Source organism: Cynocephalus volans, chromosome 10, assembly GCF_027409185.1.
Source record: "Cynocephalus volans isolate mCynVol1 chromosome 10, mCynVol1.pri, whole genome shotgun sequence".
NCBI lineage: Eukaryota > Metazoa > Chordata > Mammalia > Dermoptera > Cynocephalidae > Cynocephalus > Cynocephalus volans.
This window is the reverse complement of record NC_084469.1, coordinates 103,065,699-103,135,539: the sequence shown is the minus strand read 5'-3', so window position 1 is coordinate 103,135,539 and position 69,841 is coordinate 103,065,699. Positions and strand designations below refer to the sequence as shown.

Genomic DNA, 69,841 nt, shown 5'->3' with positions numbered 1-69,841 from the left:
CTTTATTTGTCTACATTCAGCTTAATTCAGATGTACTGCCTGAATGATCCAGACATACAAAAAAACCCCACTCTTTCCCACTGGTTTTTAAAATAAAATCTTCACTTATAAAACTGAAACACTAAAGCATTAAAATACAGAAAGCTTGTTTAACTCACTTCACAAAAGCATGAACAGATGACGTATCCCTCCCGTCACTATTTATAGACAAACTGAGTTAACTCTGACACCAATCGTAAATGGACAGAGGGACACTGAACTGTAAGAACTCAAAAACTCTACCTTGACAAAGTGGTAATGGCAACTAACAAACCACTGAAGACACAGAGTCCCAAACACGGCTAAATATGGGTCACAGGACAGGCCACGGAGTGACTCCTGCACCTCACAACACGGCCACGTGGACGGGGTGGGGGCGGGGCCTGGCGGGCCGCTGACATGTTAACTGGTGCGTGAAACTGAATCTTCCAATGGGAGGAGTAAGTGCAGAAGGTTCGAGTCTTCACCCCTGGGGCTTTATCTGTACTGGTAGTTCATGCTGTGGTCTGCGTTTCGGCCATAGCCGCCCTGTGAGGACTGGTAAGAGCTGGGAGGGCCGCTGTAATTCTGGCCGGACCCGGGGGAGTTGTAGTTGGACTGTGATGAGTAGCCTCCTAGGAGAGAGAGGGGTGGTCAGAGGTGAGGGGCTTGGCACGTCAGCCCCTCAGCTGCACCCCCAGACGAGGGGCTAGAACTGAGAACGCAGGTGGGCAGCCTCACAGGCTCCTGCTCTGCCCTGTGCTAAGTGCCTCTCACACATCATCGGGACTGTCACCCATACCCTGTCCACTATGACACTGGCATCTGGGGGGTGGGTGGTGGTGACTTGCTCAGCCACAGAACTAAAGGCTGCCTGGACCTGCCATCCTAAACCACAGATCACAGCTTAGATCACCCCTCTGTGTGGCCCTCAGTGTCAACAGTATTTCTTCACGCAAGTACCAGTGTTTCAGAGGAAGGCAATTACTGGCACTCTGGCTTCTCCAGAAAAGCCTGGACAGCTGGTGGTGGCCCAAGCCTGTGTTCTCACAGGGCCCCCACACAGAAGCCTGGGGGCAGCTGCCATTACAGCCCCACTCACACTGCTGTGTCCCCCTCACATCACCTGCGAGGCCCACCTGTGCCACCTGCTGCAGGCCCACCTTGTTTGCCTTGGTATGACGAGCCGCCCCCAGAACCTCCGCCGTAGCCCCCATGTGACCCTGGGTTGTAGGACGAGCCACCTGAGCCGTAGCTGTTCCCGCCGCTGCGGCCTCCGCTATTATAGTCTGAGGAAAAGAAGACAGGATAGTTACAGGGCCTTGGGACACATGCTACTGGGGCAATCCAAAGTCCTTATGGTGTGCCCCTGAATACGGCAGGCCCAAAGCCCAGACCCAGGCCTTTGCAGATCTCCCTGTCTGCTTAAATTAGGCACATGCCAGCCCAACAACAACGTACCAGGGGACAGCTGGAGCTGTGCAAGGTCACTTTGCCCCAGGTCAGGCTGCTCACCATGTCTCCTGAAGCCCAGCTATCTCGCCTTTCTCCCCAGCTCCTCCCACCCAAGCTGTCCGGCAGAACTCAGGATCCACACGGCCAGGCCAGGCTACGGCTATGACCAACAGTGGCCTCCTCGCCTCTCACCCGGCATAGCTGAACCCAGGCACGCAGTACCCCTACCGACTACGCCTGCACAGCCCAGCCTCGGCCAGTTGGGCCTGTGCCTGAAGTGGAGAGAGAGCTGGAGTAGGGAATAATTCAGGCTCTTTCACGGGCCAGAGACAACACTGTCTGCAGAGCCAGTCCTAGGAGAGCAGTTCGTATCCTCCAGCCTCCTGCACAGCCAGGGCCTCAGCTGCACCTGCCTGTGGAGACCATGACAGGAAGGGAGCGGCAGAGACCCGGGCCACAGGGGGCTCTGCCTGCCGGATCTCCCTAATACCCACCCACAGCCAGCACCACCTGTCCTACCCACTAGGCCCTGGGCTGGAGATCCAGGCAGTGCTGTGCTGTGCCCAGGCCCAGGATGTGGCCCTGGAAGGCAACTCACTGAATTTGCTCTCATAGTTGTAGTCCGAGCCGCCCCCGCCGCCCGGGGAGCTGTAGGAGTTGGAGTAGGAGGAGTAGCTGCCTTGTCCATGGTTATAGCCTTTCTGCTTGCCCTGTGGGGGGCCGTAGTTGCTGTACTGGCTCTGGTTGTAGGACTGCTGTTGGCCTTGGTGGGACTGGTAGCCCGAGCCGTAGGAGGACTTCTGCTGGCCCCCGTGGGGTTGCTTCTTCCCAGCGTGTTTTGGGGGCACTGGTGAGTTGTAGTTGTCACCTTGGTAGTAGGAGCCATAGCTGGAGGAGCCACCACCGCCCCCGCCGCCGCCACCACCGGTATTCCCAGAATGCCCTCCGTTGCTGTAGAACTGACCTAAATAGGGAGGCAGTGGGTCAGGCAGTGGGTCAGGCGCTGGACAGGGAGGACAGGGGCGGGGAGGGGAAGGGCAGGGCGCAGCCGTGGGCCCTGAAGGCCGACCCGAGAGCCACTGCCCAGGCATTGTGGAAGAGGCAGGAGATACGAGCTGTGGCTCCGGTCGTTCATGACAGCAGCCTGGCGCGGGCTGGCCCAGCCTTCAGCTCCACTCACCCATCGGCTGATGACAACAATGGATCTTTGCCAAGCAGCGGCACAACAGGAGCTTTGCAGCAAATGTCAACATTACAATGAGATGGGCTCCACGTTAGGGATGACATGACTAGTTGATAGCTACCCAGATGTCCCCAACGGTGACGGGAAAAGCAAAGCCCCAGAGAAGCAGCAGCCCACCCCCACCTTCCCCTGTTGTACTGGGAACAGGCTCAGCAGGCATAGGCCTGGGGGACCCCAGCCCAGGAGATGCTCTTTAGCAAGGCTACAAAAACTGTCACCATTCTGGGAAGACCAACTGGTCTGTGAATTTACTTGTGCAAACACGTGACTTAAGGAGTGGAGCAAGCCCCCAGGCTCACGGCGAGGGGGACTGGCCAAGGCTGGGATCAGGATGTCCAGGTAGCCCCCAGGTCCTGTCCTCGTTCTTAGCACAGCTGCCAGGTGCAGGCAGAACTGAGCAGCGGGACTCAAGAGCGTGCAACACAGCCGCCACATTCTCAGGCCCAAAGCCGAGAATGTCATGGTGAGGCCTGTTTCTGCTCACTAGGTTTGTCAACACACTACCCCACCAGAGATGGGATCGGCTACAGGAGCACTGCTCAGCAGTGGCTGTGGGAAGGCTGGAGGCCTGCTGTGGGGGTGACTCTCAAGCCCAGCCCAGCAATCCCCAGTACTCAGGCAGGCGCAGCAGGGCTCCCAGGGTAGGTGGGCCTCAGCCCACAGCCAGCTTTGCCCACAGACAGCCAGGGTATCTGCCTTGCTAGGGCCAGGGTGGGTTGAGGGAGAGGAGATGCTGCCACACAGCCTGTCCTTCCTCCCCAGCTTGAGCAACAAGGGTCCCCCACCTTCTGGGTGGGTTTCTTTGGGAGTCCTGATGTGCCTTCCACCCACAGGAGATGTGGACCCCCCGGCTAGTGTGTCGTGGGCTGTTTGCACAATAATTTGGATAGAAATGATCTGCAAACTTCAGTTTCTTTTGTTTGGGCAGGCTAGGCTCCTCCCCACCCCCCAAATCCAAAGCACCACAGGGAAGGACATGTCCCACAATGCAAGAAAGCAAACATGCAGAGGCTCAGTGAGGAGACCGGGAGGATGGGACCTTCAGAACCACCCCCCATCCCCCTCCAGCCCCATCCCCAGCTGCCCCAGCATCCTGCACTGAGCGCAGCACCTCGCCCGCCTGAAGCCGGCAATGAATGAAGACGCAAACCGAGGGCTTGTTACTTTAACATGTATTGATTAAAAAAAAATAATAATAAAGGGAAGGGAAAGTTTTCAACGTCATTCAGGATTACTATTTCCTGGTATAAAAAGACATTATTCTCAAACAATAACTTTCTAAAAAAAGAAAAAAAAAAATACATCATGCAATCAAAGTTTTAAAAAGTTTCACTGAATGTTTCAAACCTCTGGGAACAAATCACGTAGCAACCGTTCTGAGTAGTTTCTGCCTGAACACACGCAAAATCTTGCAAGTCAACACGGGTGGGCTTGGCTGCAAAAAGAACTGCTGACCAGAGCCAAAACTATCATTTCCAAGGAGGGCTTCTGCCAGGAAATGGGGGTCTCAGTAAAAAACCAAAATGACTGTGTGCTTTTGTACACAGCGAGAAGCTTCCAGGCCTCTTGGAGCCTGCCACAGCTTCATGTCCAGCAGCACAGGCCTTGCTGAAGCCAAGACCAGCTCTTCACCAAAGAATCAGGGAACCTACTAGGTTCTTTCTACTTGATTATTTTTAAAGCCCCGTTTATAAGGGGGGGAAAAATCAGAATCCCATGCATTTGCAGCTGTGATTAGGACTTGCAGAATTTCACGGTCTGCCTTTTAAAGCCCGTTTCTTGCACTGTTTATAATGGAAGCACAGTTTGGACACCTTTGAGAGTTCACTCTCTAGCCGAAGCAGCCACAGAATATCGCGTCCCCCAACAAGAACCCACCAGAGCATTTACAAAAGGCGGGAGAAGTTAACTTAGCACAATATACAATTTCCCACATGTTCCCACCATTTTACATGCTCATAAAAAAAGAAAAGAAAAGAAAAAAAAAGCCAGTTGCTCTGGATTCAGATGTGGTGAAATAGTGTTCATTACTGTCAAAGGCATCGACCAGATTTGGGAATCTGTTAAAAGGTTAAAAATTCATACAAAACCTGCTGTAAATTAAGACAAAGGTAGATTAAAATGCGTCAGTATCTGTCTCTTTAAATAAAGTAATGCTTTCCATAAAAAGCAAAGGTGGGCTTTTGCCTTGATGCTGAACAACGCTGGCTCTAGAATTCTGTGCAACTCTGCACAAAAACACATTCTCTGAAAGAAATGGTTTTCCACTTATTGTGAACTTCAATCTGACCAAGTTCAAAGGCAAATCACGATAAAAACTGCCATTGTCTTAAATTCTGCAGGCTAAGAGTTTCAGACAAGCTGCGGTGAAAAGCCACGGTTGAGAAACCCAGTGAAGCACAGGGACACAGCACGGACACTTTGGGTTTTGGAGTTGGAGGAAATTGGAGTAAAAAGTTGATTTTGTGTGCAATACTTTTAGACGCTCTAGGAAGACCCAAAATCATGATAGCCGTAGCAGTCTGTGAAAAAGTCACCTACAAAAGGGGGAGACAGAGCAGAGAGAAGAAATTAGAATTCTTTTGAAAAATGGCACAGAGCGCCACATTTGAAATTCATGTTTTAGATTTCTCTGCTCCTGTAACCCCCCAATGAAGGCTCCTTCTCAAGACAAGAGCTGTGCACTGTCAGGAAAAGCGTATTCACAAGATTGGTGCTTCGCATGGCTTAAAGCAGAGAAATTTAAAATTCTGACTTTTAAGGAACTTTGAAGTCACACGAGTTTGTGCGGTAACACTTAAAGAATCAATTACACTCTTGTGGGTCGGGGAGGGGGACTTGAGGGACATCTGACCTAGTCACTCCAAAAAGGTACACGCCACTCCAAAGCCTCAAGGAGGCTGCACAGGGCCACCTGGCCCCCCCTTGCTCTACACCTCAGGCCCAGGAGCTAAGCTGCCGCCTCCTCCCAAGGGGAGACAGTGAGAAACACACACTTACTGTAGCCTGCTGTCGCCGAGTTGCCACCATACCCATAGCTTCCATACCCGGCACCTGGAAGAGAACAGACGAGGTTAGTGGAGGCCAGAGGTGCCTTGGCCCAACCTGAAGGCCCCGCACACTCGATGGGGTTAAGATGTCCCCAGAGCAGGCAAGCTAAGCACATGGGGACAGAGCAGTATGAGGAGCCTCACCAGCATTCATGTAGCCTCCATGGTTGGCGCCACCAAATCCTCTCCCTCGTCCTCGTCCACGGATGTTCCCTCCTCGCCCCCGCCCTCGAAGGTTGGGGGGCGGCGGCACCTCGTTGTGCATGGGGCCACCCATGCCAAAGCCAGGGTTGTGTGGCTGGATGGGAGACAACACAGAGCAGTCACAGTCACCCCTTGCTCCGACCATGGGTGAGCACAAGCCGAGGCCAGCAGTTTCAAGGGCAACCACTCACCTTAGCAGCAAATTTCGGTCCACCTCGGACAGGTACTGGGGCCCTCTTCTTTTTGTTGGCTTCAAGGGCGAGAGGGGCATCAGGGAAGAGCTTCTCCAGTGCAGCAAGGGCAGCGTATGCCTTTGCCACCTTCTTGTTCGATCCAGCACCTTGAAACTTCTGTCCATCCACCTCGACCTGCAAAGGACAGATGAGTGTCTAGGGTGACACGGTGCATCTTTCCAGGGGCCAGAGGCCTCCCTGAGAAGCTCGGGCAAGGCTGGGTCCTCGGCCACATACCTCCATGACGAAGCGCTTGTCGTGGCTGCCCCCCGTCTCGGAGATGAGCTCGTACTTGAGCCCACGCCTCTTCTCATTCAGCTCCATAACTGGGTTCTTGCCGTGCTTTGTCAGGATCGGCCCCTGCTGTTTTACGTTCTCAGGGAAAACAGAAAAGAACACCAACGAACTCAGCTACAGGCTTTCCAGCCAGGTGGGGGTCTGCTGCAGTACCCTGCTGCTACCCTGCGTGTGGGCCTCTCAGCACTGTGACCACCTCCGCCCGCACCCTATCTCTGGGGAGCAAGCTGCATGTTCTCAGCCAAGGACGACCCTGGTGACTAGGTCAGCAGCAGCCAGCCCTCTGTGAGTGGCTCCAACACTCCCACCCAGTGGCCTGTGCAGGCTCCCAGCCTGGAAGGGCTGCTCTTCTCGTGGAAGACAGAAAGGCCAGAAACTGCCCTGGCTTGTGGGACGCAGGACCCTATTGGTCACACCTAACGCCCATCACGTCGTGCTCACCTCGGCAGTGGCATCTGAGGGGAAGGCTGCGCTGGGGGTGGAGACAGCTTCCACCACAGGGGGAGGGGCCACCACGGCTGGCTTCGCCTCGGTCTCTTCGGCTGAGTCCTCCCCCTTGCTTGAGTCCCGGCCTTCAGCGCCCGTTGGCAAGCCCATGTCCTGTAACACCTGCAGAGGCAGCAAGACCCCCAGCCCCATGAAAGATGGCTCAGCACGTGGGTTGTCCACACAGCCGCCCACGGCAGACCCTGAATAAGCAGCTCCTAGGGTGGAGGATTTGTTTCTTCTTACTTCCCCAGAAGGCCCTGATGCCCAGCTTGGTTTGGGGACCCTTGGCCTATGAACCACAGTGAGGAAGATGTTCTTGCCATCCGTGACATGACCCATGTTCACAGATCCAACCATTTCCATGTTTCCCATTCTCACATGTCGTCCCCAAGCCCCATGCTGTCCACACGCAGGGATTCCCTGAGTGACGATGGCTCGGGAGGCACCCAAGATGAAGCAAGAGGTTTTACTGCTCAGAAGACAATGACACTGGCATGCTTACCTTGACGGCCACGTGCAGCTTGGCAGTCTTCTTGGATGGTCCAGAAGCCTCGAATGAATTGCCATCTACCTCCACGGACATGGTGAAGATGGGGGCATGGACCGGGCCCGTCTGGGAAACCAGCTTGTACTGCAACCCTGGCTTCAGCTGGTTCAGCCTCATCAGCGCATTCATAGCTTGGGGAGGCTCTGCCTTCTCCTCTAGAGAGAACACCGAGAAGGTTCTTAATGAGCACTTCAGTAGGTCTCCGCAAGAAAAAGCAGTCAGTTCTAAACCCTGGGTGACTGCCTCTGTGGTGGGAGGCCATGGGTTACATGGCCATGCACATCAAGGCCTGGCCTGTGCTCCTTCTGAGGCCACCAGCTGAGGCACATCTGTGTCACTTGTGTTGTGCACCCCCATTACACTTAATAATTTCTAAAAGGACTTGAATATCTTGTCCAAGAAAAACGAAGCCAAAGCAGATGGCTGACCACTACAGAGAGAAAGAATTACTGCCAACAAAGGCTCTACCTTTCTTTTGAATCTTCTTCTTCTTTTTGCTGGGAGACTTCTCCTCCCCATCCTCCTCCATGGGGCGTTTCATGGGTGTGATGGCGTAGGTGGTGCTGGGGGGGATTTGAACTGAGGAGAGAGGAGAGGGACATGGCTGAGAGATGCAGGCCCACTCTCCTGAGTGCCCTGGCCCCCGGCACCCAGTGCGTGCTCACTTACCGGTGTAGTCCACTGGATTTTCGTTCTTTGGTTTCTTCGGCATCTTGGAAGGCAGAGGATCCATACCCAGAACTTTATGGAGCTGGCCAAACGCGGCGAGTCGCAGTGCGTGCTAGAGAAGGGGAAGAGGAGCCTGACTCAGCTGCCCTGTGCCCTGGCCAGGTGTGTGCGCTCACTACTGCCTTCTGAGGGGGTGGGAGCTGAGGGGCTGCTAATGGGCTCCCTTACACCAGCAAGGGGTCCCCCAGCAGCCAGGGGAGGGCCTGACTGCTTGGGCCCAGCCTTGCTGTGGGGGAAGGCCAGCCTGTGACCACCCCCCTCGAGAGGTATACAGGAGACCCCAACCTGGGGACTGGTTGCCACACGGAGCCACGTGGTGGGCCTGTGGGGGAAGGAACCCCGGAGCAGTCCGCACAGCAAACGTGTCCCCACTGCACTCGGTGTCTGAAAACAGCACTCGAGCAGGCCGAGGGGGCAGACACCAACCACGCATGGCGCCAGGGGAAAGAAGAAGCCCAGATTGGGGCGCCCTGTATCAGACACGATGCCTTCGCCTTTGGTCCCCGACCTGAGCCTATGAGTCCAGGGGCTACCCTGAGAATACCCAGTAATGGAACTGGAAGCCAGTGATTACAGACTGGGTAAGGGCTCACGTTGGCAATGGCGATGACTATACCTGCGCACTCTGTGTGATATCTTCCCGTTGCTGTCTGTCTAGATGCCCAATAGCATCAGTGGCTTCTTTTTCACAAGGGTCATAAATGCCAGAACCATCTGAAGGCAGGAAACAAGGAAGATATGCAGAGGATTATCTTTTAGCATCTTAGAAGAGTTGTGCTGGCTGAGGGATCCAGGTGCGTTACCCCCCCGCGCCCCATCCACACCCAGCTCTGGAAAACTCGCCGAGCTCGGTGACCCACTCAGCGTCCAGCCCTTAACAGAAATAATCCACATGTGGCTCAGAGCAAGAAAGTCACGTGGGAGTGGGTCACCACTGCCCCCGGATCCGCCCTGTCAATCACGGCTGCGGACCGGCACAGGGCTGGATATGATGGTGCAAGAGGGTAGTCACATGCTTTGGCCTGGTGGGACAAGGAGCTGCTGCTGCTGCCCTAACCCGCTCAGTGGACCAGCAAGGAGAGACCTCAGGGAGCCATCCCTGGCCTTTCCCTGCAACCTGCAAAGCACAAGGCCCAACCTGGCATCACGATGCCTGACGCCAGGCACTCCAGCACTCTCCGCAAGGCCTCGCCGGCTCCCATGGGTCTATTGGCCGTGCCAATGGATTTCTCGCACAGCAGCTCGAGAGGCTGAAAGGCAAGAGAGACAATAAGCCATGGTGTGCAGGAGGGGCCGGCTGATGCTGAGGAGATGGCACCATGTGAGCAGGCATGGGGGTCACAGCATCTACTTGTGTCACAGCCAAACCCTAGAGACTAAGCCACCCAGGGCAGAAATCAGTGAACTTTGTCTTAAAGGGCTAGACATGAAATCTTTCTGGCTATGTGGGCCAAGAAGCAATGTTAAGGATATAATATAGGTGCTTATGTTTAATATTTAACTATTGGGCTGGCCAGTTAGTTCAGTCGGTTGGAGCATAACCTTGTAACACCAAGGTCAAGGGTTCAGATCCCCATACCTGCCAGCCACCAAAAAAAAAAAACGTATCTACTTAAAAACACAAAAACCTCTCTTAGCTGTGGGCTATAAAGAAAAAGGCAGCTAGGGCTGGCCTATTAGCTCAGTTGGTTAGAGTATGGTGTTGATAACACCAAGGTCAAGAGGGTTTGGATCCCCATACAGGCCAGCCACAGCCACCAAAAAAAAAAAAAAAGGCAGCTGGCCCAAATCGGCCCACAGGCCCTGGCTTGCTGACCCTGTCCAATAGGATCAACAAAGGCTTCTTTGCAGAGTGGGTCACAGCGTACCGCCTGGCCAGCCCCCTCCCTGGGCTGAGCTACGCAGCCTCTGTGAGAGTCCTTAGCTCACTCTTACCCCCTGCCCCAGGCTATGGAACTCAGCCACAGCCCAATACGCAGCTCTGAGGTGTGCACACTGACCACACCTTAAGGGGCCACTCCTGCCCGGTGACCATCAAGCATTCCTGGGACATGGGAGAGAGTCTCTGCACACACCACCCCCTGGTGGACATAGATACAAGGTGACTTACCCATCCTCGGAGGGGACCCCAGGTAGGCACGCGGGTGCACAGGTCCCTCAAGACCCGGATGACGATGACACATGACTTCAGCCCATTGGCTCTGGCCTAGAGGGAGAGAGCATAGGCTCTTTACATCATGGCGGCTCCCTGAACACAAGGCCAACATGAAAAACACAAGTCTTGCGGTGCTACTTTGCCAAGGGTAAGCGGAAAACAAGCACAACCACCAATGTGTGGCCAGCATTGATTTCACCACGTGGCTGAGAAAGTTACTCTTGATGCAAAGCAGCAGCAGCAGCCCACCTACTCGGTCACAAGCCTCCTCTGGGGGTGTCCAATTTGCTGAGGTGCGCTCCTTTAGCGGCTGCACGTGGGCAGGCGCTAAATTCGCCATGGCTATCGTCAATGTTAAAGAAACTTCATGGTCAAAGTTAGCCACGTTAAACACTTAGGAACTCTCTAGCGAAAGACAAATAGAAGAACAAAATGCAAACCTGGAACCACTTGGCGTGGCGGAGGGACGCCAAGGCAGCAAGGCATTTCTGCCTGTCCAGAACGTCCGGGGGGTCGTTGACTGATAGCGTTTCTATTCATGGATGGAATAAGAAGACAAGGCACAGTTTGACCAAGGGGTTTCTGTCAGGTGGAGAGGGGGCGTGGCAGCTTCCTAAAGGGCAGCCGAGTTTCCCAGAAGCTGGGTGAATCTCCACCCTTGACGAGGGAGGGAGAGACCAGAGAATGGGGAACTCTGCCCTGAGAGGAGATCGGAAAAATTGGAGGCCCCTTCCAAAAAAAACCAAAAAACAAAAACAAAAGTGGGAAGTTATTCTAAAAGGAACAATCTCATGGGGGAGGGGAAAGATAGGCGGATCCTATCTTCTAATAGACTGTTCCCTTGATTCCTCCCCATGTTCTCCCAGTAAATCAACTATGCTAGGATTTTCAACAAGGGGAGAAAAAGAGAGGGGGGAGTAGAAATGAACTCCCTCTCTGCTTCCCACAACAGCCATCCCCTGTGGCATCTGAAGCAAAGGGGACCACCTCCGCCCACCAGGTGGGACTGCCCTAGCCCCAGCCCTTGACAGAGAGAGTCCTGTTGGTCAAAGGTCCAGCGTCCCTAAATTGTACAACTAGAAGGGCTCTGGTCGTTGGAATCAGATATGAGAACCAAAGGTAATCAACAAAACAGCATCAAGGGTGCTAAGCCAGCTGGTGCTGCAGCAAAACCAAGTGTCTTTTCTGCCATCTGTAGGTCAGGGATTTGGATAAGGCCTGAGAAGAGGCCTGTGAGGGGGGCCCCGTGTGGACCATAAATTGTGAAGACACTACCAGCATCTTAGGTTCAAAGATTTGGCTTGAAAATCATACAACAGTTTAAAACTTTATCCAAAACTCTGCACCAGCTCTCTGCGTTTCAGTCACTCAGCAGATAAAAGCACCAATGAAAGAGGACAAAGGAAGAAGCCCTCAGTTTGGCTGCAACACAAGCTGTTTGCATGTCAATGTGGTGTTCATGCAGAAACCATCTGATTGTCTTCAATAATTTAAAAACCATAAGATTACCAGGGACACACTTTTCCAAGGCCAGAGAATGGCTCAACAGAAAAACAAGTTTAACGCTTATGTTTGAGAACACTCAAGGATTATGATAAACAAAAATGGTGCGATCCCCTATGAAAAGTGCTACTCACTTTTAGTGCGACCATTTCATCACACTCCCAAGTACTCAAAGCCAACAGGAGATGTGATCTCAAAGTAAAGGTGGTCAAATCTACACCAACAAGTCTTTTATCAAAGCAGTCTAAAACTGAATAGCACATTTGAATAGTGAGGGAACACCAAGTTTTGAAAGTCCTGGTGGCCTGTGTCGGCCTTCCTACCTCCAGCTAATACTTTCTCCATTTCTTCTCTGACAACGGGGGATGTCAGGTGGATGGTCAAGGACAATGGAGGCTCTTTTGTGTTTTTTATCACTATTGCAGCATCATCGACAGATTGAAGTATTTCATACTTGTCTTCTGTTACAGCCTAAAAAAGAAAATGCAACTTTCAAAACACTTTATCCTCAAAAGCAATCAACAATTCCATCTGGCTCAGCTGATTCCTGGCAGCAGAGGCCACCTTCTTGGGGTGTGATGGCCCGGAAGTACCTTCCCATAGGCTGTCAGGACCTCCCACTAGCTTAGCCAGATCTCTGGCCATTTCCGGAGTACTCCAGAGAGGGGGTGACTAACTCTGTAACAGCGAGAAGCAATTTCCCTGGGGAGCTTTAAAATGCAATGGGCAAGAGTTTAGGATCGGGAAGGAGGAGATCAAGGTGTGAACCTTCCTTTTATCATTTAGTAGCTAACTTTGTATAAATCAACTCCATTGAGATTGGTTTCTAATTTATAAAATGTACATGACCTATACCACAATGCTTCAGGAAGCTTCAACCAGACACTGCCTGGGAAGCACAGAGCCCACTGCCCAGTCGGCATCCAACCACCAGATGGAACCATGTGCAGTAAAACAGCCTGCACCCTGCGATGCATACAGAAGTGCGTCCTTGCTGCAGGTGTTCGTCTACACGGAGCAGCACACAATCTCACTTGTGCATTCTTCTTTATATTAGTTTATATGACATCATGAAATTCAAGCTTTTAAAATTATTGTCAAAGGAAATAACACATGGCAGGGAGGACACGTGCACCGAAAAATAAAAACGTAAACTGGGACTTCTCAACCTCAGCACAACTAACCTTACTGCCAGATAATTCTTGGTTGAAGGGCGTGCTTTGGACATTACAGGGTGTTCAGCAGCATCTCTGGCCTCCACCCCCACCCATGGTTGTCTCCAGGCACTGCCAAATGTCCCCTGGGGGTTCAAGTTACCCCTGTTAAGAACCACTAATCTAAAATGATAAAAATACCCATTATTTTTATCTTTAAGGAATGACTCTTTACAAAAGTTGTTTTCCCTGTAGAAACATTTGCACTAATTTGCTTCACTGAATATACTTTTTATACACAAGGATAAAATTAATTTTAAAATTACCACTGGGAAAAAAGTTTAGGGCTTCATTTTATTTATTTATTTTTTTGGCGACTAGCCGGTATGGAGATGCAAACCCCTTGACCTTGGTGTTATCGGCACCAGTCTCCCAAGTGAGCCACCAGCCAGCCCCTAGGGCTTCACTTAACTCCTCAGAAGTACCAAACGTACTACATTAGCTCCCTATTTCAATTCTGATCCCTGTCCTGAATCCCACACTGTCAGTCACATGCTATATAATCCATATTTACGTACATATGAAAATGAATCATGTTTTTCATTCTAAGGAATGAGATTAAAAAAAAATTTTTTTTTTAAATTTTTAAAAATGAGATTTAAAGGCCACTTTTACTTTCCCCTTTTGCTTATCCTGTAGCTAAGTCCAGGGTGACCGCGTCCTGACGAAGCAGCACAGGGCAGAGGTTCTCACGCTTCCCAACTCCCCAGCTGGGAACCCTGCTGGGCCAATTCCTCAGCTGCTATGCATCTCAGTCACAGCTTCCATAATACTTAGATGAGGATGAAATAATAAAGATAAAGAGCACGTCTGGCCTAGGGCCTGGCATGGTAAATGCTCAGTAAATGTCAGAGGCCATTATGTATGTAATACTTTTATAATAAAACAGACAAATGGATTTTTAAAAAATTGTTTACATCCAGGTTTGGATCAGAGAGAGTTAATGGTTGTATGATCTATCCATTCATCCATCCAATGGAGTCTGGGTATGAAGTTCACACCCAGGGACCTCGGTCTTTTGCAGCCTGGCATGAACTAGGCACTGGGTCCTTACTGGCTGGCATAGCATTTGGGCACCCCTGCAGTCAGGTGGCTGCTTTCCCATAGAACCTCAGTGGCTCTGGGGTGTCATGCCTTTCACCTACTGAGGAGGTGTAAGCACAGTAGGTTCAAAGGGGAGTTTGGAGCATGCTTCCTGCTGTCTGGCACAAGTTGGTCCTCTCTTCCTCTGCTCACCTCGACAAGCACACCCTGCCCGTGACCCACTGGTGGTGGTCACACTCACAGTGAGCTGGATGGCCAGGTTGTCAGCCACCTTGTCCAGGAGGGCGGTCGTGGGCTTCTCCTTACATAGCAGCACTAGCTCCAGATCCAAGTCCCCTTTGAGCAGAAGGCCCTTTGCCACGAGACCAACTCGCATCACACCCCGCAGGGTTCTGGTCATGTGCTCCGTCTTCTGTTCTCTAGGGGAGAGACCAAAGCAAGGTTCAGCAAGGGAGTCAGTCTGGACACAAGCTGGAGGCCCACAAAGAGACTGGAGTGTCTCAGAGATCATGATCCCTACACTGGCCAGTCTCCCCAGAAAAAAAGACAAAGCACCAGCCCTCAAACTCACCCGGCCCCTTCTTTGCCCTCATCCTCTGGGGGCATATCCATGTTATCGGACTCGGCATGCTCGCTGCTGCCTTTCTCCTGCTCGTCTATCCAGTCGGACACGGCTTTGAGCGCCCGCTCGGTATGTGACACCATGTTCTGCACTGCCTCCAGCTCCTCTTGTGTGGGATAAACCGAAGAATGCTTTGCCATCACGTGGCGGTCATCATTCACAAAAATTCGCATTGGACGCTAGAAATGTGAAAGGTAAGTTACATGGGATGCAAAGAGACCCAGCAACCCACTGCTGGTCTTTTAAGCAGCCCAACTGAGAATTATGCTCTATCATTCATGGAAAAACACGGCTGTATGGACACAACTGAAGGCCTGAGAAGCAGGACACGCAGCTGAGCAGCCGCTCTCCTGGGGCAGCAGGAGGAACAGGGCACTCGCTTGGTACATTTCTATACCCCCTGTGTGTTACAGTACATACTACTTTATAACACAGAAAGGCTAACGAACAATGATAAAAGAGTCAAGTATTTTGGGGAAATGCTACAAACATCTTTGTACATGAAGAAATAGTACCAGTGATTAAAAGACAAAACTTTCTTACCATTTTTACTTCTTTTTCTGTAGTTTCTGGAAATCAAACTTTTGCTTATCTTTTCAAATTGTGACAGATTTCCTTGGTGTTATCAATACTTCAACTATCTATAAGATCAGAAAATCCTTTTAGTTTCAAGTATTTCATAGGTGGATTAATTTTAGTAGCCAGACACTCAGCAGTCAGAACGACACAGGAGCTGCCTCACGGAGGTGCCTGTTAACACAGCAGGACACATCTTTATTTCCAAATAACCACCGCTAAGCCAAGGCACTGAACAACTAATTACAAATTTCCCTTGAAATGAAAACAGCTGGTTTCTAAAAGCCACGTCTGACTTCAGGCCCACACTCAGATGGTTTTCACTTTTTCTCTCTTCTCCCACCATTTCTTCATATAAAGTATGCCAATTTTTACAAATACAGAACTTTAATAAAAATATTAACAAGCCTCCAAAAAACACTACAGGTAGAAATGTCCATCAAGATGTCAGTGTTTGGAGAAGGGAAAGAGAGAAGGAGCTCTGGTCCTGGAAGGTAACAAAGAGACGCAAGGCAGGCATGAGAAAGGGCCAGGAAGGCTCTGTAACATGGAAAGGCCAGAACATTCTGAAAAGTGAACATCCAAAACGTCAGGTAGAGACAGCCAGTTAGCTCACTAGGTTAGAACATGGTGCTGATAGCACCAAGGTCAAAGGTTAGGATCACCATACCAGCCAGCTGCCAAAAAACAAAAAAACTTTTAATTAAAACTTTTAAAAAGTAATGAAACGTCAGATAGATATGACAACCACATCAAACAAGTGGCTGCTACTCTGGGTTCAACTTCAGAGAGGCTGACACAACCGAAGCACGCGACAGAAGTCTTCTGGACAGATGGAGCTGTAACTGCTCACTCGGTCTCCAAATAACATGCTGACTACAGCCTACTCAGTCCCTGCTCTGTGTAAACAGTCTGATCCATACTGAGATCTTCCGAATTAGTAATGACAAAAACCCCATCAGCATTACTCGTAACAGAGGAGCCCAGCCTTACAATATTGAGACCCTTCAGTTCAAACTAGTTCCAAGCCAGCACAGCAAGCTGAAACCTGAAAAAGCACAAGCCTCAAGGATAACCTTTGACTTGACTGGCCAACACAAGAATTTCCCACAATGCTTCAGCAATTCTAACTCTGATTTTAAAGACTCCAAAGCTAAACTTTAAACTCTAAGGGTCGAATAGCAGGTGACACCTCTACAGATTCAGGATCTGGTAGGGTCAAAGCCTTCATGGTTAGGGGAGCGAGGGCGTATGAGGGAGCACGGGATGGGAAGAGTGGAGACCAGTCCCTGTGCCTGGGCCTGAGACCCTGCCTGCCCAGCCACTAGCCATGCAGCCTTGAACAGTTTCCATGGGGCTTCCTTCTTGTATCAGCAACATGCAAGCAGTCCTCTACCCTTTGCAGGGACTGTGAAAATTAACAAGTTAACCTATGGAAAGCATGTAGCACAAACCTCACAGACCCTCCCAAATGGCACCAACTTCTACTCCCAACAAGATCAACAGCCCCCAGCTAGCAGAGGGATCTGCACACCAAAGTGCATCCCGGGTTAAGGAATTATCGCTCATTCAGTTAGGTGTGAATGACATTGTGCTTCTATTCGAAAAGAACATCTTTTTTTTTTTTTTTTTTTAAAAAGATGACTGGTAAGGGGATCTTAACCCTTGACTTGGTGTTTTCAGCACCACGCTCAGCCAGTGAGCGAACCAGCCATCCCTGTATGGGATCCGAACCCGGGGCCTTGGTGTTATCAGCACCACACTCTCCCGAGTGAGCCACAGGCCGGCCCCGAAAAGAACATCTTTATCAGTTCCATATATACTTAAGATAAACTTATAGCTGAAATCACATGCCTAGTATTTGCTCTAAAATACTCCAGTGAGAGGCAACTGGAAGATGAAAAAAGATTGCAAAACATCCATAGCTGTTGAAGCTGGGTGATGGATATACTGGGATTCATTCATTTGGGCATGTATGAAAAGTTCCACAAAATTTACTTTTTAAAAATGCATAGTAAACTTGAGCACTTTTACAAAAGTACAATCTAAAAATTAAGTCAACAGTGGCTCACCTGAGAGAGAGTGTGGTGCTGGTAACACCAAGGCCACAGGTTTGGATCCCTATATAGAGATGGCCGGTTACCTCACCTGGGAGAGAGTGGTGCTGACAAAACCAAGTCAAGGGTTAAGATCCCCTTACTGGTCATCTTAGAAAAAAAAAAGAGGGCCGAGCCCGTGGCGCACGTGGTGATGCTCCCGCCGCGGGTTCGGATCCTATATAGGAATGGCCGGTGCACTCACTGGCTGAGTGCTGGTCACAAAAAAAGACAAAAAAAGACAAAAAAAAAAAAAAAAAAAAAAAAAAAAAAAAAAAAAAAGGGCCGACTCGTGGCTCACTCGGGAGAGTGTGGTGCTGCTAACACCAAGGGCCACGGGTTCAGATCCCATATAGGGATGGCCGGTTAGTTCGCTGGGTGAGCGTGGTGCTGACAACACCATGTCAAGGGTTAAGATCCCCTTACCAGTCATCTTAAAATAAATAGATAAACAAACAAACAAACAAAAGCTCAGAAAAACAATCTCAGCCTGTGTTCTGACTGGCACAGAAAATACCTCTGGGCTAACTGATTAGGGTCAGCTGCAGCTTACCACCATCCCAAGACCTGTGCCACAAAACCACTGGTCCCAGCCATATCTATGCTGGAATCTCATCAATCTGATCAGGAAGGCTAATGCTTAAAACCACATTTATTTACTCAACAAGTATTTAGCATGTATCTCTTCTGTGTCAGGCACTGAGCTAAATGCTGGGACAGCAATGGACAAGGCAGAAAGTCCCCTGTTCTCACAGACCTGGCCATCTAGAGCACACTAAGGGAGAAAAGCTCTTCCTTCCCTCCAAGTCCAATACGGGGCCGTGAGCCAATGCTTCATCACACACTCTTACCACCTCTCCATGTCAAATTCTGCCTCCACTACACGTATATCGAATGTAGAGACTTTAAGCCAAGGCTCCAGGTGGCTAAGACCTTTTAATTACGAGTTTTGGAGGACTGATATTGTCTAAAACCTATTAAAAGGTGCTCCTTGGAGAAGTGGTGGATTTGTTGCCTGAAACAAGAAATACATCAGGTAACTGCAGGTCCTAATGCAGCACCAGAAGCAAAAAGCACTGGGGACTGATGCAGGCCTGTACAGAGGACATGGGAGCTGACTTGTGAGGGCTCTGATGGGCTACATTTTGGATAACTGAAAACCAAAAAGAATAATGCTTCCACCTGTGTGAAACTGCAGAACAGGCTAATCAATGATGGGAAAATACTCAGAAGTGGTTGGTTGCCTCTGGGGGATGGTAGCAGGGATCAATCAGTTGGAAAAGGGCCCAAGGGAGCTTCCTGGGGTGATGGTCACAGTCTATCTCTTGATAGGAGTTGGCTGTATGCCATGGTCAAAACACACTGAATAGCATACTCGAGATCTACGCATTACTTCAAAAGGGAAAAACAATAAGTACTGAACTCTAATAACACGTAGAAGACGAACTTTCTGATACTTAATAAGTAAAGTGACTGAAGGATGAACAGAACAATAGATGGATGAACCCAGACTGGATGGTTAACTCACTCAGTTACAGCGTGGTGCTGATAACACCAAGGTCAAGAGTTTGGATCCCTGTACAGGCCAGAGCCAAAAACAATAATAATAAATTTTTAAAAATTTTAAAATAAATGGATGAACCAATGCGCAAAACACAAGTATAGTCAAACGTCAACGGCACAACCTAGGCTGTTTCACAGCAGGCATTCACTGTAAAATTACGTCACATTTTCTGTACACGTTTGAGAATTTTCATAAAAAAAAATTTCACACAAAAATACAACAACTAGGGCTGGCCCATTAACTCAGTTGGTTAGAAAGTGGTGTTGTAACACCAAGGTCAAGGGTTCAGAACCCAAACTAGCCAGCCACCAAAAAAAACTACATATACACATACATATACATATATATGTATATATAAAATATATATAAAATATATATAATATATAACTAAAACTGATTCAACACATTAAATTTATACAAATCCACAAGTCCATAGACACTTAAAAAACCCAAAAGCCTTATTTGCCACATTGGAGATGCCTATATCCCACCTTGGAACTCTGTTATGAACATTATTAAAGGAAGGACTGGGCCGGCCTGTGGCTCACTCAGGAGAGTGTGGTGCTGATAACACCAAGGCCCCGGGTTTGGATCCCATATAGGGATGGCCGGTTCGCTCACTGGGTGAGCGTGGTGCTGACAACACCAAGTCAAGGGTTAAGGATCCCCTTACTGATCATCTTTAAAAAAAAAAAAAAAAAAGATAAAGGAAGGACTGAAGTTCACCCCCACTTGATGCAGGGAATCTCTAATAAAAACTCCATCTGACAGATAGAGGGAGTTAGAAGTAGAAAATCACCCTTCGACCACTTGGGGACAAGACTGTCTGAGGGTCAAAATATCTTCCCATCCAAAACACCTCAGGGGCACATACATGCCCCCAATACACCTGTCTTCCCACGGATGTCCTGCGGGTAGATTTCCATCTGCATCATCACCATTTAAAATGAGAAGCGTGGTTGTGCTTCTGCTCCAACAGGCTGCCTCACTTCTTCTGTTCAGAGGGGCAGGCCCATGAAGGGACCCCTGAAGGGCCTTGCTGGGCTCCAGCTGGCTCTGACCACCACACCTGGCCTGTGTGCAGCCCATTCATCCCTGGGCTCTCCTTCCTTAGGCCAGGTCATGGTGATGCCTCCTGGTTCAGGTGGACAAAGCCAGTAAGAACTGTACTGAAACAGATTTACCAGAGTTATCACTCTTGCAGGGCAACAAGACCAGCCTTGCTTGTCTCTGTGAACACAGATCCATCATCAGCGCCAGCTTCTCAGAAACCAGCTGCCCTGGTCTTGAGTACCAGGGAGTCCATCTCATTAACTGATCCAGGAGTCTTCAGGGTGAGCAGTGTGGAACACTGCTAGCAAGAAACCCACAGCACCCACCTACAGGCAACCCTCCACTGCCCCCACCAATCTGAGTTTAAACAAAAGCCATAAAGTACTGAACAAGGCTGCTCCTCCGACCACGTTTATGATTCAAATCTGAGTACCAGCAAAACCCAGCCTCTCTGAAAGGAAACCTAAGGCAGGAATGAGTGGTAAGTGAAGTATCAGGATTTTAAACATGACCTCCATGTGGTTTGGGATGCTCTAATGTGCAGGGATCAGGTTTCTTTCTTTTGTTCCTGAAACCAGCCCACCCACAGCATCCAGAGGTACAGAAGTTTGAACCACAAAACATGCTGCCTGTGGTGACGGCCATCTTTCTGCCCTCTTGCTAATTACCACATGAAGTTCATGGCATTTGCTGCCGGAAAAGAAACGCCCTAAGTTAGCATGCATGGATCAACCAGTGTTTGTAGGATGACTGAACAGGCGTAGAGGCAACACCCTAACAAGGTATGGCTCCATCTGTCCTCCAGGGTATTTCACAAAATCTTACAGCCTTCCCTGGACTCTGGGGAATGGTCCCAAAGTGAATGCTTATCTTACAGAGACAGCATTAGGCTTTGAAATTCACAGGGACTCAACCCAGCTCCTGGGTTCCTGATATCTGGAGCTAACCTATCATGGGCTGGGAAGTGAAACAATATATATGTGCTACTCTCTTAATGACTCAAACTTTTACAGATTCGCATCATCAAGGACATATTGAAAATAATTTTAACAAGGCAACCCAGTCAGACAACAACAATCTATAATCTGGTTATCAATGCCACTCTGAAAAATTTAAAAATCCAACACAAATCTAAAGTCTCGTGCAATGGGGGCCAGCCCATGGCTCACTCGGGAGAGTGTGGTGCTGATAACACCAAGGCCACGGGTTCGGATCCCATATAGGGATAGTCGGTTAGCTCACTGGGTGAGCATGGTGCCGACAACACCAAGTCAAGAGTTAAAAGATCCCCTTACCGGTCATCTTTAAAAAAAAAAAAAAAAAAAAGTTGATCAAGTCTCCTGCAATGGTTCCTGGTTCTGTCTGCAAAAATGTTTGTTCTGGTCCAGAGGGAGATGTCAAAGTTAGGAATAGGTTGGCCGGTCAGCTTAGTTGGTTAGTGTGTGGCTTTATAACAACATCAAGATCAATGGCTCAGTTCCCTGTACCAGCCAGCCACCAAGAAAAAAAAAAAAGTTAGGAATAAAGGTTTTAACAAATATTTTCAACCTAAAGAACTATCATTTACTCTAAGTTTATTTTCTTTCTATATTTTTTTTGTGTTAAAACATCCTTTTTTTATTTGTTATTTATTGGCAGCTGGCCAGAATGGGGATCCAAACCCTTGACCTTGGTGTTATAACATCATGCTCTAAGCAACTGAGCTAACCAGCCAGCCCAAAACATCTTTTTTAAAATAAAAAGATGGAGCCGGTATATGATAACTAATTGAAAAGATATTTTCCTTGACAAAATAAAAAATTGGCAGATACAGGTTGTTCCCCAGAAGGTTTCTGGAGACCCAGGACTCTAGGCCCACTGCTATTGTGGAGCGCCCATGGGTCCTAGACACAGAAGCACTGGGTTTGAACCTGGGTGCTCTGATCTGGCAGCTGTAGGACCTCCGACAAATCACCTTACTGGAGCTGGGTCAAAAATGAGGCTGAAAATGCCACCTGCCTCAGAGTTGCAGATAGTAAGAACTAAGGGTGACAACGTGGGAAAATGCTTTATGAACTATAATACCACAAATGCAATGTATTAAGAGGATTAATTTAAATGCTCTTGGTTGAATCAATAGAAAGGCTCCAAAATCTGCCTGTGATAAGACATGGTCCAGCACACTTTTCAGGCAGCAAGGGAGCGAGGGAAGCACGCTTAGGAAACCTTCCCACACCTGGCTGGGGGCAGAGGCAACATCCCAATGCTTTCCTGTGGTGAAGCCTTGGATTTTTTTAAACTTAGTTGACAATTTAGTGTGTTTACTTTTCCCAAAAGTGTTTTTTTCTAGTTAAGGAGGGGGAAAAAGGCCATCTCTCAAAGGATGTTAAATATTAACAGGCAAATGTGAATTATTTTAGTAGTAAAGGGTACCTTTTTAAAGTGAAACATTTTACTTTGAAATAACTGCAGCTTCACAGTCAGCTGTAGGATACAAGAGAGATCCAGTATCCTCTTTAACCAGTTTCCCCCAATGGTAACATCTTGCAAAACTATAGCACAATACCATAACCACAACACTAACGTTGATTCATCAAAGCACAGAACACTGCCATCACACAAGGGTCCCTCCTGCTGCCCTCCTACAGTCATACCCACCTTCCAACCCCCCCCATCCCTAACCCCTGGCAACCACTAATCCATTCACCATTTCTATCATTTTGTCATTTCAAGAACATCACAGAAATGGAATTGTGGGGCATGTAATCTTTCAGGATTGGCTTGTTTCACTCAGCACAACTGCCTCAGGTTTCACCCAAGTTGCCTGTGCATCAATAGCTAGTTCTGGGCTGATTGGTTAGCTCAGAGCACAGTCTTGTCACACCAAGGTCAAAAGTTCAGTTCCCCATACCAACCAGCCACCAAAACACACACACACACACACACACACACACACACACACACACACACACACACACACACACACACACACACACACACACACACACACACACACACACACACACACACTCTCTCATTCTTTTTTTTAATGCTAAGTAGTATTCTGTGGGATGGATGTACCACAGTTGGCTTAACCACTCACCAGCTGACGGACATCTGGGTTGTTTCCAGTTCTTGGCTCTAACAAATAAACTTGCTATGAACATTTGCATATAGGTTTTTGTGTGAACATAAATTTTCATCTCTTTGGGATAAATGCCCAAGAGCAATTGCTGGTTGCCAGTTTAGTTTTATAAGAAACTACCAAACTGTTTTCCAGAGTTGAAGCCTTGGATCTGAAAAAACAAACTCAAGTAACTTTACCAAAAATGATTCAATTCATCTCTCCTAGGAGCTGGCAGTTCACATATTCGCTTTGCGAAGCTGTGGTCTTGGGTGAGCTCTAACCAGACAGCCACAGACCTCCATGTTCACTAGCCAGCCACTATCCCCTCCTGTAAGGATCCTGTACAGGTCACCCCCATGACAAAAACTTATTAAATGCAGCTATGAGCCATGGGGCTTGGGCTGCTTATTTCCATGTTGTTGACATTTGGACTTTTCCTGAATTAGGAATACTGCGATGGTTTGAATGCTTATCCCCCCAAAGCTCATGTTGGAATTTAATCCCCAATATGGTATTTGAAAAGTGGGGCCTTTAGAGGTGATTGGACTGTGAGGACTATGTCCTCTTGAGTGAACTCTTCATGGATTATGGGTTAATGGTTTAAAGGGTTATCAGGGCTGAGGGCTTTATAAGGAGAGAAAGAGCACACGTAGATATGCATTCTTTCTCAGCTCTGGCCATGTGATGTTCTGCACTGCCCTGGGACTCTTTAGAGTCCACACCAAGAAGAAGGCCCTCACCAGATGTGACCCCTGGACCTTAGACTTCTCACCGTCCAAAACTGGAAGAAATAGAATTTTGTTTCTTTATAAATTACCCAGTTTCGGGTATCCTGTTATAAGCATCAGAAAATGGACTAATATAAATACACAGTAAGGATTACTAACCTGCAAAAAATCTATATCTATACCAAGAAGCAAACCTAACTTGCAACATTTCATTCTTTAAAAACACACACTCTCAGATAAGAGAAAGTAGTTCAAAGGCAAATAGCAGAAAAGCGAGTGGCCTAGAAGATTGATTAATCCCCAAATAAGACCTTACCCTTGAGTTTGAACCACAATTCCAATGAAAATAAGAAGAGCTGTTTGGCATGTTCAAGAAAAACAATCATGGACTTCAAATTGCCAATAGAACCACTTCTCACCAAACACCTAAGATTATAAAAAAAACCTTAAGCAAATTTACACACGCCAATAAAAAGATACACATTCAAATCTATGACTAAATGATCCTTGGTGATGATATACCGTCCATGAAAAGTGGTCCTTAGATTATACACACATTTTGTTTTCAAACTAGCAGCTACATTTCCAATTTCTTCATTATATGAATATTTGATGAGAAGAAAAAAATAAATTTCTACTGGACATTACCTTCAGAAGACATCTGAAAAGAGCAGATGTTAAACATGTCCGAATTTCCAATTGCTATTTGTAATGAGATTACCTGTAAAGTGTTGTCTTGGAAAAAACCTCACTGGTTTTTAGCAGGTCATAAACATCATGAATAATTTTTAAAAATCAGTACACTGATGAGGCTCCCTAACAAACACGTGCCTCCCTAGCGGTAACCTACCTGTTTCATACAAAACTGCCAAATGCTGCCGCAGGAAACTGATGTGCACCTCATCCCCTCATGGTCCAAACCCTCCACTAACTGTGCAGAGACTCCACTCAAACATTATCGGCCTCTAATTCCAAACCCTTCTGTTGGAAACAGAAATCAAACCTTTTCCTCCCAGGACTTTATCCGATACATAGAATTTAGAAAATCTTATTTCCTGCAAAGGTTCAATCAATGAAAGATTCAAATAAAAGATTACAACTTTGTGGTCCACACATTTTAATACTAGACGGTGACATTTACACATCATTCAAAGCTGCAGGACATTGTTGGTGGTACTGTGATGAGCACAGCTGCTTTCAAAACTGCAAAAGGTGCATTAACTTGCTAACAAAATGTAGCAGCATGACAGGTCTATAAACCCAAATTTCTTGGGGAGAGTAATCACTCCTCTGGGGCCACAAAAGATGGTCAGAAGGAACTGGGAAAGTGGATGAAAGAGGTAAGGGAGAGCTGCCCCTGCCCAAAGAAATCTTCTAAAGCTTTTTTCAGAAGTAAGAACATTTCTAAACCAACACATCTTGCTAAAGCCTACAGACAAGATGCTGCCTACTGTTTACCCAAAGGAAAAAGACCAACTTGTTGAAGGCTCTTTCCCCATCACTGGCTCCACCTCTCTCTACCTGGAGGACTTAACAAGGAGCATGAAAATGAGCACCATATCTGCGAGATGAAAATATTAGCAGCTACTCCTCAGCGTAGTATTTGACAAGAAAAATTTACAAAATATAAGAAACAGCCTTAGATTCTCCACTTGCAGAACATGAGCCTCCAAAACTCTAAAAATACCAGAAGGAGCTAAAAGAATTTTTGCCTATATAAGCTACACAAATTCAATCAGGAAAAACAAAGAAAAGCTGCACCTCTCAGCTCCAGAAAGAGGGTGATTCCCAGGCTTGTCCAACTTCCAAGAATACAGGGAGATGCTGATAAATCAGTGCCCAATGCTAGGAAGGCCAAGCCTGGCAGTAACTGCCAGCCTCCAATCTGAACTGAACACTCTAGACAACACTAGGGCCTGCACAGATTCCATTCACAAATCCCAGGGACCAGAGACAGCTCAGGGGCAAAGATTCCAGCACTACTGGACAGGGACACTAGCACCTGCCAGTGTAATGGGGCCTTCCCACCCCCCTTTCCAGCTGTGAATGTGGCTCTGGTTCCCACACTTCATTCAGTCTGAGCGGCTGCTGTAGCTACATCCCATGAGACCACACACAAAGCATCACACACAAAGCATAGTGGCAGCACTGTAAGCAATCCATAGAGATTCCCAACCTCAAATACCTGAGGGAATGAGAACTTAAAGTCCTAAATTTGAATCCTAACTTCGGATGGCACCTCACGTTTTCCCGTGGATCCCAAATATGCCATCACACCACTCATTTTAAAGAAGGCAGAATCTTTAACAACTAGACAGATTCAGAATCACTAAAATACCTGATTCCATAAAAGAGAGGCTTATCACTGAAGTTGATGCTTCCATGCTGATCCACGATGTACCCTAGGCAGCAACTTACAAGCAATTTTAGAAACACATAGAAGAGATGGCTTACTCTCCTTAACTTTGGATACTGAACTGGGGGAGAATATACAGACAGATCACTTTACACCCCAAGTAATTCATCCATACAGAGGATTAACCAGGGCATAACCTCATGCATAACCTCAAGAACCTCAACCACTCGACTACCTGAAAAAATAAAGGTAGAAAGAGATTTTGAGCACCCACGTTTGGGTTCCAATCTTGCAAATCACAGCAGTATCGCCAAAATTACAGCAATACACCCCAATATCGCACTAGATCACCGTTTTGGAGAACGATGCCAATCCTAAGCAATTTGGAAAATAGTCAACATCCATGAAAACACCTGAACTGAAGAAAAGGAAGCTTATCTCCCAAATTTGGATCCTGATCTATGGAAGGCCTGGCTAACCAGAGATTTGGGAATCCTACAAACCCACAAAGGATTCCTTTGCAATCCGCGGAGGGAGAGGGGTTCCAGGGAGGGGGTCCGCCTCTCCGCGCCCTACGAGGACAAAGGAGGCGACGTTTCCCGCCTCGGAAACGTGGGACCCTCCTGGAACCCGGAGCGGGACAGGGACAAAGAGGAGAGGGGATAAGAAGGGTGGTCGCCGCTGCCAGGATGCTCCGGGCCCGAGGGGGTGTGCGCTCCAAGCACGTGCGCGCGTACGCTGAGGCGCCGCAACAGACAAAGCCCGGCCCGCGGGAGGCGGCCGCCGGGGGCCCGGTGCGCGCGCACCCCCCACACGAGGCGCCGCCGCCGCCGACGCCGCCGGCCGAGGGGCCGCGATGGGGGGAGCGGATGCGCGCGCACCGGGCCCTCGCCGCCGCCGCCGCCATTTTGTTTCCTCGGCACAATGAGGGAGAGTAACGGCCGAGCGCGGGAGCGAGGCCGGCGAGGGAGGAATGAGCCGGGCGCCGGGGCGAGGGGACCGGGCGGAGGCGGGGGCGCGAGGCATCTCCAGCCTTGTCACCACGACCCCTAGGCCGGGACCGCGCTGAGAAGGAAGGCTGGCGGGGGGGAGGGGCACAGGCGGGAGCGGGCCGGCCGCCGCCACATTGACGCTTACCTTGTCGGCGTCCTTTCCCCGACCGCAGCCGCCGCCGCCGCCGCCGCCCTCCTGCCACAGCCCGCCGGGGTCTCCCCCCAAAAGCCACGCGGTGTGCGCCGGGCTGCTGAGTCGAACTGCAATGGCGAGAAGAGGAGGAGGAGGAGCCGGGGGCGAGCGGGCGGGCGGGCGCGCGCCGGGGAGGTGCGGGGCACGTGACCTGCCGGAGCCCCGCCCACTCGTCGCCGCGTTGCTGTTTGACGCAGGCCCAGCCGGAGTGGGAGGGAGGGGCAAAAGGAGATAAGAAGGCGGGTCCTGGTCATGTGACAGGCCGTGGGCGTTGTCTGGATGGTCATGTGGCATCCGGTCCTTTCCGTCCCCTTTCGTTTGCTTTGGTCGGTCACGTGACAATGGCTACATCTGCTGCTTCCTTCGCCACGTGACCGGAACTTTCTTTTGCTGTATTTGGCGGGCCTGCATCACGTGGCGAGGTCGCCACTCTGTATTTAACGGCGGGGTTTGAGCGGCCATTACCACGTGACGCAAGGCAAGGGTGAGGGGCGGAGCCTCCCTCCTGCTGCGACTTTGCACGCCTGCGCGGCCGCCATCTTACGCCCGTCGCCTTGAGTACGTTGGCGGAAACGGCCCTGAGAGGCTGGCACGTGAGCGGCGTCTTAGTGGCGGGATTTCTTGTCACGCAGGATGAACTCGCTCCACTGCCCGCATCTGCCGCCAGAAGCGAAGCCCGGAGGTATGTGCGAGGAGCGGCCGGGCCGAGCTCGTCGTTGCTGCCCTTCAATCTTGGGGCCAGCGCCGGTTTGCGTCCCGGTTCTTTTGTCCTTCACACCTTCCTCGGCGTAGCGCCCGACCGGGCTCCGAACGCCGGAGCCGACCTGATCCGGATCCTCCAGCCCCATCCCCTTTGACAGATGGAGAAACTGAGCCCCAGGCAAGAAAAAGACCTCCCTAGAGGGTACACGGCTGGTTCGTGGGAGTACCAGGGCTGGACTCAACGCCGCTCCAATAAGAGCTCGGAGCACCTGAGTAATGGCACCGGTGACCTAGTTCCTTCTCTTTACAAGCATCGTGTCGTTGAATCCTCCCAGGCGCCTTGTGAGGTCCCCAATGTGCAATCCGCTTAAACTAATCCCCGTTCCCTTCCAGGGTCAGGTTGGCGCTCAGCAGGCGTAGTTGCTAGGCAAATTGATAAATGCCAGGCTGTTAGTTCACGCGTTGCCAGGATTCGGAGCAAGAGAAGCAAGGAGTTGTTGAAAATGGGTTTTCCTTCCTGAAGGAAGTGAGTCCTTCAAGACTTACGGCTTAATAGTGGAGCTTCCTTGCAAAAAACATGGAACAGGGCAGCAAATTTAAGGGTGCAGGAGCCAGAGCCCACCCTGGGTTTGAGTCCCCCGGTGTGACCAAGAACAGTGCACCTCCCTTAACCTCTGTTTCCTTATCTACAAAATGAGTGATTTTTTTTATAAAGCACTTGGCACAATTCTTGGCAGGACGTATGCCCCCCGAATGATAGCTACTGTCAGGAAGGTAAGGTGTAAAAATGTGATTACAGATATGGGTGCATGCTCTGTTACTTTTTAATTTACGTTTCACTTTGAATCTTTAATAGATATTATATTTACGTGATATAAAATGTCCGATGTGCAAAAAGGATAAAAGAGAACTAAGTCAGTCTCCCTTCTTTCTCAGATACCCAGGTCCCCACCTTCTTGGCAGCCATTGTAAAAGATTTTATCTCTGTAGAAATGTTCATGATTTTTAATTCTACAGAAGTGTTTTATTTTTAGAAATGCATGATTGTATTTTATTGCTGTTTTTCTCATAAATAATAGATACATTATCCAGAATCTGACTTTTTCTTACCCCGACTTGATATGCCTCAGAGATCTGTCTCACACAAATAGAGCTCGAGATCGAAGAAAAGTTTGGTAAAATGAATAGGGGGTGTATTTGGACAAAACTAATTAAATTTGTATTGTTTAAGGTCACTGAGAGAATAACGAATGGTGATAACAGAATCTAAACTTTAACATACATGATCTTATTTAAAACCTCATCCTGGAGAGACCAGTAGTGTCTCTAATTGACACAAGAGGGAACAGGCTCAGTGGCTGTGACTTGCCTAAGCTAACAGCGCTACCAAGTGGCAGAACAAGGATAGTTTCTAAGTTTCATGACTGGAGAGCCCAAGGTTCCACTTCCTAATCAAATGCTTTTAAGGGTCTCGCTTGGCTAAGGCATCTCCTGTCAAAAGGGCCCCAAACGCAGTAAAGGGGAGGTAGGCTTATGGTTATAAGCACAGGCTTTGGATCGAACAAAAACAACCTCCACGGAGGAGCCCAAGACTAATTTATTTTTTATTTTTTAATTTATTTTTTATTTTTTTATTTATTTTATTTATTTATTTATTTTTTGGTCTTTTTTCGTGACCGGCACTCAACCAGTGAGTGCACCGGCCATTCCCACATAGGATCCGAACCCGCGGCGGGAGCGTCGCAGCGCTCCGAGTGCTGCACTCTCCCGAGTGCTGCACTCTCCCGAGTGCTGCACTCTCCCGAGTGCGCCACAGGCTTGGCCCCCAAGACTAATTTAGAGACATGTAATCTCAAAGGTTTGCTTGAGTGCTTGGCATAGAATAAGTGCTTGAGAAACAGGCAGGGTTATCATTGGTACCTCTTGGACTGGTGCCTCATCCAACCTGGTGTTTTTACTGAGAAGGTCCACTAGGTTGGAATAGAGGTGTCAGGAAAACCAGAACTCCCTAAAAAGTACAGTCTGCCCCACCCACCAGGAGCTGCTGGATAAGAAGTTTGCAGCCCAACCTTCTGATAGCTGTGTTCATCATGCTCCTTGTCCGTGTTATCACCTTGGTCACCATAAAAGATGGAAGACTCAGATGCCATCTGCCCTCTCCTACCTGCACCTCTACCCTGACCCAGCCTCCCACCATTGCCCTTGCCTTTCCACTACTCTGTGGTTACCACCCCCTGGAAAGGCCACCATTCTCTCACGTTTTCACCTTAACTGGCATCTCCTGCCATCTAGCTATTCCCCCTTGTCTCTTCTCCCCACCTTCCCATCATTGGTTGAAGATTGAGATCTATCCCCTCTTGGAGTCCCTCTATCTAGACAGGTCCTACCATCCTCAGGGACCTTAGTGTCCTCATGAACAACGTCTCCATTCATTGCCTTCCTCCTCTTCAAAGATTTTTCCCAATCTACTGGTCACACCCAAGAACTGCTCCCCATGAAAGCTTTTATTTTTTTTGGAGGCTGGCCAGCACAGGGATCGAAACCCTTGACCTTGGTGTATAACACCATGCTCTAACCAACTGAGCTAAACAGCCAGCCCAGTCCTTGAAAGCTCTTTGACTCATGCCTGCTGCCTTCCTGCCCTATCAGAGCAAACAAGGGATGATCGCAGTGCTTTGAGGAACCACTCCTCTCCCTTGCCCAAACTAGGTCAGATGGTGGGTCCCTGATGCTTGACTCCACAACTAGGCCCATGGCTTGACCTCAATGGTTGACTTAGGAGTCAGTGACCAAACTCAAGTCAATCAGCCAGTGAGCACCAGGCTTGGGCCTTTGGAGCAAGAGAAGCCCTAATTTCTCGATCTCGAAGCCAGGAAACTGTAAGGCGTATTAGGGTTCTCCAGAGAGACAGGATCAATAGAATATAGATACAAATATGGGAAAGGATTTACTAGGGACATTGGCTCATATGATTATGCAGGCCGAGATGTCCCATTGCAAGCCGTCTGCAAGCTGAAGACTGTGAGATGCCTGTGTCGTGACTAAGTCCAAGTCCTAGAGTCCCAAGGCCAGAGAGCCTAGAGTTCTGATGGCCAAGAGCGGAAGGAAGAGAGTGTGTTCCAGCTCCAGAAGAGAGAGGAAACACTTTTCTCTCCTTTTCTGTTCTGTCCTTGTCCCCAGATGATTGGATGGTGCCTGCCCACACTGAGGGCGAGTCTTTCCCATCAGTCCACCGAATCATTCTAATCACTGGAAACACCCTCAAACACACCCAGAAGTAATGCTTTACCAGTTCTTTAGAGAGACAGGATCATTTATCTGTTTTTATTTTTTTATTTTTATTTTATTTTAATTTTTTCAAAAGATGACCGGCAAGAGGATCTTAACCCTTGACTTGGTGTTGTCAGCACCACGCTCTCTGAAGTGAGCTAACCGGCCATCCCCATATGGGGATCCGAACCCTTGGCTTTGATGTTAACAACACCACACTCTCCCAAGTGAGCCACGGGCTGGCCCTTCTAGGTATTCCTTAACCGGTCAAGTTGACACCTAAAATTAACCATCACTGTGTGGTTGCAGCCAGGGGGTATACCCTGATGAAAGAACTTGGCAGAGAATGAAACCAACTCAGAAGGAAGCTGAGCCAAAAGATGGAGCAAGGAAAAAACTGTGGTGTTTCCTCAAAAAATTAAACAAGGCTGGCCAGTTAGCTCAGTTAGTTAGAGCACAGCCTTGTAATACCATGGTCAAAGGTTTGGATCCCCATAGGGGTCAGCTGCCAAAAAAAAAAAAAAAAAGAAATTAAACATAGACTTACCGGTTAGCTTGGCTGGTTAGAGCTTGGTGTTATAACACCAAGGTCAAGGGTTCAGATACCCATACCAGGCAGCTGCCAAAAAAAACCAAACAAACATGGAGTTACCATGTGACTCAGCAATTCCACCTCTAGGTACATACCCAAAAGAAATGACAGAAAGGACTCGAGATACTTGTACACCCATGTGTTCAAGAGGTGGAAGCAGCCCAAGTGTCCATTGAGGGATGAATAGATAAACACAACGTGGTCCATCCATAGAATGGAATACTATTCAGCCTTAAAAAGGAAGGAAATTCTTTCACATGCTACAACATGAATGAACCTTAAGGACATTATGCTAAGTCACAAAAGGATAAATACTGTATGATTTCACTTATACGAGGTCCATAGAGTCATCACGTTCATAGAGACAGAAAGTAGAATGGTGGGTGCCAGGGACTAGAGAAGGGGGGATGGGAAGTGAGTGTTTAATGGGGACAGAGTTTCAGTTTGGGAAGATGAGAAAGTTCTGGAGATGATGGTGGTGATGGCTGTACAGCAGTGAGAATGTACTTAGTGCCACTGACCTGTACATTAAAAATCATTCAGATGGCAAATTTTATGCTATGTGAGAAAGAAAAGTGACCCCCAAAAACCTGAGCCAGGTGAGGTCTAAATTTATCAGGCCCAGAGAGATGAGTATTGGGGCTTCAGTCACATCCCCCTTACCCCTTACCTATGTCCAGGATAATTGCTAAAAGTCATGTTTTTAGCAATTATGCAGACTTGCTGTCACCACCAACAGGTGTGGATTACCTAGATGTTGTCGCAATTTGTGCAATGTGACCCTGTCCCTTTCTTTGTTGCAATGTTACTGGAATTTGTGGAGCAAAGAGGAATGAATAGCCAACCAGTAGCTTATGTTATTTTAGTAAACTGCTGTGAAGAATTCTTTTTTTTTGAAGGGGGGAGGCTGGTCAGTAAGGGGATCTGACCCTTGACCTTGGTGTTGTAACCCCACGCTCTAACCAGCTGAACTAACCAACCAGCCCTTAACAAACTTTAGAATTGCCCCCCTAATTTCTTTTTTTCCTTTAAAAGTCTGTAACTGCTGCTGAGCAGAGTACATATTCAGAACAACTTGAATCTGTGTCTCCAGGGCTGCAGTCCTCAAATTTAGCCCAAATAGCTGATAACACCAAGCACCAAAGTCAGGGGTTGGGATCCCCTTACAGGCAAATGGCCAAAAAAAAAAAAAATTGGCACAGATAAACTCACTGTATTATGTATTTTTGCCTGTGTTTCTTCCTTTATGTCATCATGTGTATTTTACTACAATCGTTATTTTTTAATTTTTATTTTTAACCCCAATCGAGATAAAGAACACTGTCACTATTCCAGGAAGTCCCCTTCTGCCCTTCCTAGTCAACCCCCAGCCCTCTTATGTCACTGGGACTAGCTTGACCTATTCTAAACGTTACAGAAATGGAAACATCCAGTGTGAACTCCTTTGTGTCTGTTAATTACGTCAAGAGACAAAATTACAACAAATTTAAAGATCTTAATGTGCTTTACTTATGATTCTGAAATTGGACTATAAACACGAGGTGTTTTGCAGACACCTCGTTCTATAAAATAGAATGAATTAGAGCGCAGCCTTGTAGCACCAAGGTCGAGGGTTCGGATCCCCTACCAGCCAGCCGCCAAAAAGTAAATAAATAAAATAAATAGTAAAATGTGTTCAGATGAGTTGAGCAGAGGAGATTGGTTTTATAGACAGGAAAGGGCTGAGGAAAGCAGAGACAGAGGACAAAAAACAGATTGGCTGTTCCAAAGTTACTTTTCTTATAAAGGTTCAAGGAAGGGGAACTTCCTTATCATTCCCGCTAAAACTGGCTTGTCTGGGGATTTGGCTATTAGCTCTCACTCTGCTGATTTCTCCTAAGGTCAGATAAACAACTTAGTTTCAGGTTGGTGACGTGGAACTTTAGCATGAGTGACTCCATTTTGGTTTGGCCTGTTGGGCCTAGTGCAGGAGCTCAGTCCAAACCAATGGGCTCCCATAAATTCTATTTAACAGTTGGCTGGCCATCTTGAGTTTTCTGCCAGCTTGTCACTGACTGGCACATCTGTGCCTGCAGGCCTCCTTTCTGAAATGGCAGTGGCCCCCTTCCTGGCCTGGCCTCATCCCTCCCCATGTTCTAGATCTGTAAACCACACTGGCTGGCACTGGCAGGAAAGACCTTGGGGAAAGCCTGCTGTTAACTCCCAGACTCTGCAGGAGGGCGGGACAAGGGCTGAGGACGCACAGTGAACAGACCTTCATTCACACTGGACTCAGACAATAAACATAAGCTAAGTACATAATATGTCCCATAGTGGCAAGTGCAACAGACAAAAATAAAGGCAGGGGTGCAGGGCTGGGGGTGTGTGGTGATTTTAAATAGGGCGGTACACAGGCATGTCCTTATGGGCAGCTGCAGGACCGAGGGACTGAGGCTAAGGAAGAAATAGCCAATGCAAAGTCCCTGAGGATGGAAGGTGCTTGCTTGTTGAGGGAACAGCAAGGAGTCCCCAGGGGCTGGAGTGGGGCACATGAGCAGGGAGGGGAGGAAGAGATGTCCAGGTTCTGTAGGGCATTGTAGGCCCAAGTGGGAACAGTGGCTTTTACTCTGAGTGCATTGGAAACTGAGGAGTGTTTCTTTTTTTTTTTTTCTGAGCTTACCAGCCATCCCTATATAGGATCCGGACCCATGGCCTTGGTGTTATCAGCACTGCACTCTCCCGAGTGAGTCACAGGTTGGCCCTGAGGAGTGTTTCCAACTGATCCTTCTGTAGCTATAAAGGGGGTGAGGGGAAGCCGCAGAGAAATGATTGCTGGTGCTGTTGTAGAGGCCAGGGAAAAGAGGGTGGGCTGAGGTGTCATTTGAAAGGGGAGCTGATGGGATTTCCTGGCCAGTTGGTTATGGGGTCAGGGACAGAAGAGTCCCTGGGCCTGGAAGGATGGAGCTACCATCGCCCGTGGGAGGGAGGGGCAGTCTGGTGCAGGACCAGCATTCGGGGTTGGACATGCTGTCTTTGAGTTTCTTGTTTTTTGGGGTTTGTTTTGATGGCTGGCCGGTATAGTATTCAAACACTTGACTTTGGTGTTATCAGCACGGCACTCTCACCAACTGAGCTAGCCGGCCAGCCCCTGTCTTTGAGATGCCTGTCATGCTACAGCAGAACACTTTCCAAATCTGGAATTGAGAGAGGGCTCCATGGTCATTATCTCAGTTCAGGCCATCATCCCCTCTCCCCTGGGCTCCTTCCTCACCTCCAGACTGGGGTCTCTTCGCCAGTTTGACCGTACTCCCATCCAGATGCAGGGAACCCAGCCAGAGGGATCCCACCCTTGTACTCCCCCCCCCCCCCCCCCCCCGCTCACACCCTCCAAGGTGAAGTCCGGATGCTGGTGCCCTCCTTCAAGGCCATCCCCTTCGCCACACCCCCAGCCTCCCATTCCACCACTTTACATTCTGCTGTCCACACTAAGAGAACTGTGATCTGTCTTGCTTCCAAATCTTTCCACCCATTTTCCTCTGGAAGCCGCCATTCTAGGTTGCTCTAGCACCCCTAAACTTCCTTATAATTTTATTTACTCATTCTTGCAATAATGATTTATTGCGCACTGAGTGTGTGCTACACACTTTGCTAAGTGCTGGAATCTGCCTGTGAACATGGCAGCATCCTCAAGGACCTTACAATATAGTAAACAAGTCATGAATAGAATTCTTGGTGCTGATAACACCAAGGTCAAGTGTTCGGATCCCCGCACTGGGCAGCTGCCAAAAAATAAAAAATTCTGTGTAATAATAAGTGTTACGAGGAAAATACATGGAAATGATAGAGAGGAGGAGAGCTACTGCATAGCATTCCATTATCTGCATGGGCCATAATCTTATCACATAAAGAATCCCCTCCAGATGGGCATCTAGGTTGCTTCCAGTCTTCTGCAATTTCATAAAAGCTACAATAAACACCCTCACATTTGTGTGAGTCCATTCATGGGGTAGCTCACTAGAAGTGGAAGAGATACTCCCAAGACATTTGGCATTTGGAATTGTCACTTGGTCCCCAAGGAGCTGGCACAGCCCAAGTTTCCTTATTTGCACTTTGCAGTCATTGGACACATTTCTCCCTAAGCCATGAGGAGTGTCCCTTCAGTGCCGTCCTACATCACCTATATAATATCCACTTTTTATAGATAAAGAAACTGAGTTCTGGAGACATTTAAGTCACCCGTCCACAGCTTGTAATCAACTGAAATTGACCGAGCTGTCTATGGGATTTCAGCCCATGCTTTTTTTTTTTTTTTAAGCAGTTGGCTGGTACAGCAATACAAACACTTGACCCTGGGTTATAACATCGTGCTCTAACCAACTGAGCTGACCGGCCAGCCAGTGATGGCCTTCCTTCTTATTTCCTTCTATTGGAGGCTCCCGTACATTTTTTCCTGCCACTGGAGTCATGAGCATTTGTACTCACGTTCCCCGCCTTCCGCTGAGTCCCAGGACGCCACTCTCTGGCTCTTCACTGCATCTGTCCTCTGTTCCTACCTCTTCTCTCCCTAGGGGTCAGACCTCATCTATCACTACACTCCCTCCCCAGTTGAACCCAGGCAGTTCTGTGACTTGAAATTCCATCGACAAGCTGAACAATCCCAATGGCATGTCTCCAGCCTGGAATCTCCCCTGAGGTCCAGACACACACATCAGCCATCTGTTTGACAGCATCTCTTGGAGGTGGTGTATTCAGCCAGTCCAAAAGAAACCTACCCTGCCCTGCCCGGCTCCCTTCAGATCCTTCTATTGTTTCTTTGCACCCTTGCCTGGGCCTTGTGTGCTTTTGCAGCAAACAGCCCACACTCACGATTCTTCTTCAGCAGACTGTCCCTACCCCAGGGTGAGGCAGAGGGCCTAGTACATGCAAGCATTCAGTAGACGCACCCAGAACAGCTGAATGAATGTAAAAGGCTTAGCGTAGTGTCTGGGCTCTGGACACGTCGCCAAGGCGCCTCTGCCTTCACACCCAGAGAATCAGAAGTGTCTGGGAGTTTATGTTCCCTCCCCCGGGGCAGCCTTTCCTGGATGACTTCCCAGTGCGGGACAACTCACAGGTCTAAGGCTCACACCAGAGGGATCGTGCCACGGGCGCCATCTGCAGGACGCTGCCAGAGATTGCATTCTCTCGGGACCTTTCCCCTCCCAGCTTTTTTTGACGTTTCTGTCTTACATTCCACATGGAGCCAATCACATCAGCTCTATCTTCAAGTTATATCTAAAATCTGAAAACTTTTTTTTTTTTTCAAAAAGATGACCGGTAAGGGGATTTCAACCCTTGACTTGGTGTTATCAGCACCACGCTCTCCCAAGTGAGCCATGGGCCAGCCCCTAAAATCTGAACACTTTTAATGATCTTCACTATGACCACGAGTCCAGTCCACCATCAGCGCTTGCCTGGACTGGTGCAGTAGCTTCTCAAAGGTCTCCCTGCTTCTACAATCTTGTTGCACACAGCATCCGGAGGGCTTCGTGCGTACATAAAAGCCTGGGAGCTCAGATGCAGGCGTATGTTAATATAATAATAACAATTGTAGCTGGCCACCAAAAAAAAAAAAAATCAAATAACAATTTCTAACATGATGAAATTCCCACCGGGGCCAGGCACTGCGCTAAGCCCTTTATGTTCATTCAGCTGTTCGGGGTGCACCTACTGAGCATCTGTTGTGTACCAGGCACTCTGCCCCACCCTGGGATAAGGTGTTAAACAAGAGACCAGGTCTGTGTCCTCTTGGAGCTGACATTCTGGTAGGGGAAGTGGATAATTAGTAAGTGAAACTACAAATAAATTATTATTATTATTATTATTTTATTTATTTATTTATTTATTATAAAAAGATGACCGGTAAGGGGATCTTAACTCTTGGCTTGGTGTTGTCAGCACTACTCTCCGCCATTGAGCCAACCGGCCATCCCTATATAGGATCCGAACCCGTGGCCTTGGTGTTAACAGCACCACACTCTCCTGAATGAGCCACAGGCTGGCCCCAAAATACAAATAAATTATGTAATTACAGATTGTGGCAAGTACTAGGAGGAAAATAAACAGGGTGACATGGCCATCACCCAGAGAGGCCAACTTTACACGAGCAGGGAAGGTTTCCTGGGGGAGGTGGTCCCCCAGCTGAAAGTGGAAGGATGAGGAGCTAGCCATGGAAAGAGGTGGGTGGAGAGTATTTCAGACATAAGCTCTGGGGTGTGGAGTGAGCGAGCGAGTGGGAGGGTAGGGGGAGATGAGGGTAAGGAGGTGATGGGGCAGATGGGGCAGATGGGGCAGGGCCTGTGGGCTGCAGGGAGGACTTTGGCTTTTGTTCTGAGTGAGGTGGGAGCCATAGAGGGTTCTTGAGTAGAGGAGGGGCATGATCTCACTCAGGTGTTCACAGATGCCCTCCTGACCTTGTGGAAGAAATGTGTGTGTATGGTGGGGGGTGCAGAAGCTGGGGACCAGGGTGACAGGACTGCACAGGCCCACGTGAGTGATGATGAGGGCTGAAAGCTTAAGATATGGAAAGAAGAGGGCAGATTTAGGAGATATATTGGAGGTGGGTGGGGCTAACAGGAGCTGGGATAAGGAAAAAGGAGACTTAAAGGATCCAGGTGAACTAGGGCATGCAGAGAGGTCAGTCAGTACCGGGTGGAGGTTGAGGGCTTTGGAGTCGAGCAGACCTGGGTTCAAATGCTTTCTCAGCTCCTATGTAGCCGGGCCACCTTTTGACATGTCACTGATCCTCCCTGCCTTCATTTCATCATCGGTAAAACAAGGAGAGTAACAGAAGTGGGGTATTGTGTGTAACAGAGAGGAAGTACTCAAAAACTGGTGGCTACTTAAGAAAAAAATAAGGCAGATAGCCCAAAGGTGATAGGTGACAGCTGGCACCAGGGGGCAGCAGCAAGTCTCCAGGCAGCAGGGCAGATCCAAAGAGGCTGGGCTAGACCGTGGGGTGCCTGGGAGCCTATGACCAGGTCATGTGACCAAGGGGGTGGGTGGGAGGGGGACAGACCAAGGCTGCCTTCTGGACTCCAGGGATCAGAGCTTAATAAGGGGCATTTGTTCACCAGGAAAATCCTGAGCTGCCTGAATGGCAGAATTCAGGAGGAGACTACGCCCAGCAGACAGTGGGTTTCCTGCCCCCACTTCTCTTCCTCGGGAGAACCGCCCCAGCTCAGAGAATGCCAGAGCACTGGAAGCTGGGGTTCCCCTTACCAGCCGCCCAGCCCACTCCCCCCACCACAGACACGCCGGGCCTGGACCTGTACAATAGGCACTTTATTAGTGATTGGAATGCAGTTACACGCAGGGCTGTGCAGACAGGATGGGGGTGGGTGGGAAGGCTGGCGGCAGGCACAGGAAATGGGAGACCCCAGGCTGGGAATTCTCCCTCTCCAGGACCCTGGGACAATGATGATGAGCAAGGGCATGAAGTCGGGGGGGGGGGGGGGCCTTGGCATATGGCAAAGGGGGAACTGGAAACCAGGTCCCCTGAGTTCAAGTTTGGCAAAAGGATCGTCAAGGTGAGGTGGGCAGGCAGATGGGCCTGGTGTGCCCAGGGCATCTGCCCCCCTCTTCTCCCCCTGAAATCATCCCTTGGGTGGATTCACTTTCTTCTGTCTCTTACAAAGAGAGCTGTGTCAACAACTGGCAAAGGAAGGGGGGAAATTCAGCCCAACTCCTCCAGCCAGCCAGCCTGCAGGTTTCCATCAAGCAGCTATTAGTGAGTGGTCTCCTCCAGCCTGCTCTGGCTGTCCACAGGCTGCTGTCCACTGTCCCTCCCAGAGGCCTCACCCCTTCTTCCTCCTGTCCACCCCCCACCTGGGCACACATACCCCTCACCCCAGCCACAAGCGGGGAGGGGGACAAAGGAAGGCACTCCTTGGTGGCCCTATCTCAGTTGTTGAGACAGATGGAAAAAAAAGCTAATAGACCCTTTAATGCATGTCCAGGTTAAAAAAAATAATAAGGAAGAAATGCTTCTGGTGGCCCTCGAGGCAATTTTTCCACCATGGAGAAGAGGTTTGGTCCTGGCCAGAGCAGGCAGGAGTGAATGGAGAGTTTGGAGCTGGAGGTCCCTGCAGCTGGCCACTCCTTCAGACATAAACACTGTCCTTGTTATCAGTCCCATCGTAAGAGGGGGACAGGAAGCACGTGAGAGACTGCAGGTCAGGCCACCTTCCATCCCACCGGATTTCTTCCCTTCCAGACCAGTGAGAGCTGCAGTGACTCATTTCACAGTCTCGGGGGGCTGCCTTGAAAACTCCGAGTGCCCCCTGGCATAGGGAGGAGATGCCCCCAGTTCTCCAGGTCCTCAAAAACTGGTGGTAACTGGATCATGGGGACGGGGTGGGGAGCGGCAGTGACAGGACTTCGGGTAAGCCTGATGGGCTGGGGGTACGGACCCAGCTACGGAGCTCCCACTGTGAGGCTTCCCGAGAGGTGGGGAGAGCGGGGGCTCTATGACTCTGCAAGTTTCTTGTTGGTTTTGTTCAAGAGTTTCTTGAGACTGGAAGACATGAAGTAAGGCCTCTCGGCCGAGCCATCATTTCTCTCGAGATCCTCCACTGCAGAGAGAGGCCCAGAGCAGGGGATGTGAGGGGAATCTCCAAGGCCAGGGGCCTCCGGGGACAGGGTGGGTGGACAAGGGCCTCAGAGAAGCCTCAGAGGGTTAGGAAGCAAGACACGCTAGGACCGGACAGGGGCAGACTGTAGCAGGCTCGGAACAGGACACACGATCCCCACACTCCCAGGCAAGGAGGTCCCCCTGCATGCACCCTCGGTCTCCAGCAAGGAAACCAGCCCCCAAGCCAGCCTCCCTCACTTCCTACTCCTCAGTTTCCTCCCGCTTCCCCTCCTCCGCACTCCCCTTCAATAGGATGTCTCTCAACTCGGGCGACATGAAGTACGGTCGCTCCTGAGAGCCGTCATTCCTTTCCAGGTCCTCACCTGGGCTCCCCCCAGGAACCGGCAGGGGGAAAATGGGGTGGTCAGGAAGGGAGGGAGAAAGGGAGGCAGGGGAAGAATGGGGAAGCCAGCAGGCATGGAGGAGAGGAAGAGAAAAGAAAAAATAAATAAATAAAAACAGACAGATGGAGAGACCAGAGTTAGTGGCAGCCACAGATCCCCCCCAACAAAGCCAGAAGCTTCGAAGCTGAGGGCCCAGGGGCAGAGTGTTCCAGCTGAAACCTGGGCCAGGGGAGAAGAGGATGGAGACACTCTGAGCGCAGAGAGGAAGCCAAGAAGGCGTGCTGCGGTCCCAGAAGAAGGGACAGCCAGTGTCCATGGAAGCCGGGGCCACTGGGCAGGTGACTGTGTCACGCCATTGTTAGGAGATGTTCTCCCACTGGGGAGAAGGGAGTCAGGGCCCAGCAAGGGTTGGGGTGTGGGGGTCACTCACAGAAGCAGAGGAACAGTGTGTCCACACACATGCCATAGACGCTGAAGAAACCATGGGCAATCAGGTAGGAGCCGACGATCACTGTCTGGGAGAGGAGAAACGAGCTATTCTTGCCCCAGCTCCTGCTCAGAGCAACCCTCACCCACTATGTCCCTCTGAGGCTGGATCATGTCACTCCACTGCTGATAAGCTCTCTTTGGAATAACATCCTAACTCCTCACCGCTGCTGGCAGGGCCACATCATTCACACAACATGCCCTGCTTTTTTCAATCCCAGGCCCTTTGCACATGCTGTGGCCCTGATGCCTGTCTTTCTGCCTTCAGATCAAACAGGAAGTCCTCGAGTATCATGACCTCTAGGAAACTGGCTCCGACATCTAGACCCTGTTTATGCTCTCCTAGCACTGGGCACCCCTCCTGAGGCCTTCATCCAGCTGCAATTTTCGACATGTTTAGGGCATTACAGGTTTAATATCCACATCCCCACTAGACTGTGTCTGTCCCACTTAGTGCTATATCCCTAGCAATCTGGAGAGCCCAGGGCCTTGGTAGCTGCCTGATAAACACTTGTTGATGGAAATAAGTGGACCTCAGATTAAGTAATTTGACCAAAGTTACTCATCTTAGAATTAGCATATAGAGAAAAAAGTTACGAATCTAGGTTGCTAGGCTCCAAACCTGCACTCAGATACCACATTGCTCTTGGAATGAAGACCCAACCCAACCCTTCCACAGTCCTGTCACTTCCTTGTCCTCTTCCCCATCTCTTTACTCCCTCCACGTCAGCCACAGTGGTCTCCTTACTGTTCCTGGCATGGACCCACCTCAGGGCCTCCGTAATTGCTGTTCCCTCTACCTGGATATTGCCAGCATCTTCAAATCATTTCAGATCCAACATCATTTGCATGGTGAAGCCATCTGGACCTCCAGACCTTCCCAGATCCTTCACCACAGGCTCTAACTGTTCCCTGTACTGTGTGCAGGCAGCAGTGGCACATCCCAGTCCGCAATCACACATTCACCATATCATTATTGACTAATGTTTCTTTACCTCTAAACTCTAAGGCCTCCAGAGGAAAGCTCTTCCCCACCCACCTCAGTGGCCTGGTACAGAGTTGGTGCTCAATAAATATATATGGACTGAGAAAATAACCAGTCTCCCACCTCTGACCTCCATCCACATCTGCCCAATCAAAGAAGACCAAGCAAGTCCCAACACCTACTTCTCCCTGGACACCCCTCGTCCATCCCCAAAGGTCCATACCAGTATAGGCACCCAGTAATAGTTGAGAGGCGGTGCTGTATCCTGCACGATCCTGATGCGGTGGGTGAAGAAGAAGAAAGCCAGGATCCCTAGAGAGAGAGAGGAAACCGAGATGGTGGAGGGTTCTGGCTAAAGGAAACAGCCCTCCTGAGAAGACGGTGCTTATCGCAGAAGAAGACATGAGGCCTGACAGCAGCTCATAAGTCACTCCCAACAGGCTCCCCCGCCCCAACAGTCTGGATGGAAAGTACTCACCCACACTACCCACAATCAGAAGTTTGCCTAACAGGAAGAGGAAGTCGGTCACTTTGTCCAGGACAGCCACTCTGCAGGGGGACAGTGAGGGGCAGGCGTGAATGCCAGCTCAGGGACTGGGGGAGGAGGGAGATGGCGAGAGGAAGATGCCTTCCCTGACCTGATGATGTTTCTCATGAGTAGGAAGAAAGCGTTTCTGGCCGAGGTGCAGAAGTTGGTGCCGTAGATGGCAATCTGGAGTGGAACAGGAGGGAGGCAGTAGGTCCACTGGATGGAGATGGGGGCTGCCCCCACCCAACAACAGCTGAGGGGTTGGTTCAGGGTCCCGTCCACTCACCATGATGTAGGCATTCCTATTGAGGAATTTGATAAACTTCTCCAGGCACCAGAAGCAGCATTTGAGACAGGTCATGAGGAACTTGGCAAATTTGTTCTCCGCAGCTGGAAAAGGGAAGGAATGAGGAGGTGAAGGGAAACACCTGGCCTGGTAGGGGACCCCCACCTCCCTATCACTCACACTCCTTACAGTCCAGGATTCCAGAGCCCACCCTATCAAAGCGACAGGAAGAGGAGACTTGATCCAGGACTCTTGGGGTCCCGTCCCCCATCCAAGTAGTGGAACCAATCCAGCCCAGGACCCTCAGCCCCACCCCCAGTGAGGAAGCCAATCGTGAAGCCTTTCAGACCAGCCTCCAGGACAGGAACCAATCAAGACCCGCACCACTGCTCTGACCCCACCTTCCAAGCAGAAGCCAATCCTTGTCGCCTCCTTGGCCCCACCCCAAAGTATAACCAATCCCAGTCCCACAGCCCCTCCTCTGCGAGGTAGAAAACAGTCTTAGTTCCGCCCTCCTCAGCCCAAACAAATCCTAGCCCAACCCTCTCTAGCAGGAACCAATGGTGGGCCTGGCCTCTTGGGCCCGCCCCCTCAACGGTAAGAATTCCACTCAGTGGGCTCTCTGGGCTGCTCCGCCATCGCAGGAACCAATCACGCAAGCCCCTCAGCTCCACCCCGCTCCAGGCAAAAACCAACCACTGTCCCACCACTTTGCCCCCCCCCCCAGCAAGAACCAATCCCGATCTTCCACTTAGCCCCACCCCCCAGCGGGAGCCAATGCCAGCTGCGGGTGGGCCGCACCTTTCAGGCGCTGATCCAAGTACTCGAGCATCACTCGGATGATCTGCACGATGGCCAGAATGAGCGCGCCAAAGGCCAAGGAGCCTGTGTGATACCTGCGGGCAGAAGGGTGATCAGTGACCTGGCCAGGCCTCCTCTACCCCATCTTGTCCCCAGCCCCAGCCCACCTGAGTGCCCGGCTGAAGGCAGAGAAGAGCGGGAAGGCGGGCAGGTCGTCCGGCTTGCGCAGGGCCCAGTAGTAGGAGGCGAAGGCCCCAGCTAGGGTGACCTGGCCCAGCGCCAGCACGAAGTTGGCCAGCCAAAAGAACATGAAGACGTTGAAGATCTGCAGGCCCAGCAGCGCCTGGTGGTAGCCCGACTCACCGCCGTAGAAGGCGAACTGGCAGCGGGCTTTGGGGCACAGGCGGGATTCATTGGAGGAGGGGAAGATCTGCAAGAGGGATGCAGAGCCAGGTCAAAATATAGGGACCAGGAGTTCAGAGTGGACTCTGGGCATTAGGTCTGGGATTAGATAGACACTGGGGTACGACAGGAGTCATGGGGATCAGAGGTTAATTCAAAGCATTAGGAGTTCAGATTAGGGGCTTGAAAAAACCAAGGAAGGGATTCTAGAAACAAGAATTGGTCATCATGGGGGGGTCAAGAAAAAGGGTGTAGGAGCAGGAAAGGAAAGTCAAGGGGGAAAAAGCACCCAGGGCGGGGGACAGGCCAAGTTGAAGAGGGGAAGCCAGGTTGCCCAGCTTGGGAAGTTGCCGGATCCAGTGATGGGGTCTCTTCACCTCCATGCCCCCTACACAGGTCATACAGCAAGTGCCAAATGCTTGCTGAATGATCTCTCAAGCAGGGATGAGAGGTTTCAAATTGTCTGGGGGCTGCTGGGGCAGTATCTGCCCTTTCTACCCAGGGGATGCCCACCTCAGGTTTGCAGGTTTTTCCAACAAGAGGGCAGGTTTCGTCATCAAAGATTTTATAGACGGCTTCGTTGGAAGTGGATAGGAAGCTGGAGGCTGGTTAAGGAACCCAAGGTCTGGGACTGAGGACCCCAGGGACTTGTGGAAAAGTATCCATTCTCCCACCAGGTTCCAGCCCTGCCCCTGAGCTGCAGGTCACTTCCAGGCAGGTTCGGCCTTTGGCTATCCTTGGGGTCAGAGATCAGGGTCTGGTGGTGGATACACAGCAGTGCTGGCCCAGTAGGCGATGCAAAGGCACAGAAGAAAGAAGGTGACCAGTGGGTACAGCATGGAGCACATGACGTATCCTACAGCCCTAGGAAGGAGCAGAGACGCATGCATCAGAGCCTGAACAGCTCTAGGAAGTACCCCAGCCGGGCCCTCTGGCACCCACCTGCTGGCTTCCTTGATGAGCGCAATGGCGATGAGAATTCTCTTCCGGAGAAAGATAAGCAGCAGGATAATAATCACTTCGAGGATGCTCAGAATGATCACTGCAAGGGGCAGAGGGTGGCTGAGAGTGCCAGTCACCTGGGCTCCCCACTCCCTCCAAGGCCTCATGGGGGGCTGAACTGGGGGACTCACTGAAGGCCATCCAGGTCTGTCGTAAGTGCAGGTACACCCGGAGGTCTGTCTGGAAGCCAAGGTCCACCAGGGAGATGTCAGAGCCAGCCTCCCCACGAAGTCGGGCATACTCCATGTAGCAGTGAAATATTCCTGCTCAGAGAACCACAACCTCAGCCCATCAACTCCTCCCCACCCTGCAAAGCAGGTACATCCACCCCATTGAACAGAAGCAAAAACTGAGGCTGAAAGGGGCTGCCTTTCCTTGCTCCTGCCTCAGGGCCTTTGCACTTACTGTTTCCACTTCCTGGAACATTCTCTTCCCATCACCAGATCCCTCCCATTGTCTGCTCAAATGTTACCTTCTCATGAGACCTTCCAGAACCCCATCCCCCCGTATAGAATCATATCCTCCCACACTCCAACTTCTTATCCCCCTTCCTTCTTTTGAAATCTTAAAGGTTTTTCTGGTTTACTTGTTTCTTGCCTATCCTCCCCACACCCTTAGGAATATAAGCCCCATGACAGCAAGGATTTGTCCCATATTGTTTATTGCTATAAACCCAGGGCTTAGAAGACTGCCCAGAACACAGTAGGCACTCAATACATGTTTGATGAATGAATGAACGAGTAGGTGTTAGGATGCTGTGTGGCCTGAGGCCTCCTTATGACCCCCTTTCCACCCTGTACCAGTGATTCATGGGGACAGGGGTGGTGGCCTGGATGTTATCATGCAGTGAGGTAGCATTAGAGATTTTCAGCATTCCCCTTAGCTCTTTGTAAAATACAGATAAAGTACTAAAACTATCAAGTCACTTAAAATTCCAGCACCCAGCTAGAAACCCCTATTAACATGAATATATTGGCATCTGTGTCCTGAGATTGGGTTGTCAAGCATTTTTCCTTCTGGAAAGTTTAAATGAATCAGCCAAATATGAGGCACTGGTTTCTGAGCATTGCCTCTGGTTCCACAGGCCTGAGCTAAACAGGTCCCTCCCCTGATTTTTTCCTCACACTATCTCCTTCTCATTAAGCCTCCCAACTAGTAAATACTAATTACCCCTACTTTACAGAGGAAGAAATTGAGGCACGGGGCTGGGGTGGGGAGTTGGAGGAGTTGAATCACTTGCCCAAAGACACAGAGCTAGAAACTCACGGAGCCAGGATTTTACCCCCCACCTTTCCATTGCCAAATTATGCATCCCTAACCAGTGTACAAAGCAGCTTTCTTGAGAATGCCTTTCTTTTTTTTTTTCTGGGTGGCTGGCCGGTACAGGGATGGATCCCTGGATCCTGGTGTTATAAGCACCATGCTCGGGCCGGCCCGTGGCTCACTCGGGAGAGTGCGGTGCTGATAACACCAAGGCCCCAGGTTCAGATCCCTTTAAAAAATAAATAAATAAATAAATAAATAAAATAAGCACCATGCTCTAAACAACTGAGCTAACCGGCTGAGAATGCCTTTTACTGTCCATACACTACAGACCTAGCCCTGGTTTAGAAGTTTGCTGACAGCCTGATTTCACTCATCCTCCGTTGATGGGCACTGAGATTGTTTCCAAGTGTCTGATCTCATAAACAACACTGAGATGAGCATCTTCACAGATATGCAAGTAAAAGATGGAAAATGGCTGATGGCTTAGGATAAAATTCTTCTTTTTTTTTTTTTTTAGGATAGAATTCTTGATAGGTCATTACCAGGTCAAAGGTCACGGGCATTTTGCAGACCCTGGGCAGGGGAGGGCACAGGGAGGGGGAGACGCACCGTAGCCCAGCACCAGAATCACCATGATGATCATCACCCAGACCATAATGCCAGCCAGGAAGCGGAGCAGGATGATGAATAGGAGGCTCAACACCATGGCGATGACCAGGCCTCTGGGAAATAAACAAGAGCATGAGTGGACCCCACCCCTCGACAGCCTCTGACAGGCCAACCAGAGAGAGCCACCTTCTCTCCCAACTTACATGACAATCCAGTACCAAGAGACAGTGTAATCTTCAAATATCCTCATGGCCAGCTGCCGTGCCTCCAGGACCCCATTGGCCTTCCTGGGGGAAGGAGGACAGGTCTCAGGTCAGACCCGCTTCCCTGATGAGGCTGGTCCCAGGGGGTGCCCTGTCCCACCCAGGAAAGTGTGACACCAGTGTGGTCGGCCGCGGTCCTCACTTGGCGCCCTCCACCAGCTCTGTGATGTTTTTCCGAGAGCCGTGCCCATCTTCATATGTCGTCTCATTGCCTACCATGAGGACCCCCTGGTGGGCGTGGATAGCTGGGAAGCATCTCTGGGCCACTGCGTGGAGCAGGAGACAGGATCAGTCAGGCTGAGCCCCTGCAGACCCTCCCCAGTCTCCACCTGAACCTCCTGGGACCCCTGACTCACAGGGTTTGCTTGGAATGAGGACAGCAGGACAGTCACCATCCCGAAGCACCTCGACCACACCCTGCCAAGAAAGAGGGAGGGAGAGAGGTGAATCCCCCCAGGCCAGCACCCTCATTGCCCCTGCCTGGGCTCCCAGGGGAGCCACCTCCTCCTCACCTTATTGGTCTGGAAGTCGGGAACACAGAACTGCTTATAGTACTCAAAGTCCCGGGAGCCGCGAGCATTCAGGTAGGTGAGGTAGCGATCAGGACATTTCTCCACGCAGATCTGGGAGGGCAGAAGGAAGGGAGGGGATAGGGTCAGGACAGACACCTGATCCTCGCTCAGGACAGAGGTCCCACCCCACATTCACTGGGAGAGACAGGGCTGGGAGAGAAGCCGTCCCGGGATGGCTGGTGAGCTCGGCTGGTTAGAGCGGGGTGTTATAACACCAAGGTCAAGGGTTTGGATCCTCATACTGGCCAGTCGACCAAAAAAAGTAGAAGAAGAAGACGTCTCTACAGAAGGGATGGGGGGTGGGAAGGAAAAGGGGAGAGATGGGGACTAGTTACCTGGGGGGTGGGACACTGGAATTCCAGCAGGACCAGGGGGCTGGCACACTTCACAATATTGAAATAAAACAGGAAGGGTTTGTTTCTGAGGTCAGACAAGAGAAAACGGAAACTGTCAATACTCCTCAACCACCCTATATAAAATACCTTAGTAAAAACAATAAAAAAAACTACAGGAGTAGCAGCAAATCCATGCCAGGTGTTGTTCTAAGCTCTGTGCATCTACTGGCTCATCTAACACATCCAACGAGAGTGGGACTGTGTACAGAGAAGGAAAATGAGACCCAGAGAGGTTGAGACACTTGCCCTAGGTCACACAGCCCGGGAGTGACATGGCCCAGATTGAACTCGCTCTGCTACCTCAGCTGTTCATCACCACCTGACATCAGATCCAGTACTGTTTCCTCACTGTCTCCCCTAAAATGTGAGCTGCCAGAGGACAGGACATTTAATGTCTCATTTAGTGCTGTGTCTTCAAGCCTTGAATAGTGGCTGGGGATGGTGGGAGTTTTATACTTGTTGACTGGACTACTGGGGGGATGGAGATGGGGAAAGCCTAGAACCTTCTCTCCAGTGCTCATGAAGCCCTTCTGCCCACTCCTCCCCAGCCCCACCAGGCCCCCAGGAGTCCCACTCACGCGTTTTTTGTGCCTTTCTGCCCGCAGAACTCGCCTCGACTGTCGGTGGGGTAGATCACCTTTCGAGGGTCCCCATGGGTCCAGGCTGTGGAGGCATCAAGGGACACTGAGGCCCTGCTACTCCTCAGCACCAGCCCCACACCTGCCCCAGAGGCTGTGGCTGTGCCCCCTCCTACCCTGGAACCCCAAGTTCTGTCCCCTTGTCTAACTCACCTATGATACCCACAGCCACGTAGCCCACAATGGCCAGGAGGAGGAGCACACAGCAAATGACATCCGTGCAGCCCCTGAGGAGCAGAGGGACAGCATCAGGGCAGGAGCCCTGGTGCCGTGGACCACAGGTCCATCCTGCTCTTCACACATACCTGCATCCATATGTTATTTGGACACACTTTCTTGAGTAGTTTGAACACTGTGTGAAAGGGCACATGTATTTTAACTTTTGATACCTAAGGCTGCAACTATCCTCAAAGCAAGTTCCTGCAATGTTCAGTCTTTTGATTAAGTGCCCATTTCCCCACATCTTTACCAGCAATAAGTATTAACATTTTTTAAACATCTAAACTATATTTATTATTACAAGATTAAATATGAACGTATTAAAAATTAAAAACATACAAGAGTGGATGCAATAAAGAAATAAGTCCTTTTCCATAACTACCTTTGCCATAAATGACCACTGTTAATGACTTCTTCTAAGTTCTCTGGGCTATTTATTAGGTACAAATGTTTTCCAAAAAAATTTTGCTTGGTTAACTCAAGTGTTATTATAATACTCCCACTGTTCTTTATTTTTTTAAAAAAGATGACTGGTAAGGGGATCTTAACCCTTGGCTTGGTGTTGTCAGCACCATGCTCAGCCAGTGAGCAAACCGTCCATCCCTACATGGGATCTGAACCCACGGCCTTGGTGTTGTCAGCACCACACTCTCCCGAGTGAGCCATGGGCCAGCCCAATTTTTAAAAATTTTTTATATTTTGCACAGTACATTTTTTTATTGGCTATGAATATTCATGAGATACAAAGCTGATTGTCACCACTTGTGCCCAAGATGTGATGGCCAGATCCATACTGGCAGCATGCCCAATCTCACTGTTCTGTTTCATGTTTTTTTCTTTTTTTAGGTGGATGGTGGATAAGGGAACCTGAACCTTTGACCTTGGAATTATAACACTGCTGTCTAACCAGCTGAGCTAACCGGCCAGCCCCAGTTTCTTGCTTTTTTGATTTAATATATAAAGAGGGATCCATATCACTCCTTAGGAGGGCTCTTGTACCTTTTAACTGCTATGTAATATTACATCCTAAGGATGCACCATAATGCACCTAATTAGTTACAATGAATGAACATTCAGATTGATGGTTTTTAGCATTTCAAAACATGGCCATATCACACATTTTTGTCCATGTGTACAAGGTTTATTAGGAAAAATTTTTCCTGTAGAATTAAAATCTTGATTTTTTTTCAGTTTTTTTATTGGTTATGAATATTCATTAGATAAAAACTGATTGTCACCCCTAAAATTTTGATTTTTAAATTTCATTTTTATTTTTACTTTTTGGTGGCTGGCCAGTATGGTAGAATTAAAATTTTTATTTTTATTTATTTATTTTTAAAAGATAACCGGTAAGGGGATCCTTAACCCTTGACTTGGTGTCAGCACCACACTCACCCAGTGAGCTAACCAGCCCTCCCTACATGGGACCCGAACCCGGGGCTTTGGTGTTATCAGAACCACACTCTCCCGAGTGAGCCATGGGCCGGCCCAGAATTAAAATTTTTAGAACAAAGAGATGCACATTAAGATTTCCTATTTCCAAATTCCCTCCCGAAAAAAAGACTGCACCAGATAGTTTCAGAGCAGAATAAGTCAATCTTTTTAAATCTTTGCTAATCTGTGATGGGGAAATTCTACTTGACTATTGTTTTAAATTGCATTCCTTTATTTTTTAGTGAGGTTGAGCATCTTTTCATAAATTCATTGTCTACAGTATTTCTCATTCTCTAAATGATCTGTTCCAGTGTGATGCTTGTTTTAAAAATCCATTTGTAAGGACTTCTATTAAGGAAATTAGTTTTTTAAATCAAGTTGCAAATATTTAAGGAAAGTAGTTCTTTTATCAAGTTGCAAATATTTAAGGAAATTAGTTCTTTTATCAAGTTGCAAATATTTACTGGTGAACAGAGGGTGGTGGTGGTGAAGAAACAGGGACAGTTGATGAGCAGGGTCTCCCCTCTCCCCCTGGGAACCCAGAGCCCTTACCTGTTGTAGATGGGTCCTTTGAAGGTGGGGTCGTACTTCTGTGGCGTTCCTGAAAGTCAGCCAGATTAAGCTGGGCTGGCCAGAAGAGCTGAACCAGGGAGAGGCTGGGAGACCCGTCTCTCAGAAGCCCCTAGGGGTGTCTTTGCCTTGGCAGGAGTAAAATTTAGAGACCCTGCCTCCTAGCGACCACACCCAAGCCCCCAGTCAGTACAGGCCAGGGCAGGAGGAGGAAGGTGTCCTTTATGGTCAGCAGCCCGATAGATCACCTGGAGACCACCCACGCGGGAGGGGCTGGGATGGGGCCCACCTTGAACCAGGCGGAGGGGGAAGATCCAAGGTGGGGCAGGAGGAAGAGGGTCCCCGTAGGTACTGGGGAGGGGGCTACAGACGCAGGTCTTAGGGTGGGGGGTTTGGAGGGACGTCTGCGAGGCAGCTCCGGGGAGACCCGGAGTGAGCGGGGCTGGCAGGTGACGGTGAGGGGCTCCAGGTGGAGATCTGCAATTCCGCTCCCCCTCCTGCCCCCCTGCCCAGGGCCTCCCGCCGCCCCCGCAGGTGGCTGCGGGCGGGGGTTGCTGCCTACCGTGCTTCCCGTAGTAATGCTGCCGCTCGCCCCCCATCCTGCGGGCATCCGGCCCCGGAGGCCCCCGCTGCTCCCGCGCCCTCCGGGCCCTCGGGTCTGGCCGCGCCGGCGTCCCGAGGGAGGCACCGGCCGACCGACTGGCGGCGGCTCCTCCCCGCCAAAGAGCCGGGCGGGGCGGCCCAAACCGGTCAGACCAGCCCGAGCTGGGCGACTGCCTCGGGACAGAAGGACGGAGCGGATGGCCGGGCGGGGCGGCAGCTGCTCCCGCCACTCACAGGCCGTCCCGATTTAGTCGTCCCCGCCCCCCCCCGCCGCCCAGCCCCCACCCGGGGAACCCTGTGGCTTCGCCCCATGGCTTTGCCCTGTGGCTTTACCCTCTGGCTTGGGCCCGTGCCCCGCCCACCCACCAGGCGACACCGCCTGGAACACCTCCCAACCCTGAAAGGGAGCCTCTACTGCCGCATTCTGCAGGTGTGGAAACTGAGGCACAAGGAAGTGAACGGGCAGATGGCTGAGCCCAAACAACCAATTTGGACTGAAAAAATCTGAAACCAGTGGAAAAGTTTTATTTTGGTCTGCATTAGAAAAAAAAAAAAACTTGCCAACAGTTAAACACTGGGAGAGAACACGCGCGCGCACACACACACGCACGCGCACACACACACACACACACACACACACACACACACACACACACGCACGCACACACACACGCACGCACAATCTGCATCTCCAGTCTCTTTTGATCCCTGCCTGGAACTGCCCCTGCCTGGTACCTTTGTGGCCCCCTAGGACACCGGACACCACAGGTCAGCATCCCTGTGCACTCACAGTTGTTAATCCCGAAGTCATTGTTTTATAGAAGAATTGTTTATTTATTGAGCACCTACTGGGTGCAGACCCTGGGCTGGGCAGACCCAATTCCTGTCCTTGTGGAGCTGACATCCTGCTAGGTGGCCCTGGATTCAAATGCTCCTTCTCCACCATCTGAAACAGAAGACACTTACCAGTGCCTTATCTCCCCTGAGTCTCAGTTTCCTCAACTGTAAAATGGGGCTAAAGTATAAAACCAAAACCAGCCTGAAAGATCAGGTGCAGGATACCAGGGGGTATACAGTTGGCAATGGGTGTACTGTAATGTCAGTGTAGGGGTGTTCGATCAATGTGGGGTACAGAGTAGGTGTGGGTGTATACAACTGGTGTGAGGTGTCCAGCCATCCTGGATGTATACTGTGGATGTATACAACTGGCATGGTACACACAGTGGGCTTTACCCCCTCATGCCTACTATATATACGCTCACATACCAACCATCCACCCACGTGCCAACTGTATACTCCTGTGCATCCTGTGCCTGGTTTCGTTGCATCTCCCACCAGCTCTTTGAGGCCCGTTGTACACTTTACAGTACAGCAGACTCTATAGCTAACTTGGCCTTGTACAGTCAGCGTTGGGGTGTGCTCAGCAGTATACATTCCATGCAGGGTATACAGTGTGCATGGGGCTGTACAGTCAGCATGGGCATATACAGTTGGTGATCAATCACTGTAGCTGCTGCCTCAGCATCAAGCACCCCCAGGCAGGGTTCTGGTCACCAACTCAGCTTGTCCCCAGCGAAAGGCCACTGTCCCCACATGGCCTCCATCTGAGGAGGCCCCGCCCAACCCCCCAGGCCACAGGTTTCAGCAAACAGTCAAGGCTAAGGCTCCAAGCCATGCCCTTGCGTGACCAGGACTCCCAAAGAAACCTTGAGGTTCCCAAGGTCCCTGCCAGCCTAATGGCAGGTCCCACCCCACACAGTCCCAGCAGTGGACAGGGAGAGCAGGCCAGGTCCCAGGCCTCTTCCTTTTCCCAGCTCCACTCAGTTCCCTGGGGACACTCATGCAGACTCAGGACTCCACCCACTGGCTCCACACTGATGAATCCCAAATCCAGTCCCTCATCCCTGAGCTGCACACTCATGTGACACCTGCCTCCCCGACTCCATGTGGGGGTCTCATGGTGGCTCACACTCAGCCTGGCTGCATCCCAAGCTGACCCGACTCAGTAACGGCAGCTCCATCACCCCAGATGCTCAGGCCAGAAACCTGGGCCTCCTCTCTTTGCTTCATATCAACTCTGTCTTCACATCTATCCAGAATCCAACCTCTTCTCACCCCCCCTCAGCCTCCACCCTTGTCACACAGCCTGGCCCAGTGTGAGTTTTCTCCTCCCTTCCCCATGGTCAGTCCTCCCAATGGTAACCAGAGGTGACTGTGAACACCTAAGCTAGGGCACATGCCTCCTCTGCTCAGAATCCTTTACAGCTCTCACCTCCCTTGGAGGAAAAGCCCAACTCATCACCATAGCCCATAAGGCCATATGTGATCTATTCTGTCACCTCCCTGACCTTGCCTACTCCCACTGTCCCCTCTGCTCGCTCCATTCCAGGATCCCTGGCCTCTCGGATATACCACATACTCTCCAGGCACGGCCCTACTTCAGGGCCTCTGTGCTAACCATTCTGTTCCCTCTGCTTAGAAAGCTCTTCCACTAGGCATCCACATGGCTCCACCTCCTTCAGGTATCTGCCGAAATATCACTTCCTTAGAGAGACTTTCTCTGGCCACCTGATCTAAAATAGCCCCCTTTTCCTCTCTATCTCATCACTTTTTAAATTTTGTTTCTTATCACCATCTGACATGTTACACATTTACACATTGATTGTTAATTGTCTGCACCCTTGCCTGTTGGCTGCACAAAGGTGGGAATTTAAGTCTCTTTGTCTGTGACTTTGTCCCCAATGCCCAGCATAGTGCCTGGCATAAAACAGGCACTCAATAAGTGTTTGTTGAATGAATAACCAGAATATATAATCCATGCATATAGAGCTAACACCGAAAATAAATGGGCCGAGCCCGTGGCGCACTCAGGAGAGTGCAGCGCTGGGAGCGCAGCGACACTCCCGCCGCGGGTTCGGATCCTATATGGGAATGGCCGCTGCACTCACTGGTTGAGTGCCGGTCACGAAAAAGACAAAAAAAAAAAAAAAAAAAAAAAAAAAAAAGAAAATAAAAACGCAATTTAGAGTTTTCCATGTGCACATATTTAAAAAATTAATTTGTAAATTTTATACATAGAAGAATTTAATATATGACAAATGTGAAATTTCTAGTTGGCAGGGAAAGGACAAATCTTCCATTCAGTAGCCCTGACTGCACATTTGGAAGAAAATAAACTTAACCCCATCTCCAGCACATAGCAAAATAAATTCCACATGGATTAATCATGCAAATATATAAAAACTCAAATCTATTACAAGTATGAGAGGAAAACATGAGAGAATACTTCTACCACTTGACAGGAGGTGAGGCTGGTAAGGCAAGTGAGAAGAGAGATAACAGAGTATCAGAAATTTCTGGTGTCAGCTGAAATAGCAGCCAGGCTGGCAGAGGAGGAACAGCCACGTAAAAACAGCCAGTGCTGACTGAAGAGCATTTATCACCTTTTAGACCATTTCCATTATACTAAAGGCCATATCATCAATACATTTTACAGCAGAGAAAACTGAGGCTCAGGGAGGGGAATCAGTCACCCAAGACACCCAAGTGGTTCACCCCCAATCCAGTTTTGACAGGTAAGTGGGAGCCACTGAGGGTTTTTGAGCAGGAGCATGACATGGCCAGGCTGGGGAGGGGAGGACATATGTAGGAGTCTCAGACAGCTATTTTAGGGAAAGATTGCTGAGCCTGAGGATTTGGTGTTATAGGTGGGACAACTGGGCCATGACCGTGCTGTGTGAACTTTAGTTACCCCTCTGTGAGATGGAAATAAAAATGCAGAGGCACAACCAGCACAGGTTTTGCTCAAGGCCTGGCCTTGTGCACTTTCAGGAAATGTAAGAAGGAACATGGGTATTATCATCTGATGGGTTCCATTTACTCTCATTACCAAGAGCTGGCTGGGGATAAAGGGAAGGGAGTGGCAAATACTAACGGTTTCTGATCATTGCGCCTGATCCGAACCTGACAGGAGGGGAATTTGCTGAATCTTTGCAACAATGCTGCAAGATAATAATAAGAACAATACAAATGCCCTCATTTTATTGACCATTTGCCATACCACCAGGCGCTTTTCTAAAACATTACATGGTTAGTCTCATTTCATCCTTACAGTAACTTTGTGAGTTTGACCCTATCATTACCCCCACTTGACTGAGGCCCCAAGAGAAATAACATGCCCATGGCCTCAAAGTCTGTGATCAGCAGAGCCAAGCCATCCCACACTGAGTCAGGGTCTGTACGACTCTCCTATAGCTACTGTAACAAAATACCAATGACTTGGTGGCTTACACCAACACATATGTATTACCTTACAGTTCTGGAGGTCAGAAGTCCAAAATCACATCTCACTAGGCTAAAATAAAGATGTTGAGAATTGCATTTCTTCTGGAGATTCTAGGGAGAATTTGTTTCCTTGCCTGTTCCAGCTTCTAAAAAAGTCCTTCATTCCTTGGCTCACAGCTTCTTCTTCCATTTTTAAAGCCAGCAATCACATCACACCCACCTCTACCTCCATTGTCAAATGTCCTATGACTCCCCCAACTCCATCTTTCATTTTTTTGGCAGCTGGCCGGTATAGGGATCCAAACCCTTGACCTTGGTGTTACAAGGTGACGCTCTAACCAACTAAGCTAACCAGCCAGCCATGTCCATCTTTCATTTATAAGAATGTTTGTCTGTAGGCCTGCCTGCATAATCCAGAACAATCTCCCTATCTCAAGGTCCTTCATTTAATTGCGTCTGCGAAGTACGTTTTAGGCCACGTAAACTAACATATTCCCAGGTTCTGGGAGACATTATTCTGCCTGTCACAGAGACCAACTACTACCCGTGGGGCAAATCCCAGCCACTACTTGTTTTTGGATGGCTCAGGGGTGAGAATGGAGTTTACGTTTTCAAATGATTGAAAAACATCCAAAGTAGAATATTTTGTGATGTGAAAATGATGTCAAATACAACTGTCAGTGTCCATAAATAATGTCTGATTGACACACAGCCACGTTCATTCATTTTCATATTGCCTGTGGCTGCTTTCATGCTACAAGGGCAGAGTTGAGTAGGAGTGGTCAGTCACATCATTTATTCCCACAGTACAGATGGGGGAATCGAGGCACCAAGAACGGATGCAATTGTCCCAGTGAGTCCACAGCTCGGAAGTGGGGGAATCAGACCAAGTGGGACTCCCATCCTCCCTGAATGATATTGGAAAAATCTTTTCTTTTTCTCAGCTGCTGTTATTCCTGTCTGGATAATGAAACTAATACATTTCTTTTGTAGGTGTTGCCAGGAGTTAATTCTCCAAAAGCATTTAGCACGGCTTCAATAAACACTAACTGTAAGTGTGACCCCATTTGACAGTGGGGCAAACTGAGGCCACCTGCTCAGGCCACACAGCTGCTGAGGGACAGAGCTGGGAATCAAACCAAGGCCCCTCTGGAGCAAACCCAGGCCTTTTTCTTGTCAGATGCTGGGGGAGGCAGAGCTAAAAATGCAGCAGTGGTGGGGTAGGAGTGGTGATGTCAGGCTGTTAGACCGGGCTGGGTGGGGAAGGTCGCTGTTGGATCCCAGCCTTGCCAGGCATAATGGCCGGCACACCCGGCACAGTGGGCCTGGGACATAAGGGACACAGGCTGCCCAGTCACCATGCTGGTGCCAGGACATCAAATGCCACCCAGCCCCTGCAACTTCAGGACATCAGCCAAGTCCCCAAGGGCTGCAGCAGACCATGGCCTCACCCACACTGCCAGGCCAGCTGGCCCTGCCTTCCCAGAAGTCTGTGCCCAGGGAATGGGTATCCCAACTGCCCAGACAAGTCTTTGTGACAAAGGGTTTAAGGACAGCAGCTGGGTGGGGAAGCTCAGAAGTCATAAGAGCAAAAGACAGAGCACGTACTGTATGCTGGGTCTGTATTGGGCACCAACCAGACATTTACTTCTAGGAACATTAAATCCTCATTTAATCCCCACAATGGCACTCTGAGGGCAGACGGCAAAATGAAGAAACTGAGGCAAAGAGATGCTTCACAACTTGCCCAAAGTCATACAGCCAGTGGGAGCTGGGAATTGAACCCTGCTCTTTTTTTTTCTTTTTTGTGACCGGTAAGGGGATCGCAACCTTTGGCTTGGTATCGCCCGAGCGTAGGATCCGAACCCTCGGCGGGAGCGCAGCTGCGCTCCCAGTGCCGCACTCTCCCGAGTGCGCCACGGGGGTCGGCCCTGAGCCCTGCTCTTGACATCATGCTCTTGAAGTCTGTGTTATGTGAATAACCCCCAAGAACTGGGCATGTACCATGTACCTAGCTCTCTGCTAAGTACTCTACCCACATCGGTTCCCAGAAGCCTCGCGGCAGCCACAACAGAAAACTGATACTGTTATTAACTCCATTCTATGGATAGAGAAACAGACTCAGGGCATGAAAGTTAGTAAGTGATACAGAGCTTGGAAGGATGGAGCTGGGACTCAAACAGAGCCAATGCGGGATTCTGAAACCTGACAGCCTGAATCTCATCGTGGCTTTTGTGTAGATGTATTCATTGATTTAGCGCCTTGGTCCTAGTTGATTCATGCTCCTGGACTGCTGCTATCACCTTGGTCCTGGTCTCCTGGCTTCTGCCACCAGACCGCATACGGGCCAGTGGGAGCCTGTGAACACCTGAGTCAGGCCACACCCCTCCTCTGCTCAGAACTCTCAATGGCTCCCACCTCTCTCAGAACAAAAGCACGACTCTTCCCCACTGCCCACAAGGCTCTGCACACTCTGCCCCTGTCTCCTCTCCACCCTCACTTCCTCCAGCCACATGGGCCTCCTTGCTGCTCAAGCACACCAGACACACTCCTACCCCAGTGCCTTTGCACATGCCCTCTGCCTGAAACACTGCACAGCTCCCTCCCTCACTTCTTAGGATGGCCACCTCTGATCCCCCTATTTAAGATATTAAGCACACCTCCATACCCTACAGATCACACCCACTCCCCTTCCCTGCTTTATTCTTCTCCAGAGCCTTTCTCTAACATTCTAAGTATTTTACTTATTCATTTTATTTCCTGCCTGTCTTCCTTTCTAGAATGTCAGCCCCAGAGGGGCAGCATCTTAGTTCTGCTCAGTCCTATATCTTCAGGATCTAGAACAGAACCTGGCATACCGTGCTTGTTCAGTCAATGTTTGTTGAAGGAAGTTATGAATGAGCTTATTTATGTTAAGTAACCTATATGCTTATCAGGATAAAAACTTCAACCTGAACAAACCTTTAGACTCAGAAAAAATCACTCTCCCTTTCACCCCTGGCCTGGAGCCTTCCCTGCGAGCAGTTCCTCTTGCTGGTTTCCCTTCTCTCTCTTTCTAGATGGTGTCCATAATACACATCCTCAAGCAGATTTGTAGGGGGTTACTTATTATTTATTTATTTATTTGGCTGCTGGCTGGTACAAGGATCAAACTCTGGACCTTGGTGTTATCAGGCCCTGCCGACTGAGCTAATCAGCCAGCCCCCCAAGCAGATTTGTAACTATTTTTCCCCTAACCCCATTTTATTACATTTCGTTCTTTGCTATTTCACAGAATAGTATAATCAAACATTGTTTCCCATCAGCAAAGTTGGACCTGTCTTAGTTTTTTTTTTTTTTTTTTACAAGGCTACATAGTATCCCACTGTGGGAGTACTATTTTTTTTTTTTTTTTCATTAAACCAAGAAGCTTTAAAAAGATACAGATGCCACATACAAACACAGAAATTAGTAGGCTAAGCTCTGGAAGGAGACTTCTCAGCTGTGTAATTTCTGGGTGAGGACAGCTGACCAAGGGTTGGTAGAAGGTTCTTTCACATGGAAAGCTAAAATCTTCCCTGTGGTTGAGGGCTTATTTTTAGTTTTTAACCCCCTACCCAAACAGAGAGAATATATTAATTTTATTTTATATGAGTTTAAAATCGTATTTAAGGCTCACTGGTTAGCTCAGTTGGTTAGAGCGCAGTGTTATAACATCAGCGTCAAGGATTTGGATGCTCTTACTGGCCAGCAGCCAAAAAATAAATAAATGATTAAGATAAAATAAAATCATGTTTAAAAATAACTCTCTTTGGGATTGACTAGGAAGCAATACAGAAGTTTTGAGAAACTTCTCTACCAGGGGTCTGCAAATTTTTTCTGTGAAGGGCCAGATACTAAAGATTTTAAGCTTTGTGGTTCAGATATAATTTCCATCACACACTCTTTTTCTTCTTCTTCTTTTTTTTTTTTTAACAACCATTTAAAAATATAAGAGCCATTCTAGCCCACTGGTCTTACAAAAACAGTCCACCTCACAACAATCTCTATATAAGTAGCACCACAAAACTGTACATTTAAAAACAGTTAAGATGATAACTTTTGTGTTATGAGCTTTTTAGCACAATGAAAAAAATATTTTTTTTGAACAAATAAAAATAAGCTATAGTGTGTTGACCCTTGTTCTGTATTTTGCTTGGGGTTAGTGGTCACATGGGTCTATATACTTGACAAAATTTATCTAACTGTATTCCTAAAATCTGTGATTTTGTCAATATGTAAATTATACTTCAATTTAACATTTATATACTACTAAAATAATAATCATACTGATAGGCCTTCCTTGGACACAAGGGGGCTCCTTGTAATATTCTTTTTTCCTCATTTGGGTGCTGGTTACATGAGGTGCTGACCTTGTGAAAAGTTCTTGAACCTGGTATGTTTAGGATCTGTGCCCTCTCATGTATGAATTTCCTGTTTCAATAAAAAGTTTAAAATATTCCCCTTGACTGGTTAAATATAAGATGGTCCACCCACAAATGTACCACTTTACATAACTGTCAAGAGAGACTGAGAAAGCTTTTGAGGTGCTGACGTGAGATCATGTCCCATATATATTAAGCAAAGAAAGAAAGAAAGAAAGAAAAGACAGAAAGGGAGCAATAATCAGCCACAATGTATATCGACATAATAAAATTAAAAAAAAAAAAAAAAAAAAAAAAAGAAAAGACAGAAAGAGCAACATGCAAAACACACACTTTTTCATTCAACAAATATTTCTTGAGCACCTACTATGTGTCAGGCACTGCAGATACACCTTCATACAAAACAGACACACATTCTTGCCATCATGAAGCTAGCATTCAGGGGTTTGCTGCCATTTTAGTAAAAGAAAAAATAGTCATTAAATAGGAATATGCATATAATTACATGTAAAGGTCTAAAGAAGAAAACACAAGATGTAACACTGATGGACTTTCAGAATGGAGTGTGGTCCTGGGGGACAGCAAGAAGGAAATTTTCTTTTATTTTGAGCAGAGAACATGTTCCATCAAGGAGCAGATACAGAAGAGTATATTCTACCACATGTGGGGAAAGCTTTAGCTTCTGAAGAGGGAGATTTTCATGATTAAAGCTATAATGTCTTTTATATTTTGAAGCATGCAAATGTGTTATCTTTTTCTAAAAAAAAAAAAAAGTTACACTTAACAAATAAATACCCTTTCCCAACTTTTTGTTTTTGTTTTTTTAAATAAGATGCCAGAGGCCTGTTGCAGGCTGGGTTGAACCATTTAGTGAACGGGGCCAGGGAATGTACTTTTTTAACGAGCAGCACTACTTTTTTCCCCAGTTTTTGTCCTCCCTGGTCACAGTCTATTGTTTTGGATTCTAGATTCCTTTTCTGTGCTGCTCTTGCCAAGGGTGGGCTGGGAAGGAAGGCAGTTCCCATTGCTGACATCCGTTGGGGCCAGAGCCATTTCTCCACTTCCCTGGGAGCTGCTGACTTTCTCTAGATAAGGTCTCTGCTGAGGAAGGAGCTTCCTGCCCTGCCCACTCCAGCCCAAGTCTATGCTTTGACCGAGAGGGCTGCTTCTCCACCAGCTCATAGAAAACTCATGTCACCAGTATCACCTGCCCCAGAGGCCTCCTGAGCACAGAGAGCTTGCTGGGAACCATGCAAAATGCTTCCCACCAGTGAGTGTCATCTGCCCAGCCCTACAGATGAGGATGCAGTTTCAGAGAGGTCACGAATTCACCTGGAGCCACACAGCATGTAAACATCAGAGCCAGGATTTGAACCTGGGTCCTCTTCGTGATGTCACCCCCTAAATTCATGGGCAGCCATTAGGATAGGAGGGGAGGTTATATGAGCCTGTCTTGTAAACCATTCTCAAGGGAAAGCTCCCCATTATCTGGCAGGGACTTCATGGGGCAGCCTAAGGGCCCCTTGTATTTTATTCCAGTGAGAATGAACTACAGTGGTCCCCCATTATCCATGGGGGGTACATTCCAAGCCCCTCAATGGATACCTGAAATTGCAGATAGTACCAAATCCTATACACATTATGGTTTTTCCTATACATACACACCTATGATAAAGTTTAATTTATAAATTAGGCACAGTGAGGATTAACAACAATAAAAATATAAAATTAAAACAATATTCTGTAATAAAACTTATGTGTGTGTCGTCTTTCTCTCAAAATACCTTAATATTTCCATACCACATTTGACCTCAGGCAACTGAAACCACAGAAAAGTTCACTGCAAAAAAGGGGTAGCTACTGTATATACAGGCTAGGCAAGACCCCCACTGCAAGCAGTCAAGCCAGGTGGCTCCTCTGGAGGAGGTGAGGTTCTAGTTGAAGGAGCCGGCTGAAGGCTCCCCTCAGTCTCATAGAGAGAAATAATTAAGCAACTGTGTGGTTTGTTTGCTGTTCCTTCTGCCTGGAACACACTTCCCCCAAATCTTCCCATGGCTGGCTCAACCTCTAACCCTCAGTAACCTAAAATAATCCCCGATGATTCTCCCACACACAATGTCCTGTTCTTTGCTTTACAACTTAAAACAACCTAAAATTACATATTTATTCCCAGATCCACTCCCTGCGGTCAAGGCCTTTTCTGCTTTATTCACTGCTGTGTTCCCAGTGTCTAGACCTGTAAGGTGCTCAATAAATATTTCCTCATCAAATGCACTTCCAGAGCCCAGCACAAAGTCTGTCAAGTCCCCTGTCTTCGTGCGTGGGCCTGGCTGGGCCTGGGAGGCTTTGCTCGGTCCCATCCACGGCTGGGTCCCATTCTTCAGCCAAATTCAAGGCTCAGTGAATCACGTCATTGTCCAATCTGCCCCCCACCCCCATCCAGCCCGATCTTATGGAGACTAAAGATCTCTCAGGTGCTGCCCACAGGCAGGCAGGGCCTAGCCAGGACCCCAGGCTGAGAGAACCAGATCAGAGACAGCCAGCCACACCCAACAGAGGCACAGCACCCGGCAGCCACTGCGTCTTAAGTATGAGCCAAAACCCAGACGAAGGGGCCCCTCTGGAGGTCTGGGCTGGCAACTCCAAGTGCGTTGGGGGGGGGGGCGCCTGGGAGGTGGCCAGGTCCTGGCGCCTCCCTCTTGGGTGAGCTGGGCAGGGAGAGTCCCAGCCTCCCGCATCTGTCTCTCTGCAACCTCCTGAGGCCACAGTCCCTGAGTGTTTAGGGAGAGCTAAACACAGCTCTAGCCTACTTGTTTCTATTTTTCTTGTTTCCGGCCCCCTCCCCAAGGCCCTTCAGTCTCACAGTTTCCAGGAAGTGCTTGTCACACCAAAGAAGAGCGACAGGGCCCCTTGGCCCCAGGACAGTGCCACTTGGGGCTTGAAACGAGTTGGGCCCTGGGAACCCAAAATGGAGAAGAGGAAGGATAAACTGAGGACGACAAACATCCCCCACCCCCACCCCCACCAACCGTGGGAACCCACAGGAGGCACGCACCATAGGGAGAGGGTGACAAGGGGGCTGCATCCTTGCCCCATCCCCAGGGCCAAGTGGCCTTGCTCTGGGGCCGCCCTTACAGGTTCGCGGGAGGGAGTCCCAGTCGCCAGGACCTGGTGAAATGGGGACCGGCACCCCCAGCCCCTTGCACAGGACGGGGAAAGTTTCTCAATTGCTTCCTGGCTTCCTTCCTGTCTCACCAGAGACGCCCTTGTTTCTGCCATTCCCAGACGCGGTGGGCTCCCACCCTGGCATTCGGTCTACCCAGTCTGGCCTCAGTTTCCCCACCTGGCCAAAAGCTCTGATCGGTTACTTCTTGGGGAGATGTGGGCAAAGAGAAAGAAGAGGACAAAGGGGTCTGAGAGAGGAGGGGGATTTGAAGAGGTCGGGGCCGTGTCCCTCTCCCGAGCCTGGATCGCCGCGCCTCCCCTCCCCCGCCCGCCATCTGAGCAGCCCAAATAACGGGACCTCCCCAGGCGGAGCATGCGCCGTGCACCCCGGCCCACAGCCTGAAGGGGAGCTGGGGCTCCCGGGAGGGAACGCGGGGCGACCTGGCTGGAGCGGGGCGCGCGGCCTCCGCGCAGAGCTGGACGCGGAGGCCCGAGGGCGGCGGGGGCCCGCCAGCTGCAGCGAGGGTGTTTAAGGTCTCAGATGTCCCCCTCTCTCAAGGTCCCCCCCCCAGACCGGAGGCGGCTCCTACCGTAGGCTCCGTCCTTCCGCTCGTCCTCCATGGCCGCGGCGGGCAGGGAGCGGAGTCCGAGCCAGCGCGACCCCAGCCCGGGCGGGCGGGAGGCTCCGCGGGCTGCAGCGCCCCGCCCCGGGCCCGGCCCCGCCCCGCCCCCTGGCCCCTCCAATGGGAGCGCCGAGCGGGCGGGGGGCGGGACCGGGGCGGGGCCGGCCCGGGTGGGCTGGGGTGGGGTGGGGCCCCCACCTTTGTTTTCAGTCCGGGCTCTCGCAGGACCCTCTTGGTGTGCGTGGTGGGCAGGGAGAGGCCGGCTTGTCATTCATTCATTCATCCATTCATTTATTCGTCATGTAGATATTCGTGTGGAGCGCCGACTGTGCGCCAGTGAGAGGACAAAAAGATTCCATTTTTCATTCATGAGATTAGCAAGAATTTGAGAGTTTGGTGATATCAAACTGGTGATGAGCAGCTGCTGCTGGGCAGAGTGTTCTCTGGCAGAGAGATTAACTTCAAACCATGCTCACCCTGTGCGATTCCCCTCTGGCACTGACCCTGGAGAAGCCATCGCAGGCGTGTGTGCCTGGGGTGGACACACCAAAGGGTGTTATGAGCAACCTTGATAGTGAAAGATGAGCAGAAACGTACACGTCCATCCACAGGAGAGTGGCTACGACACGATGGTGTGGTGTCACAAGAGGGAATACCATGCAGCAGATAAAAAGAATGAAATCATCAGGGAAATGCAAATTAAAACCTCAGTGAGAGACCCCTGCACACCCACCAGAATAGCTAAAACTGGAGCTGGCCGGTTAGCTCACTTGGTTAGAGAATGGTGCCTATAACAGCAAGGTCCAGAGCTCTGATCCCTTACCAGCCAGCAGCCAACAAACAAACAAAACAGAATAGCTAAAACTAAAAAGACTGGCCATATCAAGTGTTGTCGAGGATCTGAAGCAAATGGGACTCTCCTATTGGTAGGAATGTAAAATGTCACAACCACTCGCAAAAACGTCTAGCAGTTTCTAGTAAAGTTCAACGGACATCAACCACATGACCTAGACATTCTACTCCTAGGTATTTACCCAAGGAAAGTAAAACCCTTAAACTATAAGAAAAGAAAAAATCCCATACAATCTTTTATGTGAATGTTCATAGCAGCTTTCTAGACGCTTCATTCATAATGGCCAAAAAAATTGGAAGTAACACGAATGTCCATCAACGAGTGGTTAAACAAACCAGAATTTCTCGGCAATAAAAAAAATAAACTCAATACACACAACAATGTGGATGATTCTAAAAGAAAGGGAAAAAAGGCATTATGCTGAGTGAAAGAGGCCAGACATAATTTTTTATAAATTTCTAGAACAGGTTAGGTCATCAACCTATGGTGACAGAACATAGATCAGCAGTTGCCTTTAGGGGGTATAGTGACTGGCAGGACACCAGGGGTGGCTTCCGGGGGGGGGGGGGGGGACAGGATTGTGGCTTCACAGGTGGCTTCTTTTTGTGAATACTTGACTTCTCCTTTCTTAATATGTGCTACAGTTAACAATGAAAAAAAAATTTAAATAGTTTAAGAAAGAAGGAGGTGGCTCTGCAGGTTATAACAAAAGTGAATGTTTATAGAGAGCTTACTCAGTGTCAGTCAAGGCATCAAGTGCTTTATATGAATCTTTATAACCATTTTCCAGTTGGGGAAAGTGACACAGGGAGGGTAAGCAATTTACCCACAGTCACACAGTGAGCATGAGGCTGCACGAGGGTTTGACCCATGTCTGTGGGTCTCACTTCTCAATGCACAGACACTCCCTATCACTCAGCCTTACACCTCCCAGAACAGCCCAGCTAGGCTTCCGGCTTATATTTTAAGTAGAAATAGCAAGTTGTATTTAGTCGACTAGTCCCATAAGGGAAAAAGAGAGAGAGACAGAAAGAGAGAGAGAGAACACACACACACACACACACACACACACACACACACACTCACATCTGCATGTAACACGTCTGAACAAGTCAGTAGTTATCAGAGGGACCAGGATTGGGTGATGGGAGGTGGCAAGGGGGACTTTTTTCTGATCTGTAACGTTCTTTCTTCCTTTCTCTCTCTTTTAATGAGAGAAAACATTCATGAGTTTCTTGGGTAATTAAAACTCTATTTCACGGGGTGGCCGGTTAGCTCAGTTGGTGAGAGCATGGTGTTATAACACCAACATCAACGGTTCTGATCCCCATATGGGCCACCTGCCAAAAACAAACAAAAAAATAAAACAAAAAATCTATGCTCTATTTCAAAAATTAGATTGAAATGAGCCCATCACCAAGGGACAAACACTGTATGATTCCACCTATAGGAGTCCCTAGAGTAGTCCCATTCATAGAGACAGAAAGTAGAATGGTGGGTGCCAGGGGCTGGGGAGGGGGATGGGGAGTGTGTTTAGTGGACGTTTCAGTTTGGGGAGATGGAAAGTTCTGGAGATAGAAGGTGGTGGTGGCTGCACAACAGGGTGAGTGTACTTAACACCGCTGACCTGTGCACTTAAACATGTGAAGATGGTAAATTTTATGTTATGTATATTTCACCACAACAAAAAATAATTTAAATAGAATTTTATAAATATGGTGCCACAAAGCTATGGTAAGGAAGCACGGTGCATCAGGAAAGCCCAGAGGAGGGATCTGCCCTAGACATGGGGTGGGAGGCCAGAGAGGGCTTCCTGCAGGCAGAGGGGATATGAGTCATGTAAGAAGGAAGCATACAAAGCAAAAAGAAGCGGGCATTCTGCACCAAGGGGTCAAGTTCCAGAAGAAAGAGAGAAAGAGAGAGACAAACTAAAATTAGGGAAGTCAGTGTGTCTGGGCAGTGGGTTCAAGTGGCACCGTGCGGCAGAGGTCAGCAGGGGTCTTACTCTTTCAAGAGGGGTGGCTCGAGGGCAATAGGGAGCCATGGGGGGTGCGAGAGTGAGTGAGGGTCTGGTAACTGTGTTTCAGAAAGATCCCTTTACTGGTGTGAAAAAGCTATTGAAGGTGAGGCCTAGAGGCAGGGTCCCTGAGGGGGAGGCTGCAGGCATTTTGGAGGAACTGGGACAAGGCCACAGCCTCTGGGGGACGGGGGAGGTTGCAGCTGAGGCGGGACAGGCTGGGCTGGGCAAAGCCGGGACACACAGAGCTTCTCTGTTCTCTGATCGCACTGAAGCTTTTGGGCTCATGAATTTTTCAGCTAAACAGGCCTTGAGTTTCAGATTCCAGGGCACTGGGCCCAGGCTTTTGGGCTCTATTTACTGCCTGAAAACATCTCAGGGCCCCAGGACAGGGGTTCTTTCAAGGTTCAGCACTGCCTAGGCTGGGGTGAGGGCCTGGCAGTGCCCACATCCCCCTGCATCACCTTCAGAGCAGGGAGGGGGTTGGTGGGAATGTGGAAGACCCCCTCCTCCTTGGGCAGAGATAGCATAAAATCTTGGTCTTTGTAGGGCTCAAATCTGGCTGGATGACTTTGTGCAAGTAACTTATCCTCTCTGAGCCTCAGTTTCTCTATTTGTCAAAAGAAGACAGTAGCCTTCCCTAACTCAAAATGTGGTCGTGAAGATTCCCATATGCGGGCTGTTTACGGCAGTGCCTACCCATAGTGGGCACCACATAAGCCCTAGCGAGTGTTATTTTTTTATTTTGTTGGCAGTTGGCCAGTATGGATATCCAAACCCTTGACCTTGGTGTTATCAGCACCATGCTCTATCCAAGTGAGCTAATGGGCCAGCCCTATCTAGTTTTATTAATAGTAATACTTGTATCTGGGAATACAATAAAGCAGTAGGGAGTGGGCCGGGACCACGTTCTCAAACCCCAGGAGTCAGGTTCAAATTGTGACTCGACTGCCTCCTAGCTGCATGCATTTGAGCAAGTGGTTTGACCTCCCTGTGCCTCTGCTTCTTCTTCTGTAAGATGACATGAAAGAGAACTGTTCTAGACGGTAAGTTCTTAATAAATGTGTGCCACTGCTGTCTTATATCATCGATGTTAGATTCAAGGGGGCTGGCGGGTTAGATCAGCTGGTTAGACTGTGGTGCTGATAACACCAAGGTCAAGGGTTCGGATCCCCTTACCTGCCAGCTGCCAAATAATAATAATAAATGATGTTAGATTCAAGTGGAGAAGGAAGGAGGGGATGATTTTGATCCCTGCTGCCCTTCCACCTGCCTTCCTCAAGTCCCCACCCCCAGGGTCTGATAAAGGTCTGGGTTTGAGTCTGGGGAAGGAGCTATGAGGCTGAGTGTCGCTCCCTGGAGGCCCTGCAGGGCCCCTTCCTTCTTCAGTAGAGCACGGAGGGTCCTGGCTAGGCTGAGGTTTCGTTTCCCTTTCTCTCCCCCAAACGGCACTGCTGTTAAGATCACAGAAAGTTGGGGGTCGAACCCTGGGTTCACATTAGTGTAGGTGCATGAAGTGTGCGTGGAGCACAGGCGCTGTGCCAGGCATTGTGCTGCACATCCTGAGAGGGGGCAGCACGACGATTATACCCATTTCACAGAAGGGGAGACTGAGGCACAGGAGGTCCAATCACTAGCCCATGCCTTGCAGCCAGTGAGTGGTGGAGGCAGGAGCCACCCCCAGCACCTCTGCTCTTGAATGCCACATCGTCGCTGTCATCATCATCATCAGCAGTAGCAGCAGAACTGAACGCCAGCTTCGCCCCATGCATTGTCCCAACACCAAGTTGCATAGAATAAGTCATTTCATCCAGGCTTGACCTAATGAGGAAAGTGGAGTGATTAACCCTGATTCACAGATGCACGATCCTGGGAGGTTGCAGACCTAGGACTTGAGCCCAGACAGCTGGCTCCAGAGCTTTTGTGCTTCACCAGCAGGCATGTCAACAATACTAGTGCCAGCTCTGTGCCCAGCTTCTCACCTGTTCCTGCTCCTAAAGTCGTGGTGGAAATTCAGGGACGGGAAGCTTGTGAAGCCCTCAACACCGTTAAGGGCTTGGCAAATTGTCAGTGGCAATTAGGTCACTATTGCTGTGTCACTATGCACGGGGACTCTCAGGCCTCTCTTAGATGTCATCTCCTTCTGTGATCCCCCCGCCTCACAGCTTTTATATGTCGCTACTCCTCTCCCCTGGAACAAAAACAATCATTTTATCTACTTCACCATTTATAGTGCCACAGAAGATGCTTAATAAATATCCACTCACTGAACAAGTCATCATCACCCTAATGAAGCAGCTTCCATATGTCTGGTTTAGCACACAGTAGGTGCTCAATAAAAATTTGCTTAGTGGCTAATATATATATATATTTTGGCAGCTGGCTGGGACAGGGATGACTACTATTATAAT

General features: G+C 49.3%; 2 protein-coding genes across 9 annotated transcripts; both read right to left on the bottom strand.

Moving 5' to 3' along the window:
• Window positions 1-286: 286 nt before the first annotated feature.
• On the bottom strand, window positions 287-27,635 carry ILF3 (interleukin enhancer binding factor 3). 4 transcript variants are annotated; one of them, XM_063108935.1, is made up of 20 exons: window positions 27,420-27,634; window positions 15,347-15,444; window positions 14,753-14,982; window positions 14,423-14,600; window positions 12,247-12,394; window positions 10,861-10,952; window positions 10,376-10,471; window positions 9,404-9,515; window positions 8,882-8,979; window positions 8,206-8,317; window positions 8,005-8,115; window positions 7,492-7,691; window positions 6,942-7,109; window positions 6,441-6,578; window positions 6,162-6,338; window positions 5,911-6,064; window positions 5,717-5,770; window positions 2,072-2,437; window positions 1,182-1,307; window positions 287-653 (listed from the first exon to the last, which is right to left on the bottom strand). In XM_063108935.1, the coding sequence occupies exons 2-20, from the start codon at window positions 15,347-15,349 to the stop codon at window positions 517-519; spliced, it is 2,700 nt and encodes an 899-aa protein (XP_062965005.1). In that variant the 5' UTR covers window positions 15,350-15,444; window positions 27,420-27,634; the 3' UTR covers window positions 287-516. The 4 variants fall into 4 exon arrangements, with proteins under 4 accessions (XP_062965005.1, XP_062965006.1, XP_062965007.1 ...); XM_063108936.1 differs by having other exon boundaries at window positions 6,441-6,566; window positions 27,420-27,633; XM_063108937.1 differs by lacking the exons at window positions 287-653; window positions 1,182-1,307; window positions 2,072-2,437 and adding an exon at window positions 3,911-5,253 and having other exon boundaries at window positions 27,420-27,635.
• An 11,679-nt stretch (window positions 27,636-39,314) lies between these two features.
• SLC44A2 (solute carrier family 44 member 2 (CTL2 blood group)) lies at window positions 39,315-64,641 on the bottom strand. Of its 5 annotated transcripts, none has more exons than XM_063109926.1 (23): window positions 64,528-64,641; window positions 51,465-51,513; window positions 49,413-49,486; window positions 49,200-49,284; window positions 48,562-48,646; window positions 48,167-48,277; window positions 48,011-48,071; window positions 47,797-47,920; window positions 47,595-47,678; window positions 47,392-47,504; window positions 45,648-45,779; window positions 45,457-45,556; window positions 45,286-45,378; window positions 45,028-45,112; window positions 44,280-44,542; window positions 44,113-44,207; window positions 43,312-43,415; window positions 43,135-43,208; window positions 42,975-43,045; window positions 42,720-42,808; window positions 41,456-41,540; window positions 40,887-41,004; window positions 40,503-40,622 (listed from the first exon to the last, which is right to left on the bottom strand). In XM_063109926.1, exons 1-23 carry the CDS (start codon window positions 64,556-64,558, stop codon window positions 40,601-40,603), a joined length of 2,148 nt encoding a protein of 715 aa, XP_062965996.1. In that variant the 5' UTR covers window positions 64,559-64,641; the 3' UTR covers window positions 40,503-40,600. The 5 variants fall into 5 exon arrangements, with proteins under 5 accessions (XP_062965999.1, XP_062965996.1, XP_062965995.1 ...); XM_063109925.1 differs by lacking the exon at window positions 64,528-64,641 and adding an exon at window positions 52,045-52,254; XM_063109928.1 differs by lacking the exon at window positions 64,528-64,641 and adding an exon at window positions 52,045-52,254 and having other exon boundaries at window positions 40,533-40,622; window positions 40,880-41,004.
• Window positions 64,642-69,841: the final 5,200 nt, after the last annotated feature.

Coding starts and splice junctions, on each gene's coding strand:
- ILF3 (XM_063108935.1), bottom strand. Junction 10,472..10,860: donor GCCACGCCAAGTGGTTCCAG/GTTTGCATTTTG, acceptor CTCTCCCTCTAG/GCCAGAGCCAATGGGCTGAA. Junction 7,692..8,004: donor GAAGAAGATTCAAAAGAAAG/GTAGAGCCTTTG, acceptor TGTTCTCTCTAG/AGGAGAAGGCAGAGCCTCCC.
- SLC44A2 (XM_063109925.1), bottom strand. CDS start 52,081: ATGGGGGGCGAGCGGCAGCATTACTACGGGAAGCACG. Junction 48,072..48,166: donor CCGACTTCCAGACCAATAAG/GTGAGGAGGAGG, acceptor CTTTCTTGGCAG/GGTGTGGTCGAGGTGCTTCG. Junction 43,046..43,134: donor CTCATGAGAAACATCATCAG/GTCAGGGAAGGC, acceptor GTCCCCCTGCAG/AGTGGCTGTCCTGGACAAAG.